This window comes from Hirundo rustica, chromosome 31 (assembly GCF_015227805.2).
Source record: "Hirundo rustica isolate bHirRus1 chromosome 31, bHirRus1.pri.v3, whole genome shotgun sequence".
Taxonomy (NCBI): domain Eukaryota; kingdom Metazoa; phylum Chordata; class Aves; order Passeriformes; family Hirundinidae; genus Hirundo; species Hirundo rustica.
The window spans coordinates 1,507,829-1,578,897 of NC_053480.1; the positions used below are offsets into that span (position 1 = coordinate 1,507,829).

The 71,069-nt window shown below is 47.6% G+C and overlaps 1 protein-coding gene across 1 annotated transcript; it reads left to right on the forward strand.

Moving 5' to 3' along the window:
- Positions 1-21,207: 21,207 nt before the first annotated feature.
- On the forward strand, positions 21,208-44,953 carry LOC120764545 (TOG array regulator of axonemal microtubules protein 2-like). Its single transcript, XM_040088526.1, has 17 exons — positions 21,208-21,418; positions 22,765-22,853; positions 24,257-24,357; positions 25,734-25,938; positions 27,159-27,309; positions 28,432-28,596; positions 31,086-31,218; positions 32,861-32,966; positions 33,720-33,955; positions 35,464-35,616; positions 36,890-37,007; positions 37,961-38,061; positions 39,438-39,642; positions 40,821-41,037; positions 42,083-42,169; positions 44,007-44,456; positions 44,913-44,953. The coding sequence occupies exons 1-16, from the start codon at positions 21,208-21,210 to the stop codon at positions 44,240-44,242; spliced, it is 2,514 nt and encodes an 837-aa protein (XP_039944460.1). The 3' UTR covers positions 44,243-44,456; positions 44,913-44,953.
- Positions 44,954-71,069: the final 26,116 nt, after the last annotated feature.

Sequence of the window (71,069 nt, forward strand, 5' to 3'; positions counted from 1 at the left end):
GCATCTCCTCCTGCAGCCTCAGCCTGCAACACTGACACAGGCAGAGAGAGTCGGGGAAGAGATTGGTCATCGTGAACCTGCCATGGGTGCCTTTGGGCTTGTGCAGTCAAAGGATGACAAACTCAGAGCCTGCAGAGGCTGCATCCATTTGGAAGTCTCCTTCTCTCTAACTGGAAAATTCACAAGGACTTTCTGTCCGAGGAGGTTTCCCTGTTTCTTTGCGTGCAAAACCAGCCCATGTCCATGAATCTCCTTCAGATCTCCAAGGCTTCAGCTCAGAAACTGCCCCAAGGAAAGACTGTCTCCTGCAAGGCCAGGAGGAAAGAGTGGGAACGTTTCTCATTTCATGCTCAGTGCCTTCTTTTTCACTGCTAATGCTGACATTCAAAAGGCTGCAGGGAGATAAAAGGCATGTGCATGATGGAGAGGAATGTTTTCTTTTCCTGCACTGCATTTGCAGGGCCCCAAGGTACCACTCCAGCTCCAGCCACCCAACATTTCACACTGGAGGAATTGTCACGGCACCAGTGCAGCACACTCCCAGTCACGGGGCTCGGGGAGACTCCACTGAGCCCATCAAGGAAATGAAGCAAATTTAAAGAAATTTTAAATGATTGGTTTTTAACCAACCTTTCAAAATACCACCTCGGAGTCAAGATTCCAAAGGTCATCTTAGGACAGACACGCCCTGTACCTACCTACATGTTCTGAGTCCTTCTCTTGGCTTCTGCTGCCGGATCTTGGCCTTAAGAAAATGGAGAACAAAAGAACATATGAGGAGGTACAAAGGGAAGGGTGGGAACAGGTGTACCATTAAAGGAGGCCAGTGTTCTTAACATGGTCACGCTGATGGAGGAGGGAAAGCAACACGTAAACCCAAGTAGACGCAAAGCTGATTAATTGTCCTCAAGTTTTCAGTTGCTGGCGTCAGAAAGAGCTGGCCAAGCTCTGACTAAAACACGGCAGTCATTCTTCCCTTTGTATCATCACTCCCCTTGGGGCATATGATGTTGGGTTTGACATTGTGCTGGGTTATCATAGATGGGCAAAATGGCGAGTACACTGTGGTTTGACTACATCCATGGCAGAGCTGACTGTGAAAAATACCCTCACAAGACAGGAAGAGCGAGGTGAACAGCACAGTGGAGCAGCTGACACCTTGGCTTACCTCATGTCCTGGGACTCCTGGAAATCCAGCTGCGCAGAACTTTGCAGAGACCCTGCTGCACTGCCAACACGGGGACTGGCTGCCTTGCATATAGGAGGGATCAGAGGCAGTCCCAATGACCGCTTCTTCATATTCCCACCAGTGGAATACAGCAAGGAAGCCTGGAAAGAGTACAACACGGTGCTCAGATCAAGCATCCAGCCCTGCCCCCATTCATGCCTCAAGACATTGAAGCATGTTCTTAACTGAGTCCTTACAGGAAAAGGGAGGTCAGACTGATGGAGCAGCTGGGCCCAGGATGGGGAATGGAAAGGGAGGTGGTGAGGGAGAGACCATGCGGAACATTTGCCACCTCACTCCTTGTGCTCACTTCTCTGGAAGTGTGCCTACTTTTCTAGCTGGCATCCACAAGTTTGGCATCAAGATGTTCTGGCATGCCACTGCCGCCACCAGCCCTTGGATGGTATGGGAATGGGTTTAGATCACTATTCTCTTCCTGCCTCTAAGATACCTAACAGCCAGCGCTCATCTCCAGCCGAGTTCCCACTAAGCAATTCCACAGGATGGCAAAACCTGCTTTGCTCAAGCCTCTCATTTCTTCTGCTGCTGCCCTTTCCTTCCTTCATTTCCCCAGCAGCCTCTGAGTCCCGATGCTACTGAGCTCTTGGGGTGCTCGGTGCTCTCCACCTCCCACCCATCCATCATCTCACGCTCACTGGCATTTCGCAAGTTCAGCAGAGCTCCCTGCCCTGCTGCTCTCTGGGAGGTCTATGCCTGCCCAAGTCGCTCCAGGGGCCCCATGCCATGGCCAGGAACGGGGCGCGGAGGCAGCGGGGGCAGATGCACACCCTTCCTGAGTATCCCATCATTTCTGGCACAGCTTAAGAGCCTGATCAGGACCTGTTCAAACTTCAGTGAAATTGTTAGTTCCTATCAGGAAGCAGGTCTCAGAGGTCAGCCTACAGCACCTAAACTGAAAATCTACTACACAGGATGTAGCTTGGTCTTCTTACCTCATGTCCCTTTCCCTCTGAAATCAGCTCCTGGCTTTTCCTAGTCTCATCCTCATAGCCACTGCCATTTTCCCCATCCTCCTGCTCTCCACTGCACACCTTGCTTGGCTTGGTGGAAGGAGAGCTTTGGCAGATGGGAGGCAATGGCTTGGAGGGAAGGAGCATGGAGGAGTCATTTCTTGCCAGGGAAAACCTCTTGGCAAGAGGATAGCCAGTCATGCCTGCAAAGTGAAGACACAAAATGGAACAGAGGCTGCAACGGAAACCCAAAGCATCTGAAGCTCCATACTTCATGGGACAGACTTCCTGGAAACTTTTAAATAGATGCACAGGGAAACATGCTCTGGCTGGACGCCCCTTGACGAAGGCCAAGGGGACACCCTGACCCACTTCCACAGAGCTACCACAGCAACAGCCTGGCCTCTGGGCTGCCCTGGGACAGCAGGGAGCCTAGAGCCCTGTGCTTTCCAGGAATGGGTCAGCTGCACATGCACCCTCCTGCTCCTCTCCCTGCCCCACAGCTGAGCAGCCCTACAGCTACACGGGGCACTGGCAGCAGCACAGCTCATTGCAGGGGGCACATGGTGGGCAGAACTGTTCCCTGGCAATGTGCACATGCTGTCTGGGCTGGCACAAGACCCTTCCTCCCACCAGAGAGCGGCCCAGCTCCCCCCTCACTTCTTGGTGGGCCTGAGACACGCCCACATGGGGAGAAGTGCGATAGGTGAACTCCCACCTTTATCATGCGCATATAGAATGGGTGAGGCTCTCATGGGCTTTCTGAATTTATCAGAAATTTTCTTTGTATTTATTTTTCATTGGTCTAATCTGCATTTAATTCCTTTTAACAATATTAATTTTGCAAGCCTGAAGGAAATGGTAGCAGGCTCCAATGATGAGAGGGGAAAAGGATTCCTTCTTGAATCTGGCCTTCTGTGAATAGCCAGTAAACACCCACAGATCTGTGACTGCTATTTCTGCAAACCACAAAGTCTTCTCAGCAAGCAGTCTTGCCATACTGGTTTTTTTAATAGCACAGTAATACCATGCTCAGCATTGGACCTGATCATCAAGCAGAGGAAGAACAGGAAATTTATATGTAGCAAGATCTGACACTGATGGCAAAGAAGGAAATAGGACTCATCCCTCATGATCATGTCCAATTTGTGGCCAGCTTGTGGCCACACTCCCTGCCCTGGCTGACACTCTATGTGATTTGGCTACTGTCAAAAATGAGAAAGCAGAATAAACTAACAATAGAATCTTGTGATGCCATGGGCATCCTTACAGGATCATCAGGACATGTAGCCACCTACTCTGACACAGATCTTGCACTGACCAATGTGGACCGGTGGACAGTTTTCCCTGAAATCTGGTGGGAATTTTTTCCATTTGCCTCAGGCCTTTCAGCTCCTTTCTATCCTCACCTTTTCCTTCAGTGGTCTTTCCTTTTCCAGTAAAATCCATCTTCCAACCCGTGCTTCCGCCTCGCAGAAGTATCTGGGTTTGGATTTGGGAACGCTCTCAGAGTAGACAGCGACGGGAGCTTGGTACCCAGCCTTGGAACAAGGTCAGGTGACTCCAATCGCCAGCAGTAGGCACAGAGAGGCAGAGCCAGACGTGTCTCCTGCCGCTGTGTCCGTGTCAACCACAATGTTCATGACCTCAGCATGGGGCTGCCCCCTTTGTGACACGCTCATCCATGGTTCTCTCGTTTCCATGGCTGCAAAACCCCCACCCCAACTCCATCCCTTTCCCTTCCCTTCCCTTCCCAAGGGCAGCCAGCCCTAGGCCCAGCCAGGCCAAGCCTGAACGTTTGACACTGTCTAGGAAGTTGAGGCTTTCCAAAGCTACTTTTCAAGGCCTTTCTTTCACTTCCCACTCAGTTCTGGGTTGCAGCATGTTGATGTGGGATTTTGTTTATTTCTCTTCACATCAAACAATGCGGTGGGACACAAACAATGGCAGCAGGCATTGGAAGTAAAAGAAGCGTTGCACTCCCCAGTAGATGACCCCCGAATTCAGTTGTCTGATACCTTTCGGGAACAAATTGACCACTCAAACGTCTCTCACCGTGCTCACTGTTCTGGAGCTGTTCCCACTGAACTGCTGCTGCTGCTACAGCAGAAACATATGATAACAAAGAGTTGGCATGGCACACAGCACATGCCCCATAAGCTACGATAATAACAACAAAAAAAAAAGGGATGGGGCAGGGGAGTTAGAAGAATTTGCTCCTTTTTAATACAAGCATACCTGGATTTAAGCAGGGACACTGGGCTAATTCGTACTGGGGACTGGTTTGTAAGCCTTGTCTCCAGCAATTCCCACAAGTCTGCAAGATTTTTAATGCTGAAATGGATACATAAGATTTTACAACACATCCATCAGCAAGTCTGAGCCACAACACAAAGCACAAGACAAATACTCCCAAATCTGTCCCATTGAAGCTAAATTGACTACATTTATCCCATGGTCCATCCTTTCTGTACATATGCATTGCAATTCAAACACACAGCTTAAGATCAAGGAATAAAATGTTTCAAGAGCCTTTAAAGCCTGATTTCTATTATTTTCAAAGCAAAGTAGATGCTAAATTCCTTAAAAACACAGATGCAGGTCAATTTGGGACTGCAGCTTGCAAAACAAGGAATGGAGGTTTAGAACTGCAGAACTGTTTCCACTGGAAAACAGTTTTAAGATCACAGAGTCACCCCAATAACCTGAGACCGCTGCCAAGGCCACCATTAACCCATATCCCAGGACAGGATGCTATTGGCCTTCTTGGCCACCTGGGCACACACTGGCTCACGTTCAGCCCCTGCCAACCAGCACTCCCAGGTCCTTTTCTGCTGGGCAGCTTTCCAGCCACTCTGCCTCCAGCCTGTAGCCTTCCATGGACTTGTTGTGGCCCAAGTGCAGGACAGGGCACTTCACCTTCTTGAACCTCATACAAGGGGCTTCAGCCCATGATCCAGCTTGTCCAGATCTCTCTGCAGAGACTTCCTGCCCTCCAACAGACCAACACTGCCACCCAGCTTGGCGTTGTCTGTAAACTGGCTGAGGTGCCCTTGAGCCCCTGAAAAAGACAGGAAACATGACTCGCCCCAGTGATGAGCCCTGGGGAACACCACTTGTGACCAGGCGCCAAGTGGATTTAATTCCATTGAATTCCACCACTCCCTGGGCCTGCCCATCCTGACAGCTTTTACCCAAGGAAGAGTGCCTTAAGTTCTTCAGTCTTTCCCTCATCCTTTGTTCTATGTTTTCCCCACATCCAATGGAAGACAGAGATTCTCCTTAGCCCTCTTTTTGTTGCTGATGTACTTCCAGAAATATTTTTACTCTCTTTTGTAAGATTCTCAGAAGAAATTATCTCTAGTGTGAGGCTGGTGAGGCACTGGGAACAGGTTACCCAGAGAAGCTGTGGGTGCCCCAAGTCTGGAAGCATTCAAGGCCAGCTTGCATGGGGCCTTGAGCAACCTGGTCTAGTGGAAGGGGTCCCTGCCCACAGCCAGGGGTTTCGAAGTAGACAATATTTTTGCTCTTTTCCAATCTAAATCATTCTCGGATTCTCTGGTTTCACTGCAGTAGCAAAATTAAACTTGGGCTTTGGCCCTTCTAATTTCGTTCCTGCATAACCTCATGACATCGTTAGAGTTCTCTTGAGTTGCCTGTCCCTTTCGCCAAAGATGAGAAACTCTCCCCTTCCCCCATGTTCCAGCTAGAACTCTCTGTGGGACCCATTGCGAGCTGGGACTAGTACAGAAAGCAGGGAGTCAAGTACATCTTCCTAGGTCTCATTTCAGAGGAACAATAGCTAGGAAATTTGTCAATAGCAATTCTTGGCTGGTTAAGATCACCTCCTAAATGAAGAGGACCATGCTCCATTGGCTAAGGTATTATAATGGCCAAGCAATAGTTCAATATCAGAAATTAGTGTATCCTGTAGCTGCCTCTGCCATTGGCTTACCTGTAACACAAAGCCAGCTTCCACATGCCTCTGTTTTTTTCTGCTCCCAAGCACTTCTACCTCCAAACTAGCCTGCTGTACAGCATCACCAGGAATGGCAGTACGTATGGCACCTCCCTTCATGGTGCCCAAAGGCTTAGCTGCCTAAATTCAGCACACAGAACGTAATGGAGGCCAGCTAAGAGATACGGAAAACACCAACAGTAAAGTTATGTAGAACCACCTCTTTCCCACTTGCAGCAAAACCACTGCAGCTGGAATGATCCGGGCAAAGTGATATGCCTGCAGCCTGGGGGAGCCCTGGATGTGCAGGATTCACCTTCTGCCTGTGCTGGCCGGATCATGGAAAATGAGATGGGGCCATTCTTGGTACAGAGTAGGCCAGAGGCAGTCATTCACTCCTCAGTGCAAAAGGGTCTTACCAAATGACTTTCTGAAGAGGGAAAACAAAACACAGCTGCACTTTAACAGCTCCAGGCCCTGGGGATGTTACAGTAGACAGGAATGGAACTCCTTATCACTCTTCTGCTGGTTTCATCAAAAGGAAATGAATACTCTGGGATTTCCAGCCTCTTAGGAGCATTAGCACCCAATAAACCAAACAGAGCATCTTTAATGCTATCCTGACATTCCTTCCCAACTAACAAGCTGTTTATCTGATGTCTTCTCAGTGCAGCCAACATGCAGTCATGTTATATGAAACGTGGCAATCCCAACCACGCTACAGAACTCATCAGGATTGGAGCTGCTGTAGAGGTCAAATGCCATTTATCACCAGTCCAAGACTTGTTAGGGGGGTAAATTTGAGTGATGACGGTTCTGGAAACTTTTCTGACTCCTGAAATTTCAGCTTACAGATCATGTATCTGAAGCATGACATTTTGATGTAGTGTAAAATGCCCAGTGGAAGAGGGCACTTTCCTCAGGCCTGTGGGAGAATCACAATGCAGATCCCTGTGCTACTGGTTCCATCTCCCCACAATTTTGTTAGACCTTGGTGACAAGGTCATTTAGGTTAGACACACAGCTCACAAGCAGCACTCTTCTATTTTTTGGCAAAATGAAATAAATTGAGATTATACATCCCAAATCATGTTCTGTTTAATTTAACTGAAGGTTTTGAGGAATTTCTGGAGCACAGAGAAAAGATTTAATGTTAAAAGCAACTTGAATTATATCTATTTCAGCCATACATCATGCTTTGAAGTGCCTGAGCACACCGTAAGCTTAAAAGTTCGTATCAACAACCAAGATGAAGAATGCAAGGGGTTCATGGAGAAAGCCAGGGCAGGGTCATGGGATTTATAAGCTGTGGTAGGGGCAGGGTTTTAGGGTTTGAGTCAAAGGAGAACTTAACAGAAGTAAGATCAAATTCCAGTGACCTGAAAACAGGAGCATTCACGTCCATTGCTCATTTAGGTAAGGCTGACCCCTGCCATGGACTCTCCTCAACTGTGTCTCTGCCTCTCTGACACAAGAGAACACTGAGTGCCTTGACAGCTGTTGCTGTCTGTGGAAAGCTCCAGCTGACATCCAGCAGAAGCTGTGGAGGTGCAGTCCTTACACACCAGTCCCCCCACACGCTTGAACGTGCATCAGCATTTCCCAAACGTCCAAGTAGCCTTTGGCTCCGTGCTGCTTGTGTGAAGAGGAAGTCCCACACCACAGCTTTGCTAGAATTCAGAGGCAGAGGGGGTTTTGGACTTTGCTTGGGCCCCGTTTGACTTCCCAAATGAATAGCTTTGCTTCTGGCATGAAGGGGCACTGGCCCATCAGAGCTTCTGCAGAGCAGCCTCCTGGAAGGCTCTGCATTAGAGGCATTAGCTGCCTATTTTCCACCCTTCTTCTTTGTCTTCTTTTTTCCAAAGGGGAACTTATGATTCACCAAGTTCAATTCTTTAAAACAAACAGGTATAAATCCAGCTGCCAATGATGCCTTTTGCACATGTTGTTTTGCATGGGTCAAGGTGGCTCTAGCAAATACCTACAGAGGCAAGGACTGCTGTAAATTCCTTTGCCCCACAGATTTATGTCAGCTCTGAAAATGCCACACTAGGGAAGTATACCTGAAGAAAGGAGTGTTGAGGAGGCAGGTCTTCAAGGGGAGTTTGTACTTTCTTCACCTCAGCGGCTCTGTGATCCCATGAACTGCCTGACCCAGGGCCTTCCTGTGTCCCAGGTATGGGGCTCTTCCTGTTTGCCCTGGGATGCCAAACCTTTTCACTGCTTACGTGTGATTGCATTCTTGAGGTCCCTGATGTGAAATGTTTAACACAGCTCCTGGTACAGCAGACAACTTTGGATGTAAAAATGTGAAAGGAGAGCTTTTCTTTTGAAATTAAGCATCCTCCCAAGTGGGCTGGAAGGAAAGAAGAAAAGGATTCAGACATCAGCAGGAATTCATTTTATTTTATATAATGGAGTTGCCTCTGCCCTTTCCCTCCCCACTGTCCATTCTCCTATGACCTCAGAAGTGTGAGCAGAAAGGTGTCTTTCTCTTGTAGATAAAGTAGCATTGATGAAAGAGTTCAGCCACCGATGGAGTAAGCTGAGTGGCCAAGCTCTGCTGGATGTAACAGAGTGTATCACAGATACGGCCTCCCCTCATAAGCCAAGAGCTCTTCTGAGGGAGTATTTACAGGGAATGTGTGTCAATAGACAGTAGAGTAGCTCCTCCAAATCAGGAGGTGCTGAGCTTGTCCCTCGTGCCCAATAGCCCTGGCAGGTGTGCTTGGCAGGTTTTCCCTGGCTGCTGCAGAGGTGTGCAGCATCTGAGATGGGGCAGCACTCGGTCTCGGGGCTGAGATCTCACTGAGGCATCTCAGAACCCACCTCCAGGAAAGGGAGGGGTTAAATATACCCTTACTGGATCCTCTCTTGGAAGCTCAGGGACATCTGTCACCCTTTAGGGAAAATGGTGACAAATGGTGTTTCAGGGGATCAGTTTGTTTTGCCCTCACACAATTCTTAGTTTGCTTTTGGAACATCTTTCATCTGGACTCTGCAGAGCCTGGGAGTCACAGCTTAGAGGCACAGATTAGTACAAGGCAGCGTTTGGGGCAGAGGGGCTGAGGGGCAGAAGCAGAGTGCTGAGGCTCCCTGCCTGTGTGGTCAAAGCGGGATTGGACTGAGCATTTCCGGGTGTGCGAACAGTGTCTCCCTGTGTCAGCACTGTCCAAAATGCTACAAATGCACCTGATAATCGATTCCTCAGGGGAGCTTGCTATGTCAGCAATAGCCAAGGAATGGAAAAATTATAATCTCAGCATATAGTAGAGACGACGATATATAGCCTTGCTTTAACTGGGGCTAAATCCACTGCTATTTATGCCAGCATCTTAAATGCTAGCTTTAATGCACTTTGTGTCTTCATTTGGAATCTCAAAAGGGCATGTTCAGTGAATTGGAATGTCCAAGAGCCTTTAAAGAGCATTTGAATGAAGTTGATCTCCAGGAATAAGGAATTTCAATTGGCAGTTATTTTGATCTCTATTTCTAATAAAGAAATTAAACATAAATTAGGACGACTTTAGAAAGAGCAGATGTTCTCTTGGAGATTTAGTAGGAACTCTTCACAAGTTCCATAGCGACCAATGTCTTTGATTACATTTAAACTTCAACCAATTCCCATTGTAAAATGGGGACCATGACCCTTTTCCTACTCAGCAGAATTCTTTTGGGGCACTTTCAGGAGTTGTTTAAATGTGGATGACTGCTGCTGGATAAACAGCATAGAGAAAATGAAATCTTTTCACCACAGAATAATAAATGCCTACTACATAAAATTTTGTCTGATCAGCCAAAGGGCCAAAGCACTAGTTTAATTTGGCTATTGCAGTGAAATCATAGAATCCCAGAATGATTCAGGTTGGTAAAGGCCTGAAAGACTGTCTACTTCGAAACCCCTGGCTGTGGGCAGGGACCCCTTCCACTAGACCAGGTTGCTCAAGGCCCCATGCAAGCTGGCCTTGAATGCTTCCAGACTTGGGGCACCCACAGCTTCTCTGGGTAACCTGTTCCCAGTGCCTCACCAGCCTCACACTAGAGATAATTTCTTCTGAGAATCTTACAAAAGAGAGTAAAAATATTTCTGGAAGTACATCAGCAACAAAAAGAGGGCTAAGGAGAATCTCTGTCTTCCATTGGATGTGGGGAAAACATAGAACAAAGGATGAGGGAAAGACTGAAGAACTTAAGGCACTCTTCCTTGGGTAAAAGCTGTCAGGATGGGCAGGCCCAGGGAGTGGTGGAATTCAATGGAATTAAATCCACTTGGCGCCTGGTCACAAGTGGTGTTCCCCAGGGCTCATCACTGGGGCGAGTCATGTTTCCTGTCTTTTTCAGGGGCTCAAGGGCACCTCAGCCAGTTTACAGACAACGCCAAGCTGGGTGGCAGTGTTGGTCTGTTGGAGGGCAGGAAGTCTCTGCAGAGAGATCTGGACAAGCTGGATCATGGGCTGAAGCCCCTTGTATGAGGTTCAAGAAGGTGAAGTGCCCTGTCCTGCACTTGGGCCACAACAAGTCCATGGAAGGCTACAGGCTGGAGGCAGAGTGGCTGGAAAGCTGCCCAGCAGAAAAGGACCTGGGAGTGCTGGTTGGCAGGGGCTGAACGTGAGCCAGTGTGTGCCCAGGTGGCCAAGAAGGCCAATAGCATCCTGTCCTGGGATATGGGTTAATGGTGGCCTTGGCAGCGGTCTCAGGTTATTGGGGTGACTCTGTGATCTTAAAACTGTTTTCCAGTGGAAACAGTTCTGCAGTTCTAAACCTCCATTCCTTGTTTTGCAAGCTGCAGTCCCAAATTGACCTGCATCTGTGTTTTTAAGGAATTTAGCATCTACTTTGCTTTGAAAATAATAGAAATCAGGCTTTAAAGGCTCTTGAAACATTTTATTCCTTGATCTTAAGCTGTGTGTTTGAATTGCAATGCATATGTACAGAAAGGATGGACCATGGGATAAATGTAGTCAATTTAGCTTCAATGGGACAGATTTGGGAGTATTTGTCTTGTGCTTTGTGTTGTGGCTCAGACTTGCTGATGGATGTGTTGTAAAATCTTATGTATCCATTTCAGCATTAAAAATCTTGCAGACTTGTGGGAATTGCTGGAGACAAGGCTTACAAACCAGTCCCCAGTACGATTAGCCCAGTGTCCCTGCTTAAATCCAGGTATGCTTGTATTAAAAAGGAGCAAATTCTTCTAACTCCCCTGCCCCATCCCTTTTTTTTTTGTTGTTATTATCGTAGCTTATGGGGCATGTGCTGTGTGCCATGCCAACTCTTTGTTATCATATGTTTCTGCTGTAGCAGCAGCAGCAGTTCAGTGGGAACAGCTCCAGAACAGTGAGCACGGTGAGAGACGTTTGAGTGGTCAATTTGTTCCCGAAAGGTATCAGACAACTGAATTCGGGGGTCATCTACTGGGGAGTGCAACGCTTCTTTTACTTCCAATGCCTGCTGCCATTGTTTGTGTCCCACCGCATTGTTTGATGTGAAGAGAAATAAACAAAATCCCACATCAACATGCTGCAACCCAGAACTGAGTGGGAAGTGAAAGAAAGGCCTTGAAAAGTAGCTTTGGAAAGCCTCAACTTCCTAGACAGTGTCAAACGTTCAGGCTTGGCCTGGCTGGGCCTAGGGCTGGCTGCCCTTGGGAAGGGAAGGGAAGGGAAAGGGATGGAGTTGGGGTGGGGGTTTTGCAGCCATGGAAACGAGAGAACCATGGATGAGCGTGTCACAAAGGGGGCAGCCCCATGCTGAGGTCATGAACATTGTGGTTGACACGGACACAGCGGCAGGAGACACGTCTGGCTCTGCCTCTCTGTGCCTACTGCTGGCGATTGGAGTCACCTGACCTTGTTCCAAGGCTGGGTACCGAGCTCCCGTCGCTGTCTACTCTGAGAGCGTTCCCAAATCCAAACCCAGATACTTCTGCGAGGCGGAAGCACGGGTTGGAAGATGGATTTTACTGGAAAAGGAAAGACCACTGAAGGAAAAGGTGAGGATAGAAAGGAGCTGAAAGGCCTGAGGCAAATGGAAAAAATTCCCACCAGATTTCAGGGAAAACTGTCCACCGGTCCACATTGGTCAGTGCAAGATCTGTGTCAGAGTAGGTGGCTACATGTCCTGATGATCCTGTAAGGATGCCCATGGCATCACAAGATTCTATTGTTAGTTTATTCTGCTTTCTCATTTTTGACAGTAGCCAAATCACATAGAGTGTCAGCCAGGGCAGGGAGTGTGGCCACAAGCTGGCCACAAATTGGACATGATCATGAGGGATGAGTCCTATTTCCTTCTTTGCCATCAGTGTCAGATCTTGCTACATATAAATTTCCTGTTCTTCCTCTGCTTGATGATCAGGTCCAATGCTGAGCATGGTATTACTGTGCTATTAAAAAAACAGTATGGCAAGACTGCTTGCTGAGAAGACTTTGTGGTTTGCAGAAATAGCAGTCACAGATCTGTGGGTGTTTACTGGCTATTCACAGAAGGCCAGATTCAAGAAGGAATCCTTTTCCCCTCTCATCATTGGAGCCTGCTACCATTTCCTTCAGGCTTGCAAAATTAATATTGTTAAAAGGAATTAAATGCAGATTAGACCAATGAAAAATAAATACAAAGAAAATTTCTGATAAATTCAGAAAGCCCATGAGAGCCTCACCCATTCTATATGCGCATGATAAAGGTGGGAGTTCACCTATCGCACTTCTCCCCATGTGGGCGTGTCTCAGGCCCACCAAGAAGTGAGGGGGGAGCTGGGCCGCTCTCTGGTGGGAGGAAGGGTCTTGTGCCAGCCCAGACAGCATGTGCGCATTGCCAGGGAACAGTTCTGCCCGCCATGTGCCCCCTGCAATGAGCTGTGCTGCTGCCAGTGCCCCGTGTAGCTGTAGGGCTGCTCAGCTGTGGGGCAGGGAGAGGAGCAGGAGGGTGCATGTGCAGCTGACCCATTCCTGGAAAGCACAGGGCTCTGGGCTCCCTGCTGTCCCAGGGCAGCCCAGAGGCCAGGCTGTTGCTGTGGTAGCTCTGTGGAAGTGGGTCAGGGTGTCCCCTTGGCCTTCGTCAAGGGGCGTCCAGCCAGAGCATGTTTCCCTGTGCATCTATTTAAAAGTTTCCAGGAAGTCTGTCCCATGAAGTATGGAGCTTCAGATGCTTTGGGTTTCCGTTGCAGCCTCTGTTCCATTTTGTGTCTTCACTTTGCAGGCATGACTGGCTATCCTCTTGCCAAGAGGTTTTCCCTGGCAAGAAATGACTCCTCCATGCTCCTTCCCTCCAAGCCATTGCCTCCCATCTGCCAAAGCTCTCCTTCCACCAAGCCAAGCAAGGTGTGCAGTGGAGAGCAGGAGAATGGGAAAAATGGCAGCTGCTATGAGGATAAGACTAGAAAAAAACCAGGAGCTGATTTCAGAGGGAAAGGGATGTAAGGTAAGAAGACCAAGCTACATCCTGTGTAGTAGATTTTCCATTTAGGTGCTGTAGGCTGAGTTCTGAGACCATTTCCCTGACAGGAACTGACAATTTCACTGAAGTTTGAACAGGTTCTGATTTGGCTCTTTAGCTGTGCCAGAAATGATGGGATACTCAGGAAGGGTGTGCATCTGCCCCTGCTGCCTCCGCGCCCCGTTCCTGGCCATGGCATGGGGCCCCTGGAGCGACTTGGGCAGGCATAGACCTCCCAGAGAGCAGCAGGGCAGGGAGCTCTGCTGAACTTGCGAAATGCCAGTGAGCGTGAGATGATGGATGGGTGGGAGGTGGAGAGCACCGAGCACCCCAAGAGCTCAGTAGCATCGGGACTCAGAGGCTGCTGGGGAAATGAAGGAAGGAAAGGGCAGCAGCAGAAGAAATGAGAGGCTTGAGCAAAGCAGGTTTTGCCATCCTGTGGAATTGCTTAGTGGGAACTCGGCTGGAGATGAGCGCTGGCTGTTAGGTATCTTAGAGGCAGGAAGAGAATAGTGATCTAAACCCATTCCCATACCATCCAAGGGCTGGTGGCGGCAGTGGCATGCCAGAACATCTTGATGCCAAACTTGTGGATGCCAGCTAGAAAAGTAGGCACACTTCCAGAGAAGTGAGCACAAGGAGTGAGGTGGCAAATGTTCCGCATGGTCTCTCCCTCACCACCTCCCTTTCCATTCCCCATCCTGGGCCCAGCTGCTCCATCAGTCTGACCTCCCTTTTCCTGTAAGGACTCAGTTAAGAACATGCTTCAATGTCTTGAGGCATGAATGGGGGCAGGGCTGGATGCTTGATCTGAGCACCGTGTTGTACTCTTTCCAGGCTTCCTTGCTGTATTCCACTGGTGGGAATATGAAGAAGCGGTCATTGGGACTGCCTCTGATCCCTCCTATATGCAAGGCAGCCAGTCCCCGTGTTGGCAGTGCAGCAGGGTCTCTGCAAAGTTCTGCGCAGCTGGATTTCCAGGAGTCCCAGGACATGAGGTAAGCCAAGGTGTCAGCTGCTCCACTGTGCTGTTCACCTCGCTCTTCCTGTCTTGTGAGGGTATTTTTCACAGTCAGCTCTGCCATGGATGTAGTCAAACCACAGTGTACTCGCCATTTTGCCCATCTATGATAACCCAGCACAATGTCAAACCCAACATCATATGCCCCAAGGGGAGTGATGATACAAAGGGAAGAATGACTGCCGTGTTTTAGTCAGAGCTTGGCCAGCTCTTTCTGACGCCAGCAACTGAAAACTTGAGGACAATTAATCAGCTTTGCGTCTACTTGGGTTTACGTGTTGCTTTCCCTCCTCCATCAGCGTGACCATGTTAAGAACACTGGCCTCCTTTAATGGTACACCTGTTCCCACCCTTCCCTTTGTACCTCCTCATATGTTCTTTTGTTCTCCATTTTCTTAAGGCCAAGATCCGGCAGCAGAAGCCAAGAGAAGGACTCAGAACATGCAGGTAGGTACAGGGCGTGTCTGTCCTAAGATGACCTTTGGAATCTTGACTCCGAGGTGGTATTTTGAAAGGTTGGTTAAAAACCAATCATTTAAAATTTCTTTAAATTTGCTTCATTTCCTTGATGGGCTCAGTGGAGTCTCCCCGAGCCCCGTGACTGGGAGTGTGCTGCACTGGTGCCGTGACAATTCCTCCAGTGTGAAATGTTGGGTGGCTGGAGCTGGAGTGGTACCTTGGGGCCCTGCAAATGCAGTGCAGGAAAAGAAAACATTCCTCTCCATCATGCACATGCCTTTTATCTCCCTGCAGCCTTTTGAATGTCAGCATTAGCAGTGAAAAAGAAGGCACTGAGCATGAAATGAGAAACGTTCCCACTCTTTCCTCCTGGCCTTGCAGGAGACAGTCTTTCCTTGGGGCAGTTTCTGAGCTGAAGCCTTGGAGATCTGAAGGAGATTCATGGACATGGGCTGGTTTTGCACGCAAAGAAACAGGGAAACCTCCTCGGACAGAAAGTCCTTGTGAATTTTCCAGTTAGAGAGAAGGAGACTTCCAAATGGATGCAGCCTCTGCAGGCTCTGAGTTTGTCATCCTTTGACTGCACAAGCCCAAAGGCACCCATGGCAGGTTCACGATGACCAATCTCTTCCCCGACTCTCTCTGCCTGTGTCAGTGTTGCAGGCTGAGGCTGCAGGAGGAGATGCCTTCTGCCTTGTCCCCCATCGCTGCCTTGCCTGATCCGTGACACATAGGATTGTTCCAGACAAAGAGCGGTCCCTGGTGCATCTGCGTCAGCCAATGCTTTGAGGCTGAAAGCATCAATGAAATCTTATTGTTGTTCCTTTGCCATCTCTGGGTGTGTAATGATAGGAGAGATGAGACCTGAAAGAATATTTTTGTTGATGCCAAACAAAGGGATCAGATGCCCTGTTCCCTTTGCTGAGGGTTAGTTCTGCCAAATCCTGGGTGCAGCCCCTTTGGAATGACTCCTTAATTGCTGGTATGCAGACGGAATGCGGAATAGAGCTAGGCAGAAGTACTGCTCATTAAATAAAGTGGAATTTATGCTGGATTAGCTCTGGACTAGAAATGATCTATCTTGTTAAACCTTACCTGTTGCATTTTTATAAATGCCTTGGCCATGCTACAGGGATAAAAAAATGCAGGTTTATGAACATTCTCCTTTTTATGATCTACCCTGTCTCATTTCCATTAAAAAATGTTTGAATTGTTAGGAACTTCCATGATCAGCAATGTGTTGAGGCAGGTCACGTTTATGTTGGGTTTGGGTAAATCTGCAGGAAAGAAAGCAGGCAATAAACCCAGGGAGCAAGGAAGCTGAGCAGATGCAGAATGTTTGAAAACCAATTTGTTCCCCACAGATTTGGGTCCTTGAATACTGAGGGCATCTACTGGGGAGTGCAAAGCTCCTTTTACTTCTGACATGGGGTGCCATTGTTCATGTGCCAACACTTCCTTTGTTGTGAAGACAAATAGAAAGCAACCAAAACCAAAACCCAACCCAGAACTGAGCGGGAGTCACAGAGACAAAGGCCATAAAAACTAACTTTGGAAAGCAATTTCTTCCTAGGTGTAACTGGCAAATTCTGGAGACCATGGTAGGTTGCCAGCTGTTTGGAAGGAAAGGGGTTTCAAAGTAGTGGAAGGGCAATGAGCAACACACAAGCAAAGTAGGAAAAGCTCTCTCTCATGGCTTGCCAGCTCCATACAGTTCAGAGGAATTCTAGTGATGCTAGTTTCATGAAATATAAAAACAAAGATTTCTTCTGAATAATCCAGAAATCGCCTGGCTGCCTCACCCATTAGCTGGATTTATTGTAAAAGTGGGAGTTCACCTATCGCACTTCTCCCCATGTGGGCGTGTCTCAGGCCCACCAAGAAGTGAGGGGGGAGCTGGGCCGCTCTCTGGTGGGAGGAAGGGTCTTGTGCCAGCCCGGAGAGCCTGTGCACATTGCCAGGTAACAGTTCTGCCTGCCATGTGCCCCCTGCAATGAGCTGTGCTGCTACCAATGCCCCGTGTAGCTGTAGGGCTGCTCAGCTGTGGGGCAGGGAGAGGAGCAGGAGGGTGCATGTACAGCTGACCCATTCCTGGAAAGCACAGGGCTCTGGGCTCCCTGCTGTCCCAGGGCAGCCCAGAGGCCAGGCTGTTGCTGTGGTAGCTCTGTGGAAGTGGGTCATGGTGTCCCCCTGGCCTTCCTCAAGGGGCTTCCAGCAGGAGCATGTTTCCCTGTGCATCTATTTAAAAGTTTCCAGGAAGTCTGTCCCATCAAATATGGAGCTTCAGATGCTTTGGGTTTCCGTTGCAGCCTCTGTTCCATTTTGTGTCTTCACTTTGCAGGCATGACTGGCTATCCTCTTGCCAAGAGGTTTTCCCTGGCAAGTCCCTCTATGCTCCTTTCCTCCAAGCTGTTGCCTCCCATCCACCAAAGCTCTCCTTCCACCAAGCCAAGCAAGATATGCAGTGGAGAGCAGGAGAATGGGAAAAATGGCAGCTGCTATGAGGATAAGACTAGAAAAAAACCAGGAGCTGATTTCAGAGGGAAAGGGATGTAAGGTAAGAAGACCAAGCTACATCCTGTGTAGTAGATTTTCCGTTTAGGTGCTGTAGGCTGAGTTCTGAGACCATTTCCCTGACAGGAACTGACAATTTCACTGAAGTTTGAACAGGTTCTGATTTGGCTCTTTAGCTGTGCCAGAAATGATGGGATACTCAGGAAGGGTGTGCATCTGCCCCTGCTGCCTCCACCCCCCTTCCTGGCCATGGCATGGGGAAACTGGAGCAACTTGGGCAGGCATAGACCTCCCAGAGAGCAGCAGGGCAGGGAGCTCTGCTGAACTTGCGAAATGCCAGTGAGCGTGAGATGATGGATGGGTGGGAGGTGGAGAGCACCGAGCACCCCAAGAGCTCAGTAGCATCGGGACTCAGAGGCTGCTGGGGAAATGAAGGAAGGAAAGGGCAGCAGCAGAAGAAATGAGAGGCTTGAGCAAAGCAGGTTTTGCCATCCTGTGGAATTGCTTAGTGGGAACTCGGCTGGAGATGAGCGCTGGCTGTTAGGTATCTTAGAGGCAGGAAGAGAATAGTGATCTAAACCCATTCCCATACCATCCAAGGGCTGGTGGCGGCAGTGGCATGCCAGAACATCTTGATGCCAAACTTGTGGATGCCAGCTAGAAAAGTAGGCACACTTCCAGAGAAGTGAGCACAAGGAGTGAGGTGGCAAATGTTCCGCATGGTCTCTCCCTCACCACCTCCCTTTCCATTCCCCATCCTGGGCCCAGCTGCTCCATCAGTCTGACCTCCCTTTTCCTGTAAGGACTCAGTTAAGAACATGCTTCAATGTCTTGAGGCATGAATGGGGGCAGGGCTGGATGCTTGATCTGAGCACCGTGTTGTACTCTTTCCAGGCTTCCTTGCTGTATTCCACTGGTGGGAATATGAAGAAGCGGTCATTGGGACTGCCTCTGATCCCTCCTATATGCAAGGCAGCCAGTCCCCGTGTTGGCAGTGCAGCAGGGTCTCTGCAAAGTTCTGCGCAGCTGGATTTCCAGGAGTCCCAGGACATGAGGTAAGCCAAGGTGTCAGCTGCTCCACTGTGCTGTTCACCTCGCTCTTCCTGTCTTGTGAGGGTATTTTTCACAGTCAGCTCTGCCATGGATGTAGTCAAACCACAGTGTACTCGCCATTTTGCCCATCTATGATAACCCAGCACAATGTCAAACCCAACATCATATGCCCCAAGGGGAGTGATGATACAAAGGGAAGAATGACTGCCGTGTTTTAGTCAGAGCTTGGCCAGCTCTTTCTGACGCCAGCAACTGAAAACTTGAGGACAATTAATCAGCTTTGCGTCTACTTGGGTTTACGTGTTGCTTTCCCTCCTCCATCAGCGTGACCATGTTAAGAACACTGGCCTCCTTTAATGGTACACCTGTTCCCACCCTTCCCTTTGTACCTCCTCATATGTTCTTTTGTTCTCCATTTTCTTAAGGCCAAGATCCGGCAGCAGAAGCCAAGAGAAGGACTCAGAACATGTAGGTAGGTACAGGGCGTGTCTGTCCTAAGATGACCTTTGGAATCTTGACTCCGAGGTGGTATTTTGAAAGGTTGGTTAAAAACCAATCATTTAAAATTTCTTTAAATTTGCTTCATTTCCTTGATGGGCTCAGTGGAGTCTCCCCGAGCCCCGTGACTGGGAGTGTGCTGCACTGGTGCCGTGACAATTCCTCCAGTGTGAAATGTTGGGTGGCTGGAGCTGGAGTGGTACCTTGGGGCCCTGCAAATGCAGTGCAGGAAAAGAAAACATTCCTCTCCATCATGCACATGCCTTTTATCTCCCTGCAGCCTTTTGAATGTCAGCATTAGCAGTGAAAAAGAAGGCACTGAGCATGAAATGAGAAACGTTCCCACTCTTTCCTCCTGGCCTTGCAGGAGACAGTCTTTCCTTGGGGCAGTTTCTGAGCTGAAGCCTTGGAGATCTGAAGGAGATTCATGGACATGGGCTGGTTTTGCACGCAAAGAAACAGGGAAACCTCCTCGGACAGAAAGTCCTTGTGAATTTTCCAGTTAGAGAGAAGGAGACTTCCAAATGGATGCAGCCTCTGCAGGCTCTGAGTTTGTCATCCTTTGACTGCACAAGCCCAAAGGCACCCATGGCAGGTTCACGATGACCAATCTCTTCCCCGACTCTCTCTGCCTGTGTCAGTTTTGCAGGCTGAGGCTGCAGGAGGAGATGCCTTCTGCCTTGTCTCCCATCACTGCCTTGCCTGATCCGTGACACGTAGGATTGTTCCAGACAAAGAGCGGTCCCTGGTGCATCTGCGTCAGCCAATGCTTTGAGGCTGAAAGCATCAATGAAATCTTATTGTTGTTCCTTTGCCATCTCTGGGTGTGTAATGATAGGAGAGATGAGACCTGAAAGAATATTTTTGTTGATGCCAAACAAAGGGATCAGATGCCCTGTTCCCTTTGCTGAGGGTTAGTTCTGCCAAATCCTGGGTGCAGCCCCTTTGGAATGACTCCTTAATTGTTGGTATGCAGATGGAATGCAGAGTAGAGCTAGGCAGAAGTATTGCTCAGAAAATAGTGTGACATTTTTGCTGGATTAATTCTGGACTAGAATTGACCTATCTCATTAAACCTTACCTGTGGCGCTTTTATTACCGAGCATAATGTTCTCCAGGGTGAAAGAATGCAATTTTAAGGCAAGTATTCCTCTCTTACTGCTTGGCTGCCATCCGATTTTTGTCCTACTCTGGAACCATGTAATTATTAGTTTTATTAGTATTAACAGCTCTGTTGGAGAGTATTTCAGAATGACCTCTACTAGTTCCATTAAGAAAATTTTGCATTTTCAGAATTAGTCAAGATCAGAAATATTTTGAGGCAGGTTTTGTTTATGTTGTGTTTGAGTATCTCTGCCGAAAGAAAGCAGGCAATAAACCCCTGGAGAGGTAAGATGAGCAAAAGTGGAACGTTTGGATGACCACTTAATTCCCTTCAAATACAGGCTCGCAGAATACTGGGGACATCTAATGGAGGAAACAAAACTTCTTTTGCCTCTAACACGTGGTGCCAATGTTTGTGTCCCAGCACTTCCTTTGTTGTAAAGAGTGATATAAACATTCCCAAAAGCGCAAAAGCAGACCTAGAATGGAGTGGGAGATACAGAAACCAAGGCCTTGAAAACTACTTTAGAAAACAATGACTTCTTAGACAGTGTCAAATTCTAGAGACTACTGGGAGTTTCAAACTGATTGGAAGGAAAGGCATCCTTCCAAAGAATGGATGTCGGAGGCAGGGAGTAGTAGTAGGGAGGCGACAGGCCTCCTTGTAGCAGTAGGGAGGCAAGAGGCAACACATAAAGTAGTAGAACCCTTCTCTCCTGGCTTGCCAGTTCCATATTGGTCAGAGAAATTAAACTGATGCTAGTTCCGTGAAAAATAAAAAACAACCAATCATTTCAGTAACTAAAATATGTTTTGACTTCCTCACACATTAGATGGGTTGACTGTAAAGGCGTGAGTTCCATTAACTCACTTCTTCTCTTGTACCTGATCTACAGCTGCTTCTGAATCTACAACAAACACCCAGAGGAGGAAAGGAAAGAGCTCTTGGTGTAGGATAGGACCTGGCATGCCTCTATTCCCAAGGAAACTCGCTGACCTGTTTGAGTTGAAGACTTATGTGCAGAACCCAGGCCTTGGGAATGGAGGTCTCGGCTCCCGGCCTGCTCAGGGGGCCTTGGCCCGGGAGCCCCGGCAGAGGCAGCTGAGCAGCGCTGCCCCCAGGGCCGATGCTGAGGAGGACAAGGTGAAGGCCGAGCATGGCTCAGCCTCACCAAGAGGTGAGGGGGGAGCTGGGTCGCCCTCTGGTGGGAGGAAGGGTCTTGTGCCAGCCCAGACAGCATGTGCACGTTGCCAGGGAACAGTTCTGCCCGCCATGTGCCCCCTGCAATGAGCTGTGCTGCTGCCAGTGCCCCGTGTAGCTGTAGGGCTGCTCAGCTGTGGGGCAGGGAGAAGAGGAGGAGGGTGCATGTGCAGCTGACCCATTCCCATTCCCTGTCCCAGGGCAGCCCAGAGGCCAGGCTGTTGCTGTGGTAGCTCTGTGGAAGTGGGTCAGGGTGTCCCCTTGGCCTTCGTCAAGGGGCTTCCAGCCGGAGCATGTTTCCCTGTGCATCTATTTCAAAGTTTCCAGGAAGTCTGTCGCATGAAATATGGAGCTTCAGATGCTTTAGGTTTCCTCTGCAGCTGCTATTGCAGTCCATTTAGTAGACCTGACTGATTGTAGTGGTCTCAGAGAGGTTACCCTGGGGTCAGTAGCTTCCCTACCAACTCCCCAGATGCTCCTACATTCCTACGCCTTGTCTTTCATCCACAATTGCCCTCCTTCCTCAAAACCCATATCTAACTCTCCTTTATTATTGAGGCGATAATTTTGCAGCGGAAAAAATCCTGATTTAAGACTTTGGGTTTTTTTCTACTTTGCTGCCACTTGATTTTATCCTCTGTGAAGCTATTGTATAGAATGGTAAGTTCTCTGAATTTTAACAGTTCTGTTGGAGAGTGTTTTAGAATGAGCTACATTGTTCTACTTGCGTTAAGCAAATCAGCCTTTATTCAGCCTGGCCCAAAAGTGGCCCTATCTCATACAGTTAAGAATGAAAATCCTTGGGGAAGACGAATTATCTAGCATCAAGAACACAGTTCACATTTGGGTAACCCTCTTGCAGTCCCAAGCTTTTCTTTAAAAGTCCTCTAAAATATTCTAACAAAGAGAAGAAAATGTTGATCTAAACGCATACACGTATAAGAACCTGGAATGTCTTCCAGGAACCATGAAGGAGATGTTAATTAAAATCAGCATAAGGGCAGATAAGACTCTGTCAAGAGAAATCTCCCTCTCTGCCCTTCTCTGTCAAACACAGAAGCTCTCCAGCATCCAGGGGCTGAGGCCTTCATCATGCAGCAAGTCTCAGTCTGCTGGCCAACAGAGTAATGTCATGTCTGCTGCCAGTAGCCCATCCACTGGGAGAGGGTCTAGCGCATATGCGCCTTGCTGCTCTCCTACACAATCTCTGTGCCTTATGAGAGCTCTGCAATCTGGAACCAGTCTTGCCTGTTGCCCAGCATGGTATTTCTGAGCACTGGAAGTCTGCCAGAGATTTACACGAACCTTTGCTTCCATTACCAGGCTTCCCCTGGAGCCAGGCCAAGGAAATGGGTCATTCCACCTGTCCTGGTGTTACCAGATATGAAGACCTGAGGGATGTCTTTGAAAAGGTGAGGGCTAAGGAGAGGGATGAGCCCACTGAGATCTCCTGGTCTCAGAGACCCAGTCATTCAGAGTCCTTCAGAGCTGAGTCCTTCAGAAGCCAGGAAGTGAGAAACAGCTGCAATTCCTGGCCATGAGTGTCAAGCAGCAGCTAATTGACACACACACCCACACACCCCCACCCACCCCCACCCCTCCTTGTTGTGTATTGCATGTGGCTTTTATTCTCCTGCCATGGCCTGTAGGAGCTGAACTGCCTGCACACTGGTGATGTGAACTCTTCATCTCTCTTGGAGCATGCCTATGACTTTCATGCTTTAAGCAGGGCTTCCCAACATAGGTTGCACTTGGAGCAGTGTAAGGTTGTGGCACTAAAGTGTTCAACATCACCTTGTGTAATTGCCAAAGTGAGAGTGGGAGACATTCTTCTGAAACTATTGGAATGTATATGGACCTTGGCAGGAGAAATGTCTCCCTTCTGCAAGTCTTGCCACTGCTAATAGGAGATCAAACATATCTAATCTCTCTTTATCCCATTCCTCTTCTGTGGAATTTTTTTGCTCCTGGGAATGAGCTGTTAATCCTTATACTGCTCATGTGCACACCACAAAGCAGCTGATATTATTAGGGGAAAAGTGATGTTTTGAATATTTGAACATTGGTCACCAACAGGAAAGGGGAAGAGGAGAAAATGGGTTTACCTTTAAGCGTAACTCTCCACTGCGCTCTCCATGCTCTGCCCCCAGTAAAGTAATTAAGTGGGAATAGTGCTTCAGAAGATAAGAGAGTCTTTGCAAAAGACCCTGGAAGTAGTAGTACCAAGAAGATTTCCAAATACACAGAAGATGTCCAAGTCAATCCTAATTGCTACAATTACTCTCTGTCTGTCTTCTGGGAATACTGTCCTGCCGTCAAGCTCTGTGGAGTTGGAAGAAGCTTGGTGAATCCAGCAGCATCCAGTGGAAAATTATTTGATTGATTGGGGGGGGGGGGGGGATGGGATTTTGTTCTTTTTATCTACATTACAGAAGGCAGTATGCCTTTGTGCAGGAGCAGGGAGAGTGAGTGGTGAATCAAATCAACTTCCAGCCCCCAAAGTGTCCAATTATTTTCGGCTGCTTCCTTTAAGAACACTCGTTGCCTACCAGTTTGCATTATTCCCCTTTATGCTCAAGACCAATGAATTTGGGAATTTAGACTGCTGCTCAGAATGGTAGCCCCCATAACCTGCCTTGGGCTATTGAAAACAAAGAGCTGGAATCGCTGAATCTCTGGTCTGTTTATTTCTGTAGGTTAGGAAATGTCTCCCTAAGCCTTGGAAGCAGTGATCCTGGTTCTAACCTGTGTTTTTAGCAGAGAATTTCCTATTTTCTATTTTATAAATTCATGGGGTTTCTTTATGTCTTTGTAGGGGACGGAAAACCAGAAGGGTGAACAGCCATCGGTCAAGAAGCCGGAGAAGAGGAACGATGGCTCGAAGAAGCCCCAGGCCGCATTGTCTTCTAGTAAACGGTACGGAGCACTTGAGTTAGATGTGACAAAGCACATGACAAGCTTTACATGCCTCTTCCTGAGGAAAATCTTTCTGGAGCAAATGACCTGGGCCAGAGATTGTTTCCTTTCCCTACAAATGCTCTATGATTCAAAATGTCTACTTTTGCCTTAGGCTGAACACAGCTCCTCTGGAGGGGCTTCCAGAAAAACTGGATGGCAAAAAGACACCCATTGGTTGCAGCTCAGACGATTCAGAGCAGTGACAAGGGCAGTGTTGTGGAGGCTAGGAGAGGGCCAAGCTTCTGCTGCCAGACTTGGGGCACGTAAATTCAACCAGGGTTTTGCTTTTTGCATCTGAGTGGAGTGTTTTTTGGACGGGTGTTTTGATGAGAAGTCCCAGTCTAGAAGTGAGATGCCATTCCCCAAAGAAGCAGTTCCCATGCATGTGGTTTGGCCTGGCTGAACCTTGGTTTTCTTACCCTCAGACAGTATCAAGTTTGAGTAGTAAGTAGCAAGGCAATTTCTGAGCAACTTGGTTCAACAGGTGCCTCAATGTGGACTTTTTGTCTTGATATTCCTGTCCTTCACATAGCTTGCTTGAGGGACAGCACATTTGGTTAATTTCCCCCTGTGCTGCAATCAGCATTTAAGGCAGGAATTTGGTCCTTGCTGTCTCTTCATGCCAGGGCCAGAGCTATTTGTACCTGTTCTCCTCAGATGACAGAGGGGATTTATTTAGCTCTGTCATGCTCAGCGGTGGCTGGGAAGGGACCACATGCCTCGCAGCATAGCTAGGATCTTTCTGTGCTCATGGAAGAGACAGGTTGATCCAGGAGAATTGTTCCCAGTGGGTTTGTTAAGCTGTGCGTCTAGTCTCTAGGGAAGCAAAGGTAATGTGAGCGTAGTGCTGGGATGTCTGGCTTCTCTTATTACCTCTGTTACTGATTTTCTGCATGCTTCAGATATGCCCCTGTTGATCTGTTCAGATGCATCTGAGCTACTCATCCAGGTCGTCATGCCTGTTGTAGAGGCACTTCTGCAGAGTGATGAGTTTCCTTATTATAAGACAAACACCTCCCATACGAAGATGCATTTAAACTTGGAAGCAGTGTTGCTCTTTCCCCACAAAGCAACATGACCTGTGTGCCGGGGAAACCTTCTGAAGATCGATCAGATGCATCTCATCCTTGGTTTTCCTGAGTGAGCACTGGAGAGAACGTTACTTGCAGATTGTCTGCCGTAATGATTGTCATGAGGTCCATGTTGTTTTTCAGAGCCTCATGGTTTTCTAGGTTGAAATCACATCGTCTTGAGGAATGCTCCTCAAGATGTTTTGCTCACAATTATCTGAAGGTATTATCACCAACAAGTCGTAATTTGGTTTTATTTTCCAGGGTGAAGTCTACCTCTGACGGACACCTCCTTCAGCGTGCAAAAGCCCAGGTGACGTTACCTCCAGCTGTGGAAGAAACGGAGCCGCTCCAGAAGCTTTACCATCTCCTGGAAGCCAAGGGGTTTCAGACACGGATGGAAGGAGTGGCTCTCTTCCTAGACCTGTGCAAAACCAGCCCCCAGCTCATCTCCGCTAACATAGTCCGAGTATGTATGGTATCTTCATTATTCCTTTCCTTTAGCTCCTTTCCCAAGCCTGTAGCAGTGAAGTTATTTCAGTGTCCCTTGGCACGACTTCCTGGCTGTTTTGGACAGGCTGGTGTCTCTTACCCAGACAAATTTAATTCAGGTCCAGGCTTCAGGCCAAGTTTCTTCAGTCCAGCTGTATTTGTCTGGCAGGTGCCTATTGATGCTGTTCATCAGATAATGACAAAATTTTCTGCTGCTGTAACTTCTGCTGTCTCCTGCTCCCAGCTGGGTTAAGTGAAGGGAATCCAGTCATTGAAAGCCTGGCCATTTCTTTCTAGATAGAGAATGTGTTTGCGTGGGGAAGAGAAGTGTCAGGCTGGGCTGGTTTCAGCCCAGGTTTTTTCATGGATGCTTCTGTAAACTGCCTCTTGTCTTGCACAAACACAACTTGGGCTACTCGTTTCCATCCTCGTCCCGATTCCTCTTGGTTAACACAGTGCTTACACTTTTTTTTTTTTTTTTTTTTTTTTTTTTTTTTTTTTTTTTTTTTTCCTTCCCCTCTCTTTGGAAAAGGAGGAAAAGGACCAAGGCAGATCTCTTCTGTCTCCCCCCAGTAGCTGCTTTTCCACTTTTTGCAGAAAATGGTGCTTAGTAATGTGGCTGTCAAAGGACTGAACTTGCTCTAATGAGAGCTGCACAGCACATTAGATTTCAGAAGTCTACCTGTTACTTAGACAAGTGGTCTGCCTCCTGGAAGAGGTGATCAGAGCCCTGCACTCTCCAGACACAGGTTCTGAGACAGACAAAATAAAACCAGGATCTTTCCAACCGTAGTCTTGGCAAAATCATGGTTGCCCTCAGTATTTGAGGCAACTGTCTAGAAAACTGGGCAATGTAAAAGTCTGCTTCCATATATCTACAGAAATGATACATTTATTAAAGTTTTGCATTAATAAATGGGATTAATTTAATGATTATAGGTGGAGAGAAACACCATGGGAGCTATTCTGTCCCCAGCCAAACCTCTTAAAGTAAAATGAAAACCATTCAATTAGCATGAGGTTGAACAAGCATTCCAGTGAGTGTCCAACAGGAAGACACTTTTCTGAAACAATTGGAATGTATATGGAGCTGCATTAAAGACTATAGCACTCTATGCACTCTGTGCTCCTGAGGAGATGATGTGTCTGGTTTGTGTGTCTCTGCTTACATCTCTGATGTATTTCCATTGCAACTAGATCCATGCTGCGCTGTACAAGTTGGCTCAAGAGAAACTAGACCAGAAGTACGTAGAGCGTTGCGAGGAGGAGATCAAGAAAAGGAGCCCAGAGAAAACGTCCTTGCAGCTGCCTCCTCAGACAGCTGACCCTGGACATGCAGCTGAAGAAAGTAAGTGGTGGCTACACTTGTGGTCCTTTTTGACCACTTGCTTGCCCTTTGCACGGTGTTGCAATCAGACTGGGGGGCTGTTCTGCTTGCATCTGAGTGCAAGCTTGCATCGGATTTATTTCATTCCCCAAAGAAAAATACAGAAACGTGAAGTGTCTTGTGCATGGCCTCACTGAGTCAGTAACAGAATATCAGCTTCCCACCTTCACCTCTAAAGTGTTTCAGAGTAGAAACTTCTGTCTTGCAAAGTTCACCGGGGCTTCAGACTCTCTCCTGGAGAGCAGCGTCCAGGGAAGGTGAGAACAAAAGAATGCTTTTCAACCAAGGTGCAGGTGCAAGGTTGCAACCAAGGTGGAAGATACATAATTCAACTCCTTCTAATGAAAACACCAGAGGTCCTTCTCCCACCACTACCTGCTGCGGAGCTGGTGCTTTAGAGCTGTGCTGAAATCCCCAGCCAGTGCTTCTGTTGTAGCCCCGGGAGCAAGCAGCATTCCAGGCTGAATCCTGGCTGAGGGGCTCTGACTGCAGTGCTGTCTGTGCTGCCCCGAGGGCAGCAGCAGGGACCTTAGGAGGCAGCACTCAGCCCGAGGGCATCACGCAAGGTTATGTGCACTTTCTTTTGATAACTGCCCCAGCCAGCCTCTGAAACAGGGGAACAAAAGCAAAGCAATACTGGGTTTTCCTTGTTTCATAGAGTAGGCATCACTGCCCTTTGGTTTTAAACTAGAAGAGGGTAAATTTAAATTAGGTATTAGGGGGAATTTTTTTATGATGAAGGGGATGAAATGCTGGAAGGCTTTGCCCACAGGAGCTGTGGTTGATCCATCCTTGAAGGTGTTCAAGGCCAGTTTACATGGGGCTCTGAGGAACCTGATCTAGATGAAGATGTCCCTGCTCACAGGGCTTGGACTAGATGGTGGTTCAAGGTGCCTTCCAAGCCAAACTCTTTGAGGATTCTGTGATCCTGTGGTCATTGTCCCATGTCAGCGCGCCAGTGTTATACATGAAGTTCTTTGGGATAACAAAGAGATGTTACCCAACTCCAGCATGTTTTCTGGCCCTTTCCATCATCACCTTGTCCAGCATCCCCGCTTACAATCTCCTCTTTAGTCCCTGCAGGCTTTAGCCTACCACCTGTCAATGGCACAGCTTCCGGTGTGCAGAGAAAACATCCTGGTAGCGCCCTGAAGGAGAAGGTCTTGAGGAAGCGGGACAATGTGCCCTTACTGTCCAATACGCCCATCATCCATGGGGACGGCAACTTCCCACACAAGCTGCCATCAGGTAAGCCTGCTCAGTGGCAGCTTTTTCCCACATGGGTTTTTCCTTGCACAAGGAACACAAACTGCCCCCTGCCTCAGGCAACAGGGCTGGGATCTTGGGTTCATAGCCTGCGCTGAGAATGAGCAGTAAATCTATTTTGGACTTACTCCAGCTTGGCAGAACTAGAGCAGTTAATTCTTAGAGATCCACTGGAAAGTTGAGCTGAAGAAAGTAGTAGTAGAGGCCTAAGCTCTGGCTTTTGCCCATCCTGATAGTCCAAACTATAGCACCGGTGCCAGGAGGCAACTCTAACTGCAGCGATGAGCTGCAGGGCAGTCTGCCAGGGCATGCTCACTGTGCACTTATGTGGTACTACCACCATCAGTTGTTCACACACCGTCTCACAGGCCCTCTGCCTTTGCTGCTGTCCGGCTCGGCAGCCAGCTTGTCTGCTATCCCAGCAAGGGTTGTCTCTGCATGGCAGTCAGCGGTTTGGTGCAGTCGTGCTGCTACTCCCGGAAGTGCGTGAGGGCTCCTCGCTGCTGCCATCCCACAATCCCACTGCAATGCCCAGAGAGAACAAGCAGTGCCTCCGGTGTCAGCCCACCCAAATACAGCAGCCATGTGTAGCAGATGACAGCCAGGAGGGGCTGCCTGGTGCTCCCAAGCTCTTTGCTGCCTGCAGTAAATGCACAGCAGACAGTCTCTAGTGGCTCTTGTCTCTCCTTTGTGGGTAGCCTGCCTGTGCTATGATCCCATGTAGGGTGAGATAAGAAGAAGGGATGTAGGGGGAATGTTCTTTTCTAGTGATGCTACTTCCATGTTCAGAATTAAACCAGAATTACTGTGACTCTCCATTCATACGGAATTTAGATGTGTGTGTCTACATACTTCTGCAGTGACATCCCTGCTGTCAGTGACTGGGGTACATCAGTGACATCCAGATTAGCTCCCGTCTGAATATTTTTGATGCTATGGTTCCTCCCTACTTTGTGCAAACATGCAAGTTAGCACAAAAACTCTACAGGGTCTACAGCAGTTCATCTAGATTCTGTGCAATATTTATTCTCCATCATTTTAGACAGCTGGGATGTTTTCATCTGTGTGATTGGGATACGCAAAGCAATCACACGGAGACGAGAGATTTCGCAGGGCAGAGTTGTTCCTCCGAGAGAGCCAAGGCTGAGCCAAGGCCGAAAGCCCCTCTGCCTGTTCACTTCTTACTTTTTATACATTTGTGGGTCTGGCTGTGGATTGGCTCCTGGAGTTTTCACCCCTCAGCCGAATGGCCAGACCAACTGTCAGTTACAATTGTTTTCAGGTTAGAAATATGCAAACAAAGGACAGAGAATGAAAAACAAAGGATTTGTTTATATTACATGTGTGAGAAAGAGCAGAAATTGCCCCTAATATTGTACAGTAGCTAAAAGTCTGATTCCATTTTATGAACAATCAAAAGGCTTTAAAAAAACTCAGAAAAACCAAGGTGACACATCTACGCATTAGAAATGAGCTTTTGAGAGCACAATGTGAAACTTTTGATTGACAGTGTTTTTGATGACAAATGGGTTTCATAAGAAATGCATTTATCGTCTGAATTTTCTCATACCTCATAAACTGATTATCAAGAGAGTGCATCCGCCAAGAATTTGCATCTGCATTTCCGTATTTTTATAATCAGAGTGCATTTGGAAGGCTTTTTTATCACCCGTCTAGACTGGAAATGGCATTTTTCCACAAGAGAAAGCTTAGGCATTGCAGAGCGTGCAAACACGTCCATTTGATGACAAATATGAGTTTCACCTCAGCATCTTTGAAATACAGCCAGTGTGTAGCTCGGAAAGAGTAAAGATTCACGATGCTTGGAAAGAACAATATCCATAAACTACTTTCCCAATAGTAGGCTAAAATGCATGTGCACTCAGCTGCCTGCTGTCTAGAATATTTGCAGTCAATGGACACAGAGGCGCTTTCAGGTGTGAAGGGTCAGATATCGCTGTTCCCTGGTAGTTGTCCCATGGGGATTCAGCTGGGCCCAGCAGGGCTGGGTTGTTCAGGCTTGGCTTGGGCCTGTTGCGAGGCAGCTGCAGGTCTTTCCTCAGGAAGTTGCAGAGTGCCTCTGTCCTCAGGGCTGGGAGAAATTAGGGTGCTGAGAAAAGAGAGGCACCTGAGTGGTTCCCTCCTGGGGTAGCGAGTGCTGCTGGTCGGCACTGTCTCACAGGGAGTGGGAGCTCTGCGGCCTCAGGAACCTGCCGCTGCCTGTGGTACCTGTGGCACTTGGGAGCTGGCGCTGTGTGGGCAATTGTCAGGTTTAGCCTGGAGCTGTGCCCAGCCAGGTGTGGGGCTGGGAGAAAGCAAGGAGCCCAAGGAGCCCAACAGCAGGGAAGTCTCTGACCCAGTGCCAGTTTGTACCGCATGGGAAGCCTGGCTGGGAGACGGGGCTGCAGGCCGCTCCATGGCAGGGTGCCTTGCCCGGGCTGCAGCGCTCATGGCTCACCCTCTCCTTACAGTGACCTCGCAGACAGCCACGGGTGCCAAGCGCCCAGAGGAGCCGCTCCATGGGCATGGGCAGAAGGACACAGCCTCTTCTGATCCACAGCAGTCCTTGCTCAAGGCACTCTCCCTGCTCAGAAGTGATGACTGGTAAGAAAGGCCCCATTGACTCTGTCTCCCTTCTTAGTGTTACGGGAGGTTAGAAGTGTATCTTGCTAGTGCCTCTGAGCCCCGACAGCCCAGAGGACCAATGGGCACTCGTGAAACCTCTCCAGAACAGTGAGAGGATAAAGATTTGAGAGCTGCCTTTTCTTGGCCTTGGTCTGCAGCTGTGCTCCAGCTGCAGCAGCTGCGTGCTCTTTCCTCGCTTTGCCCAGTGCTCCGTGGAGCTACAAAGGAAATCTTGAAGGAAGAGAGAAAGCTGTGGGACGAGATGATTTTCTGTCTGAAGCTGGAAGCAGGAAGGCAGCAGGTTTGAGTGTAGAGATTTGGGTGCCTTTGGACACCGGCTCAGTGGGACTGAGTAAGATTTCTCTCTCGTCCCACTGCTGAAAGCAATGGCAGGTGACAGCGTCTCCCTCTGACCTCCTGCATGTCAGTCCCTGAAGCAGCTTCAGGGAGTTCCTCTTTCTGAGAAATGGATTGAGTTGTGCTTTAAAGTCCCTCCACCTGTCATCTCCCCTGAAGGGCTCACGGCAGAAGAGAAGGGAAAAGAAATATTATCCTCTAGGAATCGTGCACTTTTGCAGTTCAACTTTTCCCTTCTCACTGCTTCCTATGGGCCTAAGATGCTTTGTGAATAGTCAAAATGTGTCCCAAAATTAGACACAGACCGGGGAAGGCCCAGGGGTGATAACCCTACAAATGTTAGGTGATATTGGTTGTTCTTTTGATGTCTGGCTTAGCATCCACTCACTGGTGGGTGCTTCATTCACACAGGGAGAAGAATGAAAAGTCTGCCACCATGCATCTCCTTTGCTTTGCCCTTTCTCTTCTGCTTTGTCTTCCTCACTTCTCCTTGGTGCCCCATGAGGTGCAGAGAACTTCTGCAGGGGTTGGGGCTCCAGGTGACACTCAGGGATGCCCGTAGGATTGGTTGCCAGCCCTGTGCCGCAGCCCTGATGTCTCTCCTAACTTCCTGTAGATCAGGGCCTACACAAAGATTTGCCCTTTTAAAATAATAAGTTGCTGTTGTGGAGGTTGTTTTAGATCGGGGTTTGTGCGAAAAGCCAGAGTTTCAACTGTTCTTGCCCAGGTGTGGAATCCTCGGGGACATCCTACCGCTTTGTTGGGGAATGTGGGGGTGGAGTGCGCTGGGTGACAGACAGGCCTAGATCGTGGAGTGGAAACTCAGTTCCAGAGTGCCAGTGCACACTCTCACTGCTGAACTGCCTGCTGGGTTGGGCAAAGAAGGAAAGTGCCCCAGTAACAGCCCGATGGGACTGTCTCAGTGACAGGTACAGGGAGGTGACAAGAAGCAGCAGCATGGCCCGGTCTCATAGCTTCTAGGCAGCCATGACACAGGGACTTCATGTGCCAGAGATTCCAGAAAGGCTGTCTTCTTAAAATGGCCACAAAAGAAGACCCTGAAAGCCCTCTTTTTGCCTCTAGGATTTGTGTATGCTTTTGACAGCCACAGCATCCTGTGGCAAAGAGTCCCCCAATTTCATTGAGTACTCCTTGAAAAGCACCTCCCATTGTTTGACTGAGCTGCCAACCTGGTAATTTCAGAGGGTGCTGCCTAGCTCTTGGGTGGAGAGAAAATTCAATCTTTTTGGTACTTGCCTTTCAGGGAGCTGAAGGAGAAGGGACTCTTCAGCATCAAACACCTGGCTGGGTCCCATTCGGAAGTCCTGTTTTGTAGACTTCGTGACATTTGCCGGGCAGTTACCAGCGAGGTGAGAACCCTGTCCTGAATTGCCCCTGTACTTCATACACGGTCTGTAGAGTAGATATGTGCTTGTACATCTCCACTTGTGCTCAGGGATTGCTTTTGTTTCTGTTTTTAGACCTTACATTTCTAACGTCTGTCAGCTATCTGTCGGATCTGTGTGTACACGTAGCTCTGTTTATGGTAGGCTGGGTATTTGACACTGCTCTTTGAGTGAGGTGCCATTATAATGCAGTGTGCAAATGCCAAAACTGAGACACTAATTACGTTATTTCCAGAGTCCTAATCTCTGCCTGAGCTGTAATTCAACCCTGCAAATTAGTCGGTAGACGTGAGCCTGTGTTTTCTGTTTGCTGGCTGAGTGCTTGAACTGCTGGTGTTGCTTTTCTGAACAGTGGCCCATGACTCTTTTGTCTTTATGATGTTTGTCTTTATGGTTTGAAAGCAGCCTTTGCTTTCATTTGGTTCTTTATTTTTCAAATAAGAGGGCCTGAAATCAGAGCAGTGGACATTCTCAAAGGATTAAGTAGAAGTCTTTGGTGAAATGTTTTTTTTTTTCGGGCCTGCAGTAAGCAGGTCTGAGGCCAGGAATTGGTGCCAGAGTAAGCGCCTTTCTGTGCTTGTGCTTTTTGCAACTTTTTTCTGCTTTTATGTTCTTCTGGACACAGCGAGAAGTGTTGTGATGTCCTGGGACTTTTGTGTAAGGCAACTGGTTTTCTTTTCAAGGTGATTCTTATGTTTCCCCTCATGACTTCCCCAGGTGACCAACCTCCGCTCAAAGGTATCCTACTCTGCTATCGTAGCTCTGGGAGAGCTCTTTGCGACCTTCAAGAAGGACATGGACTCTGAGGTGGATGGGGTTGCTCGGGTCCTTCTCCAGACGGTGTGGAACTCCCCGGAGTTTGTTCAGGAAGCAGCCACTCAGACCCTGGGGATGATGGTGGCCAATGTGACTCCTGCACGAGCAATGACTGCTCTCATGGACAGTGGACTGCAGTAGGTTCTCCTTCTTCCAGTGATCTTCTTCACCTTCCAGTGAGCGGGTGGGGGAAGGGAAGAGAGAATGAATGGGAATGGTGGAGGGAAGGGTCCTGTATCCTGCATCTTGTGTGAACTCAGTGATTTGATTCTCCAATCAATCTCATTTCTTTCTTCTTGTCACCTATTTCTGCCCTCCTAGAGCCTATTAGTTCACAGAATCACAGAACTGTAGGATATGGGGAGTTGGTAGGGCCCATCAGGATCATCGAGCCCAGCTCCTGGCCCTGCACAGAACATCCCAAGGGTCACACCATGTGCCTGAGATCGATGTCCAAACGCTTCTGGAACTCGGTCAGGCTTGGTGCTGTGACCACTGCCCTGGGGAGCCTGTTCCAGGGCCCAACCACGCTCTGGGTGAAAAACCTTTTCCTGATATCCAACCTAAACCTCCTCTGACTCAGCTTCCTGCTGCTTCCTGGAGCTCTCACAGTCTGTCAGAGTTGCCCAGACGTGGTGAATGGTGAGGAAGTGAAAGTGCCTGCAAAGGCTAAGGATAAAGCTTTGTGCTTGTGTGGGAAGAGGGACAATTGCAATTGCAGCTGTGAGCGCTCTTTGATATTTCACAGCACTAACCACGGAGGTCCTGGGAAAATCCATGTGTCCTCATTATGCCATTAACTGGAGAAATCAGGAGGGTGTTTGCTGGGGTGTGGAGCACATGGAGGAGAATGTGCTGCGTGTGGCACAGCCTGTACAGCAGGTGCAGCTCCTGCCAAAAGGAGTCTTGTATGACTGGCCTGGCCTTGGAGCTCTACTTTCTGTTGCAACTGATGCTTCATGTTAGCCTTGAGACGATGAATCACTTGGCAGGCACCTTCACTGGCCGACTGCCATGGGACAGCTGAAGCAAATGCTGCCTTAAGTGCTGGTGCTGGGCCTGATAGTTCCCAAGAGACACTCTCCAGAACAGGTCAACCTGGCTAAGCTGACTGCCACCCCTTCCTCAGCTTTGCAGTAGGCTAAAGCATTCAGATGTATCCCTTGCCAAGCCTCACAGTAGAAACTGGCTGCATTGCTGGATATTCTGCAACTTCCCTCCCCACAGTGTGTTTTCCTTGCATTTCTTTTTTTTTCCAAATGTCAGCAGGTTTTGGGATGTGTGGGTGGAAAGAGGCTCAATCCTGCTGCTGCTCTGTTTAGCGGGTGCCCTCTGATGGGTCAGCATGAATTGCCTCAATTTCTGAATAGTTCAGATGGAATCAATTTCTTTAATCTTTCTCAGAGCACATTTTGGGAAAGAACTTGAGTATCGGATGGTGCCGAGAGACTGAATTCCTCCCTCTTCCTTTCAGGCAGTCCTTCTGTGCAATGCTCACTTTGTGTTTATCTGAGGACAGAACCTTCTACAGGTGTCTAAAGTTGCAGAGACAACACAGGCCTCCTTCCCTCAGCAACAACAGGGAGCACGCTCTGGCCAAGGCCTCCTTCTCCCTGTGTCCCAGTGTTTGCTGTCTTCTTCCCAGGAGTCGCCACGTCCAGGTGCGGAAGTGTGCGGCTGAACTCCTCCTGTCCTTGATGGAGAAAATCGGAGTCACAGAGCTCGCAAGCACACCCATGGCTGAGAGGCTGGTGCACAGGGCAGGGAAGCTTGCTCAGGACTGTGACAAGGACACAAGGTAATGGTCTTCCTTTCACCTCCTAAAAGCGGATAATCATTTGTTGTCTGGCTGCCAAGGGTAAAAAAACAGAAGAGTGACAGAAGAGTGGGAACTGAAGGAAATATGAAGTTACCTCAGTGCCCCGGTAACGGTGATAAAGTCATGGAATATGCCGAGCTGGAAGGGATCCGTCAGGGTCATTGAGTCCAGCTCCTGACCATGTGCAGGACGCCCCAAGGGTCACTCCATGTGCCCAAGAGCATTTTCCAAACGCTTCTTGAACTCTTGTCAGGCTGGGTGCTGTGACGCTTCTTGAACTCTGTCAGGCTTCGTGCTGTGACCACTGCTCTGGGTTTCCTGGGGAGATGACTGTACTGGGTAACCTGAGGTTGGCCAGCAAGAAGGAGCATTGCCAACCTCCTGTGACTTGAAGGATTCTTTAGTGAGGTCAAAAGAGATCAGATTAGCCAGTCCCACAGTTTTGTTTGGCCTTAGGTGCACAACATTAAGCCAGAGTGTTGGCTAATGTTCTTCCCTGAAGGATCCCAAACACCTATTACTCATTAACTGAAGACTTGCTTAGAAATACTTCAGGAGTCTTTAGCAAACATATTCAATCTTTCTAAACTTCTTCTGCAGATTTCTCAAATGCTGTTACCTGTGGCTCAATGACTTCCAAATATCTTTGTGAAGAAAACTGTGTTTTCCTAGTGGCAAAATCAACCCAAACCACCAAAATCCTCTTGCTTTGATGATTAATTTCCCATTAACAGCTGCCAAGAACACATTAGCAACTAGCTGACACTGCAAATACATATTGTATAGAATAATCAAAAGCAATCATGAGGTGTTTTGTCCTGGCTTCCCTGCCAGCTAAAGAAAGGCAAATTATTGTACAATGGCAGCAAGACACTGCTAGCAGGCTCTGACAATGAAGCAGATGTGTTTCGCTTGTTTCCTGGCGTCTTTCCATCCTACAGAAGCAGACCCACAGTTTCAGAGTGAAATGGTAGTTTTATGTTGCCCCACATTCTCCTCTTGCCCCTTGCGTTCAGCTGACAGCTCTGGGCAGTGACAGGTGGAGGTGAATCTCTCTCTTTGCTGAGTACATAATGCCTTCTCATGCAAGGATTGCACCTGATGAGTCTAGGCATCAGCCTCTGCTGTTAACAGTCTTCCTTTCCTTGTTCACTTTTCCTTCTTTTCCTTCCTTCCTTCCTTCCTTCCTTCCTTCCTTCCTTCCTTCCTTCCTTCCTTCCTTCCTTCCTTCCTTCCTTCCTTCCTTCCTTAGGCATTACGCACAGGAGATGGTGAAGATGTTGCTGAATCATGAAAAACTTAAAAGGCTTTTGGAACAATCCGTTTCCACCCGAGACCTGGAAGATATTATGACAAGAATTAAGAAGAAAGTAAGTGCTTCGCAGGAGAAATGTCTCCCTTCTGCAAATCTTGCCACTGCTAATAGGAGATCAAACATATCTAATCTCTCTTTATCCCATTCCTCTTCTGTGGATTTTTTTTGCTCCTGGGAATGAGCTGTTAATCCTTATACTGTTCATGTGCACACCACAAAGCAGCTGATATTATTAGGGGAAAAGTGATGTTTTGAATATTTGAACATTGGTCACCAACAGGAAAGGGGAAGAGGAGAAAATGGGTTTACCTTTAAGCGTAACTCTCCACTGCGCTCTCCATGCTCTGCCCCCAGTAAAGTAATTAAGTGGGAATAGTGCTTCAGAAGATAAGAGAGTCTTTGCAAAAGACCCTGGAAGTAGTAGTACCAAGAAGATTTCCAAATACACAGAAGATGTCCAAGTCAATCCTAATTGCTACAATTACTCTCTGTCTTCTGGGAATACTGTCCTGCCGTCAAGCTCTGTGGAGTTGGAAGAAGCTTGGTGAATCCAGCAGCATCCAGTGGAAAATTATTTGATTGATGGGGGGGGGATGGGATTTTGTTCTTTTTATCTACATTACAGAAGGCAGTATGCCTTTGTGCAGGAGCAGGGAGAGTGAGTGGTGAATCAAATCAACTTCCAGCCCCCAAAGTGTCCAATTATTTTCGGCTGCTTCCTTTAAGAACACTCGTTGCCTACCAGTTTGCATTATTCCCCTTTATGCTCAAGACCAATGAATTTGGGAATTTAGACTGCTGCTCAGAATGGTAGCCCCCATAACCTGCCTTGGGCTATTGAAAACAAAGAGCTGGCATCGCTGAATCTCTGGTCTGTTTATTTCTGTAGGTTAGGAAATGTCTCCCTAAGCCTTGGAAGCAGTGATCCTGGTTCTAACCTGTGTTTTTAGCAGAGAATTTCCTATTTTCTATTTTATAAATTCATGGGGTTTCTTTATGTCTTTGTAGGGGACGGAAAACCAGAAGGGTGAACAGCCATCGGTCAAGAAGCCGGAGAAGAGGAACGATGGCTCGAAGAAGCCCCAGGCCGCATTGTCTTCTAGTAAACGGTACGGAGCACTTGAGTTAGATGTGACAAAGCACATGACAAGCTTTACATGCCTCTTCCTGAGGAAAATCTTTCTGGAGCAAATGACCTGGGCCAGAGATTGTTTCCTTTCCCTACAAATGCTCTATGATTCAAAATGTCTACTTTTGCCTTAGGCTGAACACAGCTCCTCTGGAGGGGCTTCCAGAAAAACTGGATGGCAAAAAGACACCCATTGGTTGCAGCTCAGACGATTCAGAGCAGTGACAAGGGCAGTGTTGTGGAGGCTAGGAGAGGGCCAAGCTTCTGCTGCCAGACTTGGGGCACGTAAATTCAACCAGGGTTTTGCTTTTTGCATCTGAGTGGAGTGTTTTTTGGACGGGTGTTTTGATGAGAAGTCCCAGTCTAGAAGTGAGATGCCATTCCCCAAAGAAGCAGTTCCCATGCATGTGGTTTGGCCTGGCTGAACCTTGGTTTTCTTACCCTCAGACAGTATCAAGTTTGAGTAGTAAGTAGCAAGGCAATTTCTGAGCAACTTGGGTCAACAGGTGCCTCAATGTGGACTTTTTGTCTTGATATTCCTGTCCTTCACATAGCTTGCTTGAGGGACAGCACATTTGGTTAATTTCCCCCTGTGCTGCAATCAGCATTTAAGGCAGGAATTTGGTCCTTGCTGTCTCTTCATGCCAGGGCCAGAGCTATTTGTACCTGTTCTCCTCAGATGACAGAGGGGATTTATTTAGCTCTGTCATGCTCAGCGGTGGCTGGGAAGGGACCACATGCCTCGCAGCATAGCTAGGATCTTTCTGTGCTCATGGAAGAGACAGGTTGATCCAGGAGAATTGTTCCCAGTGGGTTTGTTAAGCTGTGCGTCTAGTCTCTAGGGAAGCAAAGGTAATGTGAGCGTAGTGCTGGGATGTCTGGCTTCTCTTATTACCTCTGTTACTGATTTTCTGCATGCTTCAGATATGCCCCTGTTGATCTGTTCAGATGCATCTGAGCTACTCATCCAGGTCGTCATGCCTGTTGTAGAGGCACTTCTGCAGAGTGATGAGTTTCCTTATTATAAGACAAACACCTCCCATACGAAGATGCATTTAAACTTGGAAGTAGTGTTGCTCTTTCCCCACAAAGCAACATGACCTGTGTGCCGGGGAAACCTTCTGAAGATCGATCAGATGCATCTCATCCTTGGTTTTCCTGAGTGAGCACTGGAGAGAACGTTACTTGCAGATTGTCTGCCGTAATGATTGTCATGAGGTCCATGTTGTTTTTCAGAGCCTCATGGTTTTCTAGGTTGAAATCACATCGTCTTGAGGAATGCTCCTCAAGATGTTTTGCTCACAATTATCTGAAGGTATTATCACCAACAAGTCGTAATTTGGTTTTATTTTCCAGGGTGAAGTCTACCTCTGACGGACACCTCCTTCAGCGTGCAAAAGCCCAGGTGACGTTACCTCCAGCTGTGGAAGAAACGGAGCCGCTCCAGAAGCTTTACCATCTCCTGGAAGCCAAGGGGTTTCAGACACGGATGGAAGGAGTGGCTCTCTTCCTAGACCTGTGCAAAACCAGCCCCCAGCTCATCTCCGCTAACATAGTCCGAGTATGTATGGTATCTTCATTATTCCTTTCCTTTAGCTCCTTTCCCAAGCCTGTAGCAGTGAAGTTATTTCAGTGTCCCTTGGCACGACTTCCTGGCTGTTTTGGACAGGCTGGTGTCTCTTACCCAGACAAATTTAATTCAGGTCCAGGCTTCAGGCCAAGTTTCTTCAGTCCAGCTGTATTTGTCTGGCAGGTGCCTATTGATGCTGTTCATCAGATAATGACAAAATTTTCTGCTGCTGTAACTTCTGCTGTCTCCTGCTCCCAGTTGGGTTAAGTGAAGGGAATCCAGTCATTGAAAGCCTGGCTATTTCTTTCTAGATAGAGAATGTGTTTGCGTGGGGAAGAGAAGTGTCAGGCTGGGTTGGTTTCAGCCCAGGTTTTTTCATGGATGCTTCTGTAAACTGCCTCTTGTCTTGCACAAACACAACTTGGGCTACTCGTTTCCATCCTCGTCCCGATTCCTCTTGGTAAACACAGTGCTTACACTTTTTTTTTTTTTTTCCCCCTCTCTTTGGAAAAGGAGGAAAATGACCAAGGCAGATCTCTTCTGTCTCCCCCCAGTAGCTGCTTTTCCACTTTTTGCAGAAAATGGTGCTTAGTAATGTGGCTATCAAGGAAATGAACTTGCTCTAATGAGAGCTGCACAGCACATTAGATTTCAGAAGTCTACCTGTTACTTAGACAAGTAGTCTGCCTCCTGGAAGAGGTGATCAGAGCCCTGCACTCTCCAGACACAGGTTCTGAGACAGACAAAATAAAACCAGGATCTTTCCAACCATAGTCTTGGCAAAATCATGGTTGCCCTCAGTATTTGAGGCAACTGTCTAGAAAACTGGGCAATGTAAAAGTCTGCTTCCCTATTTCTACAGAAATGATACTGTTTTGCATTAATAAATGGGATTAATTTGATGATTATAGGTGGAGAGAAACACCATGGGAGCTATTCTGTCCCCAACCAAATCTCTGAAAGAGAAATGAAAACCATTTAATCAGCATGAGGTTGCAAAACGATTCCAGTGAGTAGCCCACAGGAAAACAGTAAAATTGCACAAGCAAGTGCTGCCGTGACAGAAAGGATCCCTTTCATCTTTGACATTGCTGAGTGCCCATTTCTACATCCCCACTTCAAAGTAAGACATTTTAATGCAGCTTTCATGTTGTTTGTTCTTTTCACAGATTTTTGATTATTTTGTACTGAGAATTGCTGACAGCCATAAGAAAGTCAAGCAGAAGGCGTTGGATGTGCTTGCAGAAATCATAGGCATCCTGGAAGATGCCCTGAACCCAGTGATCATTGGTTTGGTGGAAGGAATAATAAAGAACCTAAACTCAAAGGATCCCGGGGTTCACACCGCAGCTGTGAAAGCACTGGAAGAATCCATTGCTCATTTAGGTAAGGCTGGCCCCTGCCATGGACTCTCCTCAACTGTGTCTCTGCCTCTCTGACACAAGAGAACACTGAGTGCCTTGACAGCTGTTGCTGTCTGTGGAAAGCTCCAGCTGACATCCAGCAGAAGCTGTGGAGGTGCAGTCCTTACACACCAGTCCCCCCACACGCTTGAACGTGCATCAGCATTTCCCAAACGTCCAAGTAGCCTTTGGCTCCGCGCTGCTCGTGTGAAGAGGAAGTCCCACACCACAGCTTTGCTAGAATTCAGAGGCAGAGGGGGTTTTGGACTTTGCTTGGGCCCCGTTTGACTTCCCGAATGAATAGCTTTGCTTCTGGCATGAAGGGGCACTGGCCCATCAGAGCTTCTGCAGAGCAGCCTCCTGGAAGGCTCTGCATTAGAGGCATTAGCTGCCTATTTTCCACCCTTCTTCTTTGTCTTCTTTTTTCCAAAGGGGAACTTATGATTCACCAAGTTCAATTCTTTAAAACAAACAGGTATAAATCCAGCTTCCAATGATGCCTTTTGCACATGTTGTTTTGCATGGGTCAAGGTGGCTCTAGCAAATACCTACAGAGGCAAGGACTGCTGTAAATTCCTTTGCCCCACAGATTTATGTCAGCTCTGAAAATGCCACACTGGGGAAATATACCTGAAGAAAGGAGTGTTGAGGAGGCAGGTCTTCAAGGGGAGTTTGTACTTTCTTCACCTTGGCTGCTCTGTGAACTCATGATCTGCCTGTGTCCCAAGTATGGGGCTCTTCCTGTTTGCCCTGGGATGCCAAACCTTTTCACTGCTTACGTGTGATTGCATTCTTGAGGTCCCTGATGTGAAATGTTTAACACAGCTTCTACAAATGTGAAAGGAGAGCTTTTCTTTTGAAATTTAGGATCCTCCCAAGTGGGCTGGAAGGAAAGAAGAAAAGGATTCAGACATCAGCAAGACTTCATTTTATTTTATATAATGGAGTTGCCTCTGCCCTTTCCCTCCCCACTGTCCGTTCTCCTATGACCTCAGAAGTGTGAGCAGAAAGGTGTCTTTCTCTTGTAGATAAAGTAGCACTGATGAAAGAGTTCAGCCACCGATGGAGTAAGCTGAGTGGCCAAGCTCTGCTGGATGTCACGGAGCGTATCACAGGTATGGCCTCCCCTCATAAGCCAAGAGCTCTTCTGAGGGAGTATTTACAGGGAATGTGTGTCAATAGACAGTAGAGTAGCTCCTCCAAATCAGGAGGTGCTGAGCTTGTCCCTCGTGCTCAATAGCCCTGGCAGGTGTGCTTGGCAGGTTTTCCCTGGCTGCTGCAGAGGTGTGCAGCATCTGAGATGGGGCAGCACTCGGTCTCGGAGTTGAGCTCTCCCTGGGGCATCTCAGAACTCACCTCCAGGAAAGGGAGGGTTGTCCAAAATGCTACAAATGCACCTGATAATTGATTCCTCAGAGGAGCTTGCTATGTCAGCAATAGCCAAGGAATGGAAAAATTATAATCTCAGCATATAGTAGTGAAGACTAATCATAGCCTTGCTTTACTTGGGACAAAATCCACTGCTATTTATGCCAGCATCTTTAAATGTAAGCTTTAATGCACTTTGTGTCTTCATTTGGAATCTCAAAAGGGCATGTTCAGCGATTGGGAATGATAAAAGCCCTTAAAGAGCATTTGAATAAAGTTGATCTCCAGGAAGAGGGAATTTCAATTGGCAGTTATTTTGATCTCTATTTCTAATAAAGAAATTAAACATAAATTAGGACTACTTTGGAAAGAGCAGATGTTCTCTTGGAGATTTAGTAGGAACAGACAGCTCCTTCTCTTCTCAAGTTCCATAGTGACCAATGTCTTCAATTACATTTAAACTCCAATTACCTCCCATTGTAAAATGAGTATCGATACCCTTTTCCTGCTCAGCAGAATTCTTTTGGGGTACTTTCAGGAGCTGTTTAAGTCTGGATGACTGCTGCTGGATAAACAGCATAGAGAAAACGACATCTCTTCCACCACAGAATAATAAATGCTTACTACAATACGTTTTGGCTGATCAGAAAATAAGAATGCTGCCCAGAGCATTTCAGGTTTTGATCTCTCAGCCAACACCGCCGTGCAAGGAGCCTGTTGGTAGTAAAGTTTTGTCCCTGTTTGATAGTGTTCAGTTCAGGAAACAAGCAGAGAGCAGATTAGAGAGACAATGTGAGAAACCCCTCGTGTTTTGGTTAAATTTCAGTTCTCTGGGTAGCATTTTCCTCCCTCTATGCCCCTGTTTCAGTGCACATAGTAAGAAAAAAATGCCATTTACATTGGGAGGGGAAATGCCATTAAAATGTGGACATGCTCAAATGTCACGGCAATGGGGTCTGGGTAATTATCTAAGACACCCCGAGCTTTGAAACAGCTGTTTGTTTGAAGCCACAAAAGCATTCTGCCAAAGACACCAGCTAGTCACTGATGTTTCTAATCCAAGTGCCAAGCAGCCCCCATCTCTGGTGGGCTGGAGTTTTGAAGTGTGGTCTCATACTGCCCTTTGCTGAGTGCCACTGAGCAAATGGAAGAGCCAGCATCGTCTTTTGGCCCTTGACATCTAAGGTCACAAAAATGGGATCATCCTTTTTATTAGAAATCTCTCAATTGCCTCTCTACAGTGCATTTCAAAATCTCCATTGTGGGTTTAGACAACTTGTCAATGGAAATAAAAGGCAATTGAACATCTCATTCATTGTTCATGCAGAAACTGATTGTGAAATGATTTAGTACAAAGGTACAAAGTCTGCCACAGGTACAAGGCTCTGTTTGAGAAATTAGTCGTCAGGGGTTGGTGGCTGTGTTTCGGTGAGGATCTGCTGCTTTGCCCATTTCTGGATCATGGGGCTATGTGTGTTATTTCGCTGATCTTAGCCAGAGAGGCTTCGAAGAACAAAACCTAGAGGTAGATCCTTGTTTGCATTAAGGCTGGTGGTTAAGAAGCTTGTGTCTCTCTCCCGGCAGTGCTTGTGGAATGGGTTTATCCCAGGAGCCCTGAAGTCATCCAGCACTACGTCCTGCCCGTGCTCTGGTCCTCCCTGGAGAACAAGGCGCTGCCTGTGCGAAGCACCAATGTCCGCACTGTGGTCACCAAGCTTGCCTCTGCCCTCTACAAGGTGATGGGCACCAAGCTGAAGAAGCGTGCTGCCAGCCAGCCTCCACATGTGCGGGAAAACCTGTCCAGCATTTTGGGCTGGTGAAGGCTTCATATTCTGCAGAAAGCTGAGAAAGTGCTGAGTTGGACACCTCCAGATTTCACTTTCTAGCTGTGCCCAAAGTGCCAAAATACTATGGAAGGGCGTGCCTCTGGCCCCACTCTCTCCACTGCCCTTCCTAGTCGTGGCATGGGGGATCTGAAGCAACTTCTGATCGAGGACAAGGTGAAGGCCGAGCATGGCTCAGCCTCACCAAGAGGTGAGGGGGGAGCTGGGCCGCTCTCTGGTGGGAGGAAGGGTCTTGTGCCAGCCCAGACAACTGTGCACATTGCCAGGGAACAGTTCTGCCTGCCATGTGCCCCCTGCAATGAGCTGTGCTGCTGCCAGTGCCCCGTGTAGCTGTAGGGCTGCTCAGCTGTGGGGCAGGGAGAGGAGCAGGAGGGTGCATGTGCAGCTGACCCATTCCTGGAAAGCACAGGGCTCTGGGCTCCCTGCTGTCCCAGGGTGGCCCAGAGGCCAGGCTTTTTCTGTGGTAGCTCTGTGGAAGTGGGTTAGGGGGTCCCTCTGGCCTGCCTTAAGTGACTGCCTGCAGGAACATGTTTCCCTGGGCAGCTTTTTAGAAGTTTCCAGGAAGTCTGTCCCATGATATATGGAGCTTCAGATGCTTTGGGTTTGCATTGCGGCCTCTGTTATATTTTGTGTTTCCATTTTGCAGACCTGACTGGCTCCACTCTTACCAAGAAGTTTTCTCTGCGCACTTCCCATGTGTCCATATACACAAATCCCTTGCCTCCCCTCCAGAAGGGCTCTCTTTCCTCCAAGCTCAGGAAGAAGCTGCCATCTCTCTAGAAGAGTGAATGAAGAATAGGACTTATGCGTTAGGCTTTAGAGTTAGAGATGTACATATGTTCTGATATTTAGCTGTAGGTTTGAATAAATGTGTTTTGATTGTGTCTTTTAAATTTTGATCATATATTTTTACTTTTATATAGTTTATTTTATAATTTTTAAAATAATTTTAAATAAACTCAATTAAAAAAAAAAAAAAACAACAGCAGAGAATTCAAGATGCCTGCTCATGTGGAGAAAGTGTGGTGAGGTTATGGGAGTTGAACTCGCTGAACATTCAAGTGTCTCACCACTTCTTTTCCTCGCTGAACCGCTCCTCTTCCTCTTTTGCCCTGTTTTCTTTTGTCATATGTGCTGTTCTTTGCAACATGGCATTACAATGACATGTAATTACTGACATGGCTGGGGGACAACGGACCCAAAAACATCCTGTATAGTCTATAAAGTTTTCTACTTCGATGTGTTCTGTGCTCACAAAAGGCCTGAGCAAAGAAACACAGAGAAGTGTGCATAAATGCCAGAGCTTTTCTCCATTGTGATTTCACACAGATCTGCCTCAGAGGTGTCTTCAATCACAATTTCATATGAAGAGGACATGGGAAAAGATGCACTGCTTTGGAAAAGTCATCTGCATGTGTTTTTATCCAGCACAGCAGTCCAACTGTGTTCTTTGCAATGTATTTGCAGAAGGTCGAATGGGGGACTGTGAGGTCAATAGCAGGTGACAAGGGCTCCTCAAATCTATCTCTACTCCAGCCTGGGTGCCATTCAGCCCAGAGCTATGGCATAATACTGTAGTGCATTCCACACACATTCTGCCTCCAAGAAAATCTTGGCTTGGCTTACTAGAGTGAAATAAATAGAGGAGTAATAAAATGGGCATTTAAAATTGTCACTGTGGAATGACTCTCATGCTTTCCAATGCAAACCCTGTACCTCATGCTGCCAAGGCTTCTTACAAACAAGTGTTTGAGACTGCTTCAAAATTCACCAGGAAGGCTATCAGGAAAAATCAGATTGAATATTAAGCAACAGCTCTACAAGATTGATTGGCAACAACGCACTATAACTTACTTGTCGGTTGCGTGACAACAAGGAAAAACAAGCAGAAAACAAAATGCAGTCAATCAAACCGGAAATGAACTGAGAACTATCTTTGTGCGTGTGTGTGTGTGCATATGTTTGTGTCTAGGTGTGTTTGACAAAGGGACAGAAAGGACAAGAATAAAAAGGAATATGGCCTAAATGCTTAACAGCTCTCAAGCTTAACAGTAGTTAAACTGGAGCCTCCAGGAGTGGGGTTGTCAGCCCAGGATCCATTGTTGATCGCTGATCCTGCAAGTGCAGCAAACTCTAGAGCTCGCTGGCTCTGACACGCCCCACTCAGAGGGCGGTTGCTGCTGGCAGCCACTGTGGTCCAGGAGAGCTCTAAGGGCCTCCTTTTGGATCACTGCTCATTGGCCACAAGAGAGTGGGCCTCTGTCATAAAATGCTTCATCATGGCTGCACTTTGGGTCAGCACTCTGTCTTTGGAAGTGTGAGAAGAAGGACGTTATGCCATTCAGGCAGAAGAAGTGGTTTCCAAGGCCGTTCACAGAAAACCCCGGGAGCTCGTTCGACAGCCCAAGTTCCTGGGAGCACTCAGTGTTTCTGATAAGCTCAAGAGGGGCGGAGCCCAGGGGCTGTTCAGCAAGGCCGAGGCCTAACAAGCGTTTCTCAGATCACATTGTTGCCTGACAAGGCCGGGGGTGTTCATCACCACAATCTGAAGCATGAAGTTTGATGTAGTGTAAAAAGCCTGGCCCAATGGAAGAGGGCCATTTCCTCAGGCCTGTAGAAGAATCACAATGCAGATCCTTGTGCTACTGATTCCATCTCTCCCCACTGGTCTAAGTACTTGGTGGCTGGGTCACTCTGGTTAGACACACAGCTCACAAGCCGTGCTCTTCTATCTTTCAGCACCATGAACACAAGTGAGATTACACATCCCATATCTGTGTTCTCTTACTGGAAAACGGACTCTTTTGAGGATTTTCTGGAGCAGCAAACTCGCTTCCTCAAATATTTACTGTGTGAGGCAAGGAGCACAGACAACAGATTTAATGTCAAAAGCATTGCCCAGGCAATGTTCTTTTGACAAGTTCTGTCCTGAACTTTCCTTAGCAAGATCTGAAAGGTTCATTGTCTCTAGCAAAACCTCCTGCAATGGCTACACACCAGCAGAGCAGGGCTGTCAGCTGTGAAACAAGCATGGCCACAAGCAGCAGCTTAGCCAGGGCAGAAAATCAGGAGGTGGGAAGGAGCTGATCTCAAGGCCAAACCGCTTTAGCTCTTTCTAAGAGGACTGGAACAGTTCCCCATTACAATGAGCTGCCGTGCTGAACACTACGGCTCTATGTGAGGACTGGAGACAGGTTGCTCCCACTGACTGTTTTGATGGTTTCTGCAGGAGCTGTGGGCTCCTGTGCATGCTGGACACAATGAGGAGAGTAGGAACCAAGTGCACGGATACACCTTTGCCTTGAGCATAAGCTGGCCTTGACCAAACACACTGAAAGGTTTCCCCTTTGGCCCATGTCTTGAAATGTCAGGTCAGCTGTTTGATGACTCAGGTTGGTTTGGTGCCAAAGAGATTCCCTCAGAAATACTAGGTATGTCTTCCTCTGTGCCTTCCTCTCAGCAGCCTAGAGAAAGTTCCTGTGTGAAGCCATCTGTCTCACACAGTTTGAGAAAACTTCAAACAGAACAATCTGGAAAAAGTCATCTCCTCTGAAGTGTTCCAACAATCCCATTCCAGTAATAGAAAATGAATACTCATAGACGAAAGCAGGAAAAACACAATGGTTTGCAAACAAACCAAATGCCTGCAAGGGGAGGAAAAAAATGGCAGCAACTCCTAGATATCAAACTGTCAGACCTCACCATCCCCCCACTGGAACAAAGACCCCAAATGCTGGAGGAAAATCCCCCCTTGACACACGTTACAAGATGGTGCCAGGTTCTCCCTCAGGAAAAACAGGAGCTATCACGGAGTAGTTCTACGGCACATGAAAGCTTAGTGCTTCATCTGGCATCGACTTTATCCCACTGGCAGAGCTCTGCAGAATGGTTGCAGCAGGTGCAGCAGTTGGGCTGCAGCTCCTCGGTGTCTTTTCTCCCCGGCGCGGCTCTGCCGAGAGACTCTTGGGCTAGGAGAAGGGCCACTCCGCTTCTGCCAGCACGATGTCCCTGGGCTTGGACAAAGAGTTTCCTGCTTCGAGAGCTCTGCATACTGTTCCACACATCTTTCATAAAGGCCGTAAAACCAACTCCAAACACTCTGTCTACAGCAGCTTTTCACACAGGGCTGCAGAAATCCAGGACAACTGCAAGTGAGTGTCGGAAGGATTTTGTCCTGTACCTGCCAGCAGAATTCTTGCTGATCTAAAGCAATTTCATTCAGATGGAACATGGGATCTGAGTTTTTTCTTTTAAAATGTTTCATGCTGAGTAACAAGCCTTGGGAGCATGAGGTACAGGGCTGACATGTGAAAGCATGAGCATCTCCCCCAACTGAATCAGTTTAATTTTCCGTTTTATTACTCTCATATTTATTCCTCACTAATAAGCAAACTCAAGCTTTTTGTGCCGGCAAAACAGGCATGGGGTACACTATACACTATAGTCCCTCACAGAGCCACCAGGGCTGGCAGTGACAAAGCAGGCAATCTGCTTCATTGTGAACCACTACAGAGCTACATCCCAAACTGTTTTTAACTAGTATGTTATTTCTAAGAGATCCCTTCCTTCATGAGATACAGAAAGAAGGACTCTAATGATCTTCTTGCAAACATGCAGTAAAGAACTGATCCTGCTATCCTAATGAAGCTTTGGCTTTGGCAATTACTCTCTTCCCATGCACCTTTTGACACAGACACTTCAGGTTTTACCCCACCCTCTTGCAATGCTGACAGTCGCTGTTTCCCATTTACTGTTCTTCCTTAGAGTCAGTACCTCGGTAGCTGTGAAACAAAAAGCCCTGAGATCAGGCTATCTTGAAGGAGCATGAGAAGCTAATTAAGTGTTCATATTGGTAGCTACCCAGGTCTTCACTTCCCAGTACTCTGAAGCACCAGCAGGAGGACCTTGCATCATTCCTGTTTGTGGATGTTCCTGTTTCTGGTGTGCAAGAGCAATGACTTTGAGGAGGGACAAAAATGCCCTTATTCAAACAGTGCGTGTGCAAGGAGATGTGAAGTTTCAGTGCCTTTTCTAGGATATTTTAGAAAGATATAAGAGAATATTGTGGCATGGAATAGGTCCCTAATTTTGCCTCCAGAGGAATCCCCAGAGGCCACATTCACTCTGCTGGGGATGGCAACCCCAGAAGCTCACGGACTAGTTTTCCCTGGAACATGCCACCCTGCCTGGACCTTTACTAGGCCACAACTAGTCCCCTAGCTAAGCAAATACATGCAGCCACATGACAGGGAGCTTTTCCTTCAGAAATCTTAATCACATATTCGCATGCATTTTCTTCTGTAACATCATCAATAGCTGGCAACCATGAGACCTTTGCTGTCCAAAGCTTACAGTTTGCACTGGGCCCAGAAGTGTTTTTCCCTAAGGCAAATCAAATGGAAATGTGAAGCTTAAAAGCTTCAAATTATTATGAAAGGAAACGGCAGAATAATTTCTGGAAAGGCAGCATTGTCAATGATCATACAGCTGGAGAACAAGAATTGCTTCTTCTAGCCTTGCTGGAATACATTATGCAGGCAAGTGCTGGTCCATGGTAGCAAATGATGCCACACCCGAGCTGCGGTACAGATTTGAGGAACCTTTGTCACCTGTTATCGACCTCACAGTCCCCCATTCATCCTTCTGCAAACACGTTGCAAAGAGCACAGCTGGACTCCTGTGCTGGATAAATATACATACAGATGACTTTTCCAAAGCAGTGCATCTTTTCCCAGTGAAATACATGTCCTCATCTTACCTATGAAATTGTGATTGAAGACACCTCTGAGCCAGATCTGTGTGATATTGCAAAGGAGAAAAGCTTTGTGATTTGAGCACACTTCTCTTTCTTTCTTTGCCCAGTCTATTTGCAAGGACTAAACGCATCTAGGTAGAAAACTTTAGACCATACAGGATATTTTGTGTCTGTTGTCCCCCAGCCATGTCAGTAGGTGGCCCCATTGTAATGCCATGTAGCAAACTGCAGCACAAATGATAGAAAGGTAACGTTGCCCTCTCTGCATGGAGTCTTAAAAAATATTTTAATTTAATTCAAAAAAAATCCTCAAAATAAACTATACACAATTAAAAATACATGATCAAAATTTAAAAGATACAATCAACACACATTTATTCAAACCTACAGCTAAATATCAGAACATATGTACATCTCTAACTCTAAAGCCTAACGCATAAGTCCTATTCTTCATTCACTCTTCTAGAGAGATGGCAGCTTCTTCCTGAGCTTGGAGGAAAGAGAGCTCTTCTGGAGGGGAGGCAAGGGATTTGTGTATATGGACACATGGGAAGTGCACAGAGAAAACTTCTTGGTAAGAGTGGAGCCAGTCAGGTCTGCAAAATGGAAACACAAAATATAACAGAGGCTGCAATGCAAACCTAAAGCATCTGAAGCACCATATTTCATGGGACAGACTTCCTGGAAACTTCTAAAAAGCTGCCCAGGGAAACATGTTCCTGCTGGCAGTCACTTAAGGCAGGCCAGAGGGACCCCCTGACCCACTTCCACAGAGCTACCACAGAAAAAGCCTGGCCTCTGGGCCACCCTGGGACAGCAGGGAGCCCAGAGCCCTGTGCTTTCCAGGAATGGGTCAGCTGCACATGCACCCTCCTGCTCCTCTCCCTCCCCCACAGCTGAGCAGCCCTACAGCTACACGGGGCACTGGCAGCAGCACAGCTCATTGCAGGGGGCACATGACAGGCAGAACTGCTCCCTGGCAATGTGCACAGTTGTCTGGGCTGGCACAAGACCCTTCCTCCCACCAGAGAGCGGCTCAGCTCCCCCCTCACCTCTTGGTGAGCCATGCTCGGCCTTCACCTTGTCCTCGATCAGAAGTTGCTTCAGATCCCCCATGCCACGACTAGGAAGGGCAGTGGAGAGAGTGGGGCCAGAGGCACGCCCTTCCATAGTATTTTGGCATTTTGGGCACAGCTAGAAAGTGAAATCTGGAGGTGTCCAACACAGCACTTTCTCAGCTTTCTGGAGAACATATAGCCTTCACCAGCCTAACATGTTGGAGTTTTCCCGCACATGTGGAGGCTGGCTGGCAGCATGCTTCTTCAGCTTGGTGCCCATCACCTTGTAGAGGGCAGAGGCAAGCTTGGTGACCACAGTGCGGACATTGGCACTTCACACAGGCAGCGCCTTGTTCTCCAGTGTAAGAGTCGGTCTGAAGTTCCCTTCATTTGCCTCACGATCATCCCGTGGACCCTGAGGACCCCACTGCGGTTCCGTCCTGCTCGAGGTGGATGCTTGCCAATCATCCGCAGGTGCACTTTCATGTGTCACTATGTCACGGTACACTGGCTTTGAGCAGTGTAATGGCAATTCTGTACCTGAAGATTGCACCTGCTTCACACTCCGGCTTCATGACAATAGCTTATGAATTTCCCCACCTCTTGGCCAAATGGACTTTCAGGAGTAACTTTGTTGGTCCTCCATGGAAGACCTCTCATCTGCTTCACAACCCCTCTGACAGACAGAGATCAAAGCCCTCTCCCAAGGGGCTGAGACCTCTATATGAAGTCCCTTTCAAAGACTGAGACATGAGACTCCTACAACCCTAATAGGTTGGGGGGGGGGAGGGGGGGGGTTGGGGCTGACTTAACTGAAGCAAGATGTTTGCCTGCAAGTGTGGTCGTTGGACCAAGAAGACAATGGCTCTTGCTTACTGCTAAGAACATGGACTACCTGTTCCCCCTCGGTGGCTTCAATAGACTTACCTGTCCCCCCTGCGATTGAGGACTATAATAAAAACACCCTGAGCTAACCAGAGATTGAGAGAGACTCTCCCTGACATGACAGGCGGACCCATCAACTGGACCATGAGGACTTCGTCCCCACATTTGGTAGCTATATCCCCCTTTCCTTTGCTTTCTCTATCTCTTTCTCTCACTCTTAATCCCTCTATCGCATTTGCTATGGTCAGTCAATAACAGGTACATTTGTTTTAATGCTGAAATCCCCTCTGTGTTGTGTTTTGCACTCTGAGATCGGTAAACGAACCATTACGACCCCTGCTTGTACCAGGGGATCATGACACCCAGGGAGGACCAGAGCACAGGCAGGGCGTAGTGCTGGACGACTTCAGGGCTCCTGGGATAAACCCATTCCACAAGCACTGCCGGGAGAGAGACACAAGCTTCTTAACCACCAGCCTTAATGCAAACAAGGATCTACCTCTAGGTTTTGTTCTTCGAAGCCTCTCTGGCTAAGATCAGCGAAATAACACACATAGCCCCATGATCCAGAAATGGGCAAAGCAGCAGATCCTCACCGAAACACAGCCACCAACCCCTGACGACTAATTTCTCAAACAGAGCCTTGTACCTGTGGCAGACTTTGTACCTTTGTACTAAATCATTTCACAATCAGTTTCTGCATGAACAATGAATGAGATGTTCAATTGCCTTTTATTTCCATTGACAAGTTGTCTAAACCCACACTGAAGACTTTGAAATGCAACGTAGAGAGGCAATTGAGAGATTCCTAATAAAAAGGATGATTCCATTTTTGTGACCTTTGATGTCAAGGGCCAAAAGACGATGCTGGCTCTTCCATTTTCTCAGTGGCACTCAGCAAAGGGCAGTATTAGACCACACTTCAAAACTGCAGCCCACCAGAGATGGGGGCTGCTTGGCACTTGGATTAGAAACATCAGTGACTAGCTGGTGTCTTTGGCAGAATGCTTTTGTGGCTTCAAACAAACAGCTGTTTCAAAGCTCGGGGTGTCTTAGATAATTACCCAGACCCCATTGCCGTGACATTTGAGCATGTCCACATTTTAATGGCATTTCCCCTCCCAATGTAAATGGCATTTTTTTCTTACTATGTGCACTGAAACAGGGGCATAGAGGGAGGAAAATGCTACCCAGAGAACTGAAATTTAACCAAAACACGAGGGGTTTCTCACATTGTCTCTCTAATCTGCTCTCTGCTTGTTTCCTGAACTGAACACTATCAAACAGGGACAAAACTTTACTACCAACAGGCTCCTTGCACGGCAGTGTTGGCTGAGAGATCAAAACCTGAAATGCTCTGGGCAGCATTCTTATTTTCTGATCAGCCAAAACGTATTGTAGTAAGCATTTATTATTCTGTGGTGGAAGAGATGTCGTTTTCTCTATGCTGTTTATCCAGCAGCAGTCATCCAGACTTAAACAGCTCCTGAAAGTACCCCAAAGGAATTCTGCTGAGCAGGAAAAGGGTATCGATACTCATTTTACAATGGGAGGTAATTGGAGTTTAAATGTAATTGAAGACATTGGTCACTATGGAACTTGAGAAGAGAAGGAGCTGTCTGTTCCTACTAAATCTCCAAGAGAACATCTGCTCTTTCCAAAGTAGTCCTAATTTATGTTTAATTTCTTTATTAGAAATAGAGATCAAAATAACTGCCAATTGAAATTCCCTCTTCCTGGAGATCAACTTTATTCAAATGCTCTTTAAGGGCTTTTATCATTCCCAATCGCTGAACATGCCCTTTTGAGATTCCAAATGAAGACACAAAGTGCATTAAAGCTTACATTTAAAGATGCTGGCATAAATAGCAGTGGATTTTGTCCCAAGTAAAGCAAGGCTATGATTAGTCTTCACTACTATATGCTGAGATTATAATTTTTCCATTCCTTGGCTATTGCTGACATAGCAAGCTCCTCTGAGGAATCAATTATCAGGTGCATTTGTAGCATTTTGGACAACCCTCCCTTTCCTGGAGGTGAGTTCTGAGATGCCCCAGGGAGAGCTCAACTCCGAGACCGAGTGCTGCCCCATCTCAGATGCTGCACACCTCTGCAGCAGCCAGGGAAAACCTGCCAAGCACACCTGCCAGGGCTATTGAGCACGAGGGACAAGCTCAGCACCTCCTGATTTGGAGGAGCTACTCTACTGTCTATTGACACACATTCCCTGTAAATACTCCCTCAGAAGAGCTCTTGGCTTATGAGGGGAGGCCATACCTGTGATACGCTCCGTGACATCCAGCAGAGCTTGGCCACTCAGCTTACTCCATCGGTGGCTGAACTCTTTCATCAGTGCTACTTTATCTACAAGAGAAAGACACCTTTCTGCTCACACTTCTGAGGTCATAGGAGAACGGACAGTGGGGAGGGAAAGGGCAGAGGCAACTCCATTATATAAAATAAAATGAAGTCTTGCTGATGTCTGAATCCTTTTCTTCTTTCCTTCCAGCCCACTTGGGAGGATCCTAAATTTCAAAAGAAAAGCTCTCCTTTCACATTTGTAGAAGCTGTGTTAAACATTTCACATCAGGGACCTCAAGAATGCAATCACACGTAAGCAGTGAAAAGGTTTGGCATCCCAGGGCAAACAGGAAGAGCCCCATACTTGGGACACAGGCAGATCATGAGTTCACAGAGCAGCCAAGGTGAAGAAAGTACAAACTCCCCTTGAAGACCTGCCTCCTCAACACTCCTTTCTTCAGGTATATTTCCCCAGTGTGGCATTTTCAGAGCTGACATAAATCTGTGGGGCAAAGGAATTTACAGCAGTCCTTGCCTCTGTAGGTATTTGCTAGAGCCACCTTGACCCATGCAAAACAACATGTGCAAAAGGCATCATTGGAAGCTGGATTTATACCTGTTTGTTTTAAAGAATTGAACTTGGTGAATCATAAGTTCCCCTTTGGAAAAAAGAAGACAAAGAAGAAGGGTGGAAAATAGGCAGCTAATGCCTCTAATGCAGAGCCTTCCAGGAGGCTGCTCTGCAGAAGCTCTGATGGGCCAGTGCCCCTTCATGCCAGAAGCAAAGCTATTCATTCGGGAAGTCAAACGGGGCCCAAGCAAAGTCCAAAACCCCCTCTGCCTCTGAATTCTAGCAAAGCTGTGGTGTGGGACTTCCTCTTCACACGAGCAGCGCGGAGCCAAAGGCTACTTGGACGTTTGGGAAATGCTGATGCACGTTCAAGCGTGTGGGGGGGACTGGTGTGTAAGGACTGCACCTCCACAGCTTCTGCTGGATGTCAGCTGGAGCTTTCCACAGACAGCAACAGCTGTCAAGGCACTCAGTGTTCTCTTGTGTCAGAGAGGCAGAGACACAGTTGAGGAGAGTCCATGGCAGGGGCCAGCCTTACCTAAATGAGCAATGGATTCTTCCAGTGCTTTCACAGCTGCGGTGTGAACCCCGGGATCCTTTGAGTTTAGGTTCTTTATTATTCCTTCCACCAAACCAATGATCACTGGGTTCAGGGCATCTTCCAGGATGCCTATGATTTCTGCAAGCACATCCAACGCCTTCTGCTTGACTTTCTTATGGCTGTCAGCAATTCTCAGTACAAAATAATCAAAAATCTGTGAAAAGAACAAATAACATGAAAGCTGCATTAAAATGTCTTACTTTGAAGTGGGGATGTAGAAATGGGCACTCAGCAATGTCAAAGATGAAAGGGATCCTTTCTGTCACGGCAGCACTTGCTTGTGCAATTTTACTGTTTTCCTGTGGGCTACTCACTGGAATAGTTTTGCAACCTCATGCTGATTAAATGGTTTTCATTTCTCTTTCAGAGATTTGGTTGGGGACAGAATAGCTCCCATGGTGTTTCTCTCCACCTATAATCATCAAATTAATCCCATTTATTAATGCAAAACAGTATCATTTCTGTAGAAATAGGGAAGCAGACTTTTACATTGCCCAGTTTTCTAGACAGTTGCCTCAAATACTGAGGGCAACCATGATTTTGCCAAGACTATGGTTGGAAAGATCCTGGTTTTATTTTGTCTGTCTCAGAACCTGTGTCTGGAGAGTGCAGGGCTCTGATCACCTCTTCCAGGAGGCAGACCTACTTGTCTAAGTAACAGGTAGACTTCTGAAATCTAATGTGCTGTGCAGCTCTCATTAGAGCAAGTTCATTTCCTTGATAGCCACATTACTAAGCACCATTTTCTGCAAAAAGTGGAAAAGCAGCTACTGGGGGGAGACAGAAGAGATCTGCCTTGGTCATTTTCCTCCTTTTCCAAAGAGAGGGGGGAAAAAAAAAAAAAAAGTGTAAGCACTGTGTTTACCAAGAGGAATCGGGACGAGGATGGAAACGAGTGGCCCAAGTTGTGTTTGTGCAAGACAAGAGGCAGTTTACAGAAGCATCCATGAAAAAACCTGGGCTGAAACCAACCCAGCCTGACACTTCTCTTCCCCACGCAAACACATTCTCTATCTAGAAAGAAATGGCCAGGCTTTCAATGACTGGATTCCCTTCACTTAACCCAGCTGGGAGCAGGAGACAGCAGAAGTTACAGCAGCAGAAAATTTTGTCATTATCTGATGAACAGCATCAATAGGCACCTGCCAGACAAATACAGCTGGACTGAAGAAACTTGGCCTGAAGCCTGGACCTGAATTAAATTTGTCTGGGTAAGAGACACCAGCCTGTCCAAAACAGCCAGGAAGTCGTGCCAAGGGACACTGAAATAACTTCACTGCTACAGGCTTGGGAAAGGAGCTAAAGGAAAGGAATAATGAAGATACCATACATACTCGGACTATGTTAGCGGAGATGAGCTGGGGGCTGGTTTGCACAGGTCTAGGAAGAGAGCCACTCCTTCCATCCGTGTCTGAAACCCCTTGGCTTCCAGGAGATGGTAAAGCTTCTGGAGCGGCTCCGTTTCTTCCACAGCTGGAGGTAACGTCACCTGGGCTTTTGCACGCTGAAGGAGGTGTCCGTCAGAGGTAGACTTCACCCTGGAAAATAAAACCAAATTACGACTTGTTGGTGATAATACCTTCAGATAATTGTGAGCAAAACATCTTGAGGAGCATTCCTCAAGACGATGTGATTTCAACCTAGAAAACCATGAGGCTCTGAAAAACAACATGGACCTCATGACAATCATTACGGCAGACAATCTGCAAGTAACGTTCTCTCCAGTGCTCACTCAGGAAAACCAAGGATGAGATGCATCTGATTGATCTTCAGAAGGTTTCCCCGGCACACAGGTCATGTTGCTTTGTGGGGAAAGAGCAACACTACTTCCAAGTTTAAATGCATCTTCGTATGGGAGGTGTTTGTCTTATAATAAGGAAACTCATCACTCTGCAGAAGTGCCTCTACAACAGGCATGACAACCTGGATGAGTAGCTCAGATGCATCTGAACAGATCAACAGGGGCATATCTGAAGCATGCAGAAAGTCAGTAACAGAGGTAATAAGAGAAGCCAGACATCCCAGCACTACGCTCACATTACCTTTGCTTCCCTAGAGACTAGACGCACAGCTTAACAAACCCACTGGGAACAATTCTCCTGGATCAACCTGTCTCTTCCATGAGCACAGAAAGATCCTAGCTATGCTGCGAGGCATGTGGTCCCTTCCCAGCCACCGCTGAGCATGACAGAGCTAAATAAATCCCCTCTGTCATCTGAGGAGAACAGGTACAAATAGCTCTGGCCCTGGCATGAAGAGACAGCAAGGACCAAATTCCTGCCTTAAATGCTGATTGCAGCACAGGGGGAAATTAACCAAATGTGCTGTCCCTCAAGCAAGCTATGTGAAGGACAGGAATATCAAGACAAAAAGTCCACATTGAGGCACCTGTTGACCCAAGTTGCTCAGAAATTGCCTTGCTACTTACTACTCAAACTTGATACTGTCTGAGGGTAAGAAAACCAAGGTTCAGCCAGGCCAAACCACACGCATGGGAACTGCTTCTTTGGGGAATGGCATCTCACTTCTAGACTGGGACTTCTCATCAAAACACCCGTCCAAAAAACACTCCACTCAGATGCAAAAAGCAAAACCCTGGTTGAATTTACTTGTCCCAAGTCTGGCAGCAGAAGCTTGGCCCTCTCCTAGCCTCCACAACACTGCCCTTGTCACTGCTCTGAATCGTCTGAGCTGCAACCAATGGGTGTCTTTTTGCCATCCAGTTTTTCTGGAAGCCCCTCCAGAGGAGCTGTGTTCAGCCTAAGGCAAAAGTAGACATTTTGAATCATAGAGCATTTGTAGGGAAAGGAAACAATCTCTGGCCCAGGTCATTTGCTCCAGAAAGATTTTCCTCAGGAAGAGGCATGTAAAGCTTGTCATGTGTTTTGTCACATCTAACTCAAGTGCTCCGTACCGTTTACTAGAAGACAATGCGGCCTGGGGCTTCTTCGAGCCATCGTTCCTCTTCTCCGGCTTCTTGACCGATGGCTGTTCACCCTTCTGGTTTTCCGTCCCCTACAAAGACATAAAGAAACCCCATGAATTTATAAAATAGAAAATAGGAAATTCTCTGCTAAAAACACAGGTTAGAACCAGGATCACTGCTTCCAAGGCTTAGGGAGACATTTCCTAACCTACAGAAATAAACAGACCAGAGATTCAGTGATTCCAGCTCTTTGTTTTCAATAGCCCAAGGCAGGTTATGGGGGCTACCATTCTGAGCAGCAGTCTAAATTCCCAAATTCATTGGTCTTGAGCATAAAGGGGAATAATGCAAACTGGTAGGCAACGAGTGTTCTTAAAGGAAGCAGCCGAAAATAATTGGACACTTTGGGGGCTGGAAGTTGATTTGATTCACCACTCACTCTCCCTGCTCCTGCACAAAGGCATACTGCCTTCTGTAATGTAGATAAAAAGAACAAAATCCCATCCCCCCCCCCCCCCCCAATCAATCAAATAATTTTCCACTGGATGCTGCTGGATTCACCAAGCTTCTTCCAACTCCACAGAGCTTGACGGCAGGACAGTATTCCCAGAAGACAGACAGAGAGTAATTGTAGCAATTAGGATTGACTTGGACATCTTCTGTGTATTTGGAAATCTTCTTGGTACTACTACTTCCAGGGTCTTTTGCAAAGACTCTCTTATCTTCTGAAGCACTATTCCCACTTAATTACTTTACTGGGGGCAGAGCATGGAGAGCGCAGTGGAGAGTTACGCTTAAAGGTAAACCCATTTTCTCCTCTTCCCCTTTCCTGTTGGTGACCAATGTTCAAATATTCAAAACATCACTTTTCCCCTAATAATATCAGCTGCTTTGTGGTGTGCACATGAGCAGTATAAGGATTAACAGCTCATTCCCAGGAGCAAAAAAAATCCACAGAAGAGGAATGGGATAAAGAGAGATTAGATATGTTTGATCTCCTATTAGCAGTGGCAAGATTTGCAGAAGGGAGACATTTCTCCTGCGAAGCACTTACTTTCTTCTTAATTCTTGTCATAATATCTTCCAGGTCTCGGGTGGAAACGGATTGTTCCAAAAGCCTTTTAAGTTTTTCATGATTCAGCAACATCTTCACCATCTCCTGTGCGTAATGCCTAAGGAAGGAAGGAAGGAAGGAAGGAAGGAAGGAAGGAAGGAAGGAAGGAAGGAAGGAAGGAAAAGAAGGAAAAGTGAACAAGGAAAGGAAGACTGTTAACAGCAGAGGCTGATGCCTAGACTCATCAGGTGCAATCCTTGCATGAGAAGGCATTATGTACTCAGCAAAGAGAGAGATTCACCTCCACCTGTCACTGCCCAGAGCTGTCAGCTGAACGCAAGGGGCAAGAGGAGAATGTGGGGCAACATAAAACTACCATTTCACTCTGAAACTGTGGGTCTGCTTCTGTAGGATGGAAAGACGCCAGGAAACAAGCGAAACACATCTGCTTCATTGTCAGAGCCTGCTAGCAGTGTCTTGCTGCCATTGTACAATAATTTGCCTTTCTTTAGCTGGCAGGGAAGCCAGGACAAAACACCTCATGATTGCTTTTGATTATTCTATACAATATGTATTTGCAGTGTCAGCTAGTTGCTAATGTGTTCTTGGCAGCTGTTAATGGGAAATTAATCATCAAAGCAAGAGGATTTTGGTGGTTTGGGTTGATTTTGCCACTAGGAAAACACAGTTTTCTTCACAAAGATATTTGGAAGTCATTGAGCCACAGGTAACAGCATTTGAGAAATCTGCAGAAGAAGTTTAGAAAGATTGAATATGTTTGCTAAAGACTCCTGAAGTATTTCTAAGCAAGTCTTCAGTTAATGAGTAATAGGTGTTTGGGATCCTTCAGGGAAGAACATTAGCCAACACTCTGGCTTAATGTTGTGCACCTAAGGCCAAACAAAACTGTGGGACTGGCTAATCTGATCTCTTTTGACCTCACTAAAGAATCCTTCAAGTCACAGGAGGTTGGCAATGCTCCTTCTTGCTGGCCAACCTCAGGTTACCCAGTACAGTCATCTCCCCAGGAAACCCAGAGCAGTGGTCACAGCACGAAGCCTGACAGAGTTCAAGAAGCATCACAGCACCCAGCCTGACAAGAGTTCAAGAAGCGTTTGGAAAATGCTCTTGGGCACATGGAGTGACCCTTGGGGCATCCTGCACATGGTCAGGAGCTGGACTCAATGACCCTGACGGATCCCTTCCAGCTCGGCATATTCCATGACTTTATCACCGTTACCGGGGCACTGAGGTAACTTCATATTTCCTTCAGTTCCCACTCTTCTGTCACTCTTCTGTTTTTTACCCTTGGCAGCCAGACAACAAATGATTATCCGCTTTTAGGAGGTGAAAGGAAGACCATTACCTTGTGTCCTTGTCACAGTCCTGAGCAAGCTTCCCTGCCCTGTGCACCAGCCTCTCAGCCATGGGTGTGCTTGCGAGCTCTGTGACTCCTATTTTCTCCATCAAGGACAGGAGGAGTTCAGCCGCACACTTCCGCACCTGGACGTGGCGACTCCTGGGAAGAAGACAGCAAACACTGGGACACAGGGAGAAGGAGGCCTTGGCCAGAGCGTGCTCCCTGTTTGTTGCTGAGGGAAGGAGGCCTGTGTTGTCTCTGCAACTTTAGACACCTGTAGAAGGTTCTGTCCTCAGATAAACACAAAGTGAGCATTGCACAGAAGGACTGCCTGAAAGGAAGAGGGAGGAATTCAGTCTCTCGGCACCATCCGATACTCAAGTTCTTTCCCAAAATGTGCTCTGATGAAAGATTAAAGAAATTGATTCCATCTGAACTATTCAGAAATTGAGGCAATTCATGCTGACCCATCAGAGGGCACCCGCTAAACAGAGCAGCAGCAGGATTGAGCCTCTTTCTACCCACACATCCCAAAACCTGCTGACATTTGGAAAAAAAAAGAAATGCAAGGAAAACACACTGTGGGGAGGGGAAGTTGCAGAATATCCAGCAATGCAGCCAGTTTCTACTGTGAGGCTTGGCAAGGGATACATCTGAATGCTTTAGCCTACTGCAAAGCTGAGGAAGGGGTGGCAGTCAGCTTAGCCAGGTTGACCTGTTCTGGAGAGTGTCTCTTGGGAACTATCAGGCCCAGCACCAGCACTTAAGGCAGCATTTGCTTCAGCTGTCCCATGGCAGTCGGCCAGTGAAGGTGCCTGCCAAGTGATTCATCGTCTCAAGGCTAACATGAAGCATCAGTTGCAACAGAAAGTAGAGCTCCAAGGCCAGGCCAGTCATACAAGACTCCTTTTGGCAGGAGCTGCACCTGCTGTACAGGCTGTGCCACACGCAGCACATTCTCCTCCATGTGCTCCACACCCCAGCAAACACCCTCCTGATTTCTCCAGTTAATGGCATAATGAGGACACATGGATTTTCCCAGGACCTCCGTGGTTAGTGCTGTGAAATATCAAAGAGCGCTCACAGCTGCAATTGCAATTGTCCCTCTTCCCACACAAGCACAAAGCTTTATCCTTAGCCTTTGCAGGCACTTTCACTTCCCCACCATTCACCACGTCTGGGCAACTCTGACAGACTGTGAGAGCTCCAGGAAGCAGCAGGAAGCTGAGTCAGAGGAGGTTTAGGTTGGATATCAGGAAAAGGTTTTTCACCCAGAGCGTGGTTGGGCCCTGGAACAGGCTCCCCAGGGCAGTGGTCACAGCACCAAGCCTGACCGAGTTCCAGAAGCGTTTGGACATCGATCTCAGGCACATGGTGTGACCCTTGGGATGTTCTGTGCAGGGCCAGGAGCTGGGCTCGATGATCCTGATGGGCCCTATCAACTCCCCATATCCTACAGTTCTGTGATTCTGTGAACTAATAGGCTCTAGGAGGGCAGAAATAGGTGACAAGAAGAAAGAAATGAGATTGATTGGAGAATCAAATCACTGAGTTCACACAAGATGCAGGATACAGGACCCTTCCCTCCACCATTCCCATTCATTCTCTCTTCCCTTCCCCCACCCGCTCACTGGAAGGTGAAGAAGATCACTGGAAGAAGGAGAACCTACTGCAGTCCACTGTCCATGAGAGCAGTCATTGCTCGTGCAGGAGTCACATTGGCCACCATCATCCCCAGGGTCTGAGTGGCTGCTTCCTGAACAAACTCCGGGGAGTTCCACACCGTCTGGAGAAGGACCCGAGCAACCCCATCCACCTCAGAGTCCATGTCCTTCTTGAAGGTCGCAAAGAGCTCTCCCAGAGCTACGATAGCAGAGTAGAATACCTTTGAGCGGAGGTTGGTCACCTGGGGAAGTCATGAGGGGAAACATAAGAATTACCTTGAAAAGAAAACCAGTTGCCTTACACTGAAGTCCCAGGAAATCACAATATTTCACGCTGTGTCCAGAAGAACGTTAAAAGCACAATAAGGTGCAAAAAGCAGAAGCACAGAAAAGCGCTTACTCTGGCACCGATTCCTGGCCTCAGACCTGCTTACTGCAGGCCCGAAAAAAAAAGACATTTCACCAAAGCCTTCTACTTAACCCTTTGAGAATGTCCGCTGCTCTGATTTTAGGCCCTCTTATTTGAAAAATAAAGAACCAAATGAAAGCAAAGGCTGCTTTCAAACCATAAAGACAAACATCATAAAGACAAAAGAGTCATGGGCCACTGTTCAGAAAAGCAACACTAGCAGTTCAAGCACTCAGCCAGCAAAGAGAAACACAGACTCACGTCTACCGACTAATTTGCAGGGTTGAATTACAGCTCAGGCAGAGATTAGGACTCTGGAAATAACGTAGTTAATGTCTCAGTTTTGGCATTTGCGCACTGCATTATAATGGCACCTCACTCAAAGAGCAGTGTCAAATACCCAGCCTACCATAAATAGAGCTACATGTACACACAGATCTGACAGATAGCTGACAGACGTTAGAAATATAAGGTCTAAAAACAGAAACAAAAGCAATCCCTGAGCACAAGTGGAGATGTACAAGCACATATCTACTCTACACACTTTGTATGAAGTATGGGAGACAATTCAGGACAGGGTTCTCACCTCGCTGGTAACTGCCCGGCAAATGTGTCTTGGGAATGGGGAATTCCAATCCCATCCGTCCAAGTAATTATAATTCAGAAAATTAAAGGGGCTTTTCAGGCAGGACTCTGGGGAAATGTGGTGGTGCAGAACTGTTTTATTAGGTTTTTATAAGAAGTTTGTTATGGTTCATTTCACTGTATCCCCAATGTTGTAACCCTTTTTGTGTTTTCTGTATAACAAGGTGTTTTGTGTCAGTCCTCCCACCCCCCACTTGACTTCTAACATCCCCTCTGCCCCGCCCTGGCTCTGGGGCAGCCTATCTATCACTTCAGGCGTCCCTCCCGGACTGTAAAATCTCAGGGAGAGGGCTTCAGGTGATAGGTCCCCTGGGGGGAATTCCTTTAGCTCTGGATTTCAGTGGTCCAAGGCTTGGGGGTGGGCACACCTTGTTACCCCCCTGAATCCCCTGATTTGTTGTCTTGTTGTAGCCTCCCTGGAACCCCTCCCCCGCTTATAAGGGGAAGGAGGGAGATTCAAACTCTCTTCAGCTCTGCTCTCTCAGGCCTCTCTGGCCTGAGGTTTGGACCGGCTGCAGACTTCCTGCAGCCAGGCCTGAATAAACATCTTTTAACCTGAAAAGTTGAGAGCCAATCTTTTCTTCTGCTGCCATTGCTGTCACGACAATATTTGGTCCAGCTGCTGCTGAGAAGCCGATCCGAACTGGGAACTTCTGTGGCTGTGCTGACCAGAGCTAGCTGGAGGTCAGCTCCCACCCAGTGCAGGGACAGAACCAGACACAGGGAAAGGAATAACAGTTCTTTACTAGCGACTTATTAAAGAAATATGGTTATTGATCTAGTATCGATACCCAACTGTGATGGACAAAAACTCTCTAACAGTTTAAAGTTAGAAAGTGTATGTTTATTACTGCCGGGCAGTATGGGGGATGGCTCCCTAATACGTGCTGCGAAATTCACAGGTAATTACAAAGCCTTTTATTTACAGAAATGTTGAATACCCAAAATACAAATACATATTCATACCCCTGTCACCTCCCATTCCTCGCTTCGTATGCTAATTGGCAAAAAGGCTATTAAGCATGCGTACTTTGTTTCCTAAAATGAATCGGGGGTCTATTCTGGGGAGGGGTCAGCCAAAATGAGGAAGTAAGAGGAGTCTTCCTCGTCCTGACCTTTCTACCTTTTCAATGCATTTGTGACAAATGAATCTTTGGTAGAACTTTTAGTTTCCTGTGTTTTATGCGTCCTTTAAGCAGGAAGTCTGCAGCTATCTTATGTCCTATTTACCACATTTTGTTTTTCCTTACAAGCACAGCTACATAAACATAAAGCTGACTAACAAGGAGTTACTAAATTCGGGATACCTTATCTAAGATTAGACTTCTGTTAACTGTGATATGTGACCTAAAGTTAATTCGTGTTAGGTATTGTGATATGTAATATAAAGTTAATTTGCGTTCGGTCTGAATTAAGCTCTGTAAAACATAAAGTGTATTTAGGGTTAAAAACAGAACTGTAACAGGGGGACACGAGGGTTGAGAGACAGGGAGGGTCCCTGCCGGGAAAGCCTCAGGACAACCGTTAACACAGAAAATGGGAGAGATGGTGAGATAGACCGTGTCTCCTCCGGAGATAGACCTGCTAACGACCCAGTTATTAAGAGAAGATAGATATCTTATCTGTTCCGGCCAAGTTTACCATTTCCAAAACCCTCCCTGGACCAAGCGATCATGACATTGTTTTACTTCGAGAACCTATTCAACTGAACCTATTCAACTGAAGACCTGAACATGAATACCTAATGAGGCAAGGGAAAAGCAGGAGCACTACGGTCGCTCTCCACTCTCAGCAGAGGACTGTATAAAAAACCAGCGGCTCGGGACACACTTCATGAACAGGGTAGATACGGAGAGATAGAGTCCGTTTCTGTGTTCACCCAGTACCGAAACCTGGGGTTCGACGCTGTTCCTTTTAATTGTGGCTGTTAGAGACTGAATTTAAGTCTCAAAATAAAATTCTATATTTTGATTTATGGAATTGGACTTGATCATTTATTACATTAACTGTGAACAAAGCTTACCTATCTACTTCAGCTAATTCAGCAACTTATTATTTTAACTTTCCTAAAATCCCTAATTCTTCAAATCTAGTGTCTCACTAGTCAATATGACAAGGCAAACAAACAACAACAACTACAGCAATAATAATAAGCAGAACCAGGAACCTTGAGGAGCTTTGTTCTACAAAGACCAGGGCAGTCTGATCCCTTGGGACTCTGAGAGCACCAAGCTGGAACGGTGGAAACTCCGGGGCTGGTGACTGGAAAGGCAGGAGGATGTCCCCAGCAAGGCAGGGGCAGGGTGTCCCGGCAGGCAGGGGGGTGCGGGGCTACAGCGTAGCCAAAACAAAAGGCAGTGCTGAACAAGCTGCGACTCCCGGGCAGGGCTGGCCCAGCTCCAGCAGGGCAGGTGAAGCAGCTCAGAATTCCTGGGCACATGAGCAGATAGATGATGGTAGATATCCCAGGACCAGACTTTCTGTTGACAGTAAGACTCCCACAGAAAAAGCAGTCTTGCCGTCCTCTTCCATGACCAGATCAAACAGCACACCCAGCTCCCATAGCCCTGTCCTTTTTTCTGCCCCAAAATTCGCATGATCTTCTCCCTCCGTTGTGTTAGTCAAGTACCATCTAAGTACCAGCATTTTGTTTCTTAGCAACTTATGGGGAAAAATTCCTTAAGACAAAAAGGAACAAACATAACACCCAACAAAATGTCACAAAGTCTACAAAGCAGGACTTCCAAAAGGGACCCAGCCAGGTGTTTGATGCTGAAGAGTCCCTTCTCCTTCAGCTCCCTGAAAGGCAAGTACCAAAAAGATTGAATTTTCTCTCCACCCTAGAGCTAGGCAGCACCTTCTGAAATTACCAGGTTGGCAGCTCAGTCAAACAATGGGAGGTGCTTTTCAAGGAGTACTCAATGAAATTGGGGGACTCTTTGCCACAGGATGCTGTGGCTGTCAAAAGCATACACAAATCCTAGAGGCAAAAAGAGGGCTTTCAGGGTCTTCTTTTGTGGCCATTTTAAGAAGACAGCCTTTCTGGAATCTCTGGCACATGAAGTCCCTGTGTCATGGCTACCTAGAAGCTATGAGACCGGGCCATGCTGCTGCTTCTTGTCACCTCCCTGTACCTGTCACTGAGACAGTCCCATCGGGCTGTTACTGGGGCACTTTCCTTCTTTGCCCAACCCAGCAGGCAGTTCAGCAGTGAGAGTGTGCACTGGCACTCTGGAACTGAGTTTTCCACTCCACAATCTAGGCCTGTCTGTCACCCAGTGCACTCCACCTCCATATTCCCAACAAAGCAGCAGGATGTCCCCGAGGATTCCACACCTGGGCAAGAACAGTTGAAACTCTGGCTTTTCGCACAAACCCCGACCTAAAACAACCTCCACAACAGCAACATATTACTTAAAAGGTGCAAACCTTTGTGCAGGACTTGAGCTACTGGCCAGGTCGGAGAGGCATCAGGCCTGCAGCACAGCACAAAGACAAGTGGGGAAGAGAAAGCAGAAGAGAAAGGGTAGAGGAAAGGTGACTGCACAAGGAGATGAATGGTGGCAGATTTTCATTCTTATCCCTGTGTGAATGAAGCACCCACAAGTGAGCAGCAGGCAAAGCAAGGAAAGAGCACGCAGCTGCTGCAGCTGGAGCACAGCTGCAGACCAAGGCCAAGAAAAGGCAGCTCTCAAATCTTTATCCTCTCACTGTTCTGGAGGGGTTTCACGAGTGCCCATTGGTCCTCTGGGCTGTTGGGGCTCAGAGGCACTAGCAAGATACACTTCTAACCTCCCGTAACACTAAGAAGGGAGACAGAGTCAATGGGGCCTTTCTTACCAGTCATCACTTCTGAGCAGGGAGAGTGCCTTGAGCAAGGACTGCTGTGGATCAGAAGAGGCTGTGTCCTTCTGCCCATGCCCATGAGGCGGCTCCTCTGGGCGCTCGGCACCCGTGGCCGTCTGCGAGGTCACTGTAAGGAGAGGGTGGAGCCATGAGCGCTGCAGCCCGGGCAAGGCACCCTGCCATGGAGCGGCCTGCAGCCCCGTCTCCCAGCCAGGCTTCCCATGCGGTACAAACTGGCACTGGGTCAGAGACTTCCCTGCTGTTGGGCTCCTTGGGCTCCTTGCTTTCTCCCAGCCCCACACCTGGCTGGGCACAGCTCCAGGCTAAACCTGACAATTGCCCACACAGCGCCAGCTCCCAAGTGCCACAGGTACCACAGGCAGCGGCAGGTTCCTGAGGCCGCAGAGCTCCCACTCCCTGTGAGACAGTGCCGACCAGCAGCACTCGCTACCCCAGGAGGGAACCACTCAGGTGCCTCTCTTTTCTCAGCACCCTAATTTCTCCCAGCCCTGAGGACAGAGGCACTCTGCAACTTCCTGAGGAAAGACCTGCAGCTGCCTCGCAACAGGCCCAAGCCAAGCCTGAACAACCCAGCCCTGCTGGGCCCAGCTGAATCCCCATGGGACAACTACCAGGGAACAGCGATATCTGACCCTTCACACCTGAAAGCGCCTCTGTGTCCATTGACTGCAAATATTCTAGACAGCAGGCAGCTGAGTGCACATGCATTTTAGCCTACTATTGGGAAAGTAGTTTATGGATATTGTTCTTTCCAAGCATCGTGAATCTTTACTCTTTCAGAGCTACACACTGGCTGTATTTTAAAGATGCTGAGGTGAAACTTATATTTGTCATCAAATGGACGTGTTTGCACGCTCTGCAATGCCTAAGCTTTCTCTTGTGGAAAAATGCCATTTCCAGTCTAGATGGTTGATAAAAAAGCCTTCCAAATGCACTCTGATTATAAAAATATGGAAATGCAGATGCAAATTGTTGGCGGATGCACTCTCTTGATAATCAGTTTATGAGGTATGAGAAAATTCAGACGATAAATGCATTTCTTATGAAACCCATTTGTCATCAAAAACACTGTCAATCAAAAGTTTCACATTGTGCACTCAAAAGCTCATTTCTAATGTGTAGATGAAAACATCCGAGCTGTCTAAAATGATGGAGAATAAATATTGCACAGAATCTAGATGAACTGCTGTAGAGTCTGTAGAGTTTTTGTGCTAACTTGCATGTTTGCACAAAGTAGGGAGGAACCATAACATCAAAAATATTCAGACGGGAGCTAATCCAGGGGTCACTGATGTACCCCAGTCACTGACAGCAGTGATGTCACTGCAGAAGTATGTAGACACACACATCTAAATTCCGTATGAATGGAGAGTCACAGTAGTTCTGGTTTAATTCTGAACATGGAAGTAGCATCACTAGAAAAGAACATTCCCCCTACATCCCTTCTTCTTATCTCACCCTACATGGGATCATAGCTGTTGGGGTTTAAGTCTCCTGTAGAATTTTTTCCCCTCTCCCAAGTTGCTAGGAGACTAAGTGCTGAGTGCTTAACCTGGACAAAAGAACTGATAACTTAGTTTTGGGGGAGGGAAAAAACTACCGGAGAGAGCGGAGGGTGGGGGGATCTCGCGGCTTTTCTTTCTTCTTCCGGGGGGAGCACCGATCGGGCCCACGGCTGGCTGCTGGAGTCCACGGTTAACGAAGGAGTCTGGTCCTGGGAATTCTACCATCTGTTGGAGTATCCAGGAATTCGGAGTTTCTCTTTCTTTCTTCTTCGCTGTCCTGCTGGATTTTGGGTGAGACCGGGTCCCGCCGCTGCAGCTTCTCCGGCACTGCCACCTCTGCCTGCCGAGGACACCCCCTGCCTGCGGAGGACAGTCCACCACGCCTGGCTTCCAGCCATCAGCGCCGGAGCTTCCACCGTTTGCCCTTGGGGTTCTTGGTTCTGTTCTACTATTGTTATAATTGCTGTTGTTTTTTTGTCTGTCCTGTTATATTACTAGTAAAGGACTGTATTCCTTTTCCCCATAGCTCTGACTGAAAAGTTTTATTTTTAATCTTCCAAATTATAATAACACGGAGGGAAGGATTCAAATTCCTCATTTCCTAGAGAGGCCTGCCTCTCCATAGCACACACCTGTCTTTTCAAAACCAAGACAGAATTTGGCGCCCATATCGTGGGGCATTGAGAGAAAAAGGAATAACAGTTCTTAAGTGCCTACATTGCTGTGCACTGGATATCATGTGGTCTGGCTTAACCTGGTTTGGGTGGCATGTGGTGGTGGCCGTATTTCTCCCATTTGCAGGCCCTTTTCTAAACATGGGCCCTGTAACTAAGGTTACTGTGGCTGTCATCAATTTTGCTATATGGGTTAACGAGGTGAGGAAATCGTGGATTTTTAATTTCCTCTGGAAGGCAGGCACATGGATTCAGGGCTATCATACACAAACGGTGTGTTTCTGGAGTTACTTTAACAACGGTACCTACTGTGAAGAAATGACACCGGGGGAAATTTTTTCCCAACCCTTCACCCAGCTCTTTGGCCCTACCCCACCAGTCTTTGAAGGGTTCAAATCTCTGAATGTTAATGACATCATACAGTGGCTGGTGTTGCTGGTATGCCTGTTCTGTTTAGCATTTAGAGATAAGGGGAGACTGACCTGGATAACCACCCTGATACCTACCCTAGAGAATAAGGATGCAGCCCCACAGCCTGAGCCCGTCCCACAGCCTGACCCTGCCCCACAGCCTGACCCTGCCCCACAGCCTGACCCTGCCCCACAGCCTGATCCTGCCCCACAGCCTGACCCTGCCCCACAGCCTGAGCCTGTCCCACAACCTGACACTGTCCCACAGCCTGACCCTGCCCCACAGCCTGAGCCCGCCCCACAGCCTGACCCTGCCCCACAGCCCGCCTCAGGAATAAACCACCCAGACTGGGTGAAGGAGATCTGTGAGATGGGCCAGATGCTGAGGGAGTACCTTGGGAAACCCTCCCCCTGCCCCAACAAAGGAGAGTCTGATGGTGCAGCAGCAGAACCCACAGACGTTACAACCGTCCAGGTTCCAGCTGAACCACAGGGGCAGCCACAGCCAGCAGCAGTGGCCCCTGTGGAAACAAAGAAGTATAAGGTGAAATCAGAGCACCCAGGCAACAAGGATAAGAAAGGAGGGCCCTCACAACCCGGGGAGGAGTCAGAGGTTGAGATCATCACTGAGGCCCTGACATATGAAAGTCTCCGTAATCTGCAAAAAGATCTTGCACAGCGGGGACGTGAGGCTTATACAGCCTGGTTACTTCGGGTCTGGGACCTTATAGGTACAGGCGTGCAGCTAGATAGTAGTGAGGCAAGGAATTTGGGACCCTTGACCCAGGACTCAGGTGTGAATCAGGTATTCGTAAGGGAGCCAGGGCCCCTTTCCCTTTGGGAGCGGCTTTTAATGAGTGTACGGGAGAGGTTTGTCCACAGAGACAGAATGCAGGAGCACCATCATAGAATGCGCTGGAAGACCCTTGAGGAAGGGATCCAACAGCTGAGAGAAGTGGCAGTATTGGAGGTACTCTTTGGGAGGGGGGACAGCATGATAATGACCCCGACAAAGTCAGGTGCACAGGGCAAATGCTGTGGAATCTGGCAACTCTAGGACCATCTCAATACGCCACATACATTGCAACAATTCATCCTGATAACAACCGAGAGACAGT

Coding starts and splice junctions, on each gene's coding strand:
- LOC120764545 (XM_040088526.1), top strand. CDS start 21,208: ATGCCTCTATTCCCAAGGAAACTCGCTGACCTGTTTGAGTTGAAGACT. Junction 39,643..40,820: donor TCTCCGCTAACATAGTCCGA/GTATGTATGGTA, acceptor TTCTTTTCACAG/ATTTTTGATTATTTTGTACT. Junction 41,038..42,082: donor AGAATCCATTGCTCATTTAG/GTAAGGCTGGCC, acceptor TTTCTCTTGTAG/ATAAAGTAGCACTGATGAAA.